This window comes from Amborella trichopoda, chromosome 4 (genome assembly GCF_054954075.1).
Source record: "Amborella trichopoda isolate Santa Cruz 75 chromosome 4, AtrichopodaSantaCruz75HAP2 v2.0, whole genome shotgun sequence".
Lineage (NCBI taxonomy): Eukaryota > Viridiplantae > Streptophyta > Magnoliopsida > Amborellales > Amborellaceae > Amborella > Amborella trichopoda.
Window position 1 is genome coordinate 5,190,565 of NC_142339.1, and position 54,889 is coordinate 5,245,453.

The 54,889-nt window shown below is 35.8% G+C and overlaps 5 protein-coding genes across 5 annotated transcripts; 2 read left to right on the top strand and 3 right to left on the bottom strand.

The window, feature by feature from the left end:
• Window positions 1-8,317: 8,317 nt before the first annotated feature.
• On the bottom strand, window positions 8,318-12,202 carry LOC18439258 (anthocyanidin 3-O-glucosyltransferase 7). The gene is made up of 2 exons (XM_006849427.4): window positions 11,690-12,202; window positions 8,318-9,234 (listed from the first exon to the last, which is right to left on the bottom strand). Exons 1-2 carry the CDS (start codon window positions 12,177-12,179, stop codon window positions 8,369-8,371), a joined length of 1,356 nt encoding a protein of 451 aa, XP_006849490.1. The 5' UTR covers window positions 12,180-12,202; the 3' UTR covers window positions 8,318-8,368.
• A 13,802-nt stretch (window positions 12,203-26,004) lies between these two features.
• LOC18439257 (fasciclin-like arabinogalactan protein 21) lies at window positions 26,005-27,261 on the top strand. Its single transcript, XM_006849426.1, has one exon. The coding sequence runs from the start codon at window positions 26,005-26,007 to the stop codon at window positions 27,259-27,261; it is 1,257 nt and encodes a 418-aa protein (XP_006849489.1).
• An 11,800-nt stretch (window positions 27,262-39,061) lies between these two features.
• LOC18439256 (fasciclin-like arabinogalactan protein 21) lies at window positions 39,062-40,860 on the bottom strand. The gene has a single exon (XM_006849425.3). It carries the CDS (start codon window positions 40,510-40,512, stop codon window positions 39,175-39,177), a length of 1,338 nt encoding a protein of 445 aa, XP_006849488.1. The 5' UTR covers window positions 40,513-40,860; the 3' UTR covers window positions 39,062-39,174.
• Window positions 40,861-43,119: 2,259 nt separating this feature from the next.
• On the bottom strand, window positions 43,120-45,033 carry LOC18439255 (uncharacterized). Its single transcript, XM_006849424.3, has one exon. It carries the CDS (start codon window positions 44,795-44,797, stop codon window positions 43,310-43,312), a length of 1,488 nt encoding a protein of 495 aa, XP_006849487.2. The 5' UTR covers window positions 44,798-45,033; the 3' UTR covers window positions 43,120-43,309.
• A 960-nt stretch (window positions 45,034-45,993) lies between these two features.
• Window positions 45,994-47,857, top strand: LOC18439254 (uncharacterized). Its single transcript, XM_088864513.1, is given in 2 exon segments — window positions 45,994-47,087; window positions 47,090-47,857. Coding segments are annotated over 2 exon segments (1,338 nt in total). The 5' UTR covers window positions 45,994-46,391; the 3' UTR covers window positions 47,732-47,857.
• The last annotated feature ends 7,032 nt before the right edge of the window (window positions 47,858-54,889 follow it).

The window sequence follows — 54,889 nt, forward strand, 5'->3', positions numbered from 1 at the left end:
TTAAATATTACTTTTAAGTGCACCCCATTGAGATGATAGTATCTATCAAATTTCATATTCATATGATTTGTGAAAATAAAAATAAAAAATAATAAGAATACTATGAGACATCATATCTAATCAAATGGTCAATAATTCATAATTCACTTGATTTAAATTGCATTGCTGGATAGAAGAAAAGTATAAAACTTATAGGAAGATGCTAAGGTGAGCCCACTAGCTGATAGAATAGTATAACCCCAATGGTTTAGACTGAATCTAGACCTATCTGACGGTCATGACTGTATATCGATAATATAATTTTAATATTTTTTTTATACATATAAATAGTATGAAATTTGGATCATAAACTCTTTTCATTAAGGTGCATCTAATAAAAATATTAAAAATATAATTCACATAAAATAAATTGATCAAAATACCCCTGAAACCTTATAGAGGTATTTTGGTCAATTTAATTTATGCAAATTAATTTTTTTTATATTTTTATTAGATTCTATTATTCTTAAAAAATAGACGTTCCAAATTTCAACGAATTTGGATTTGTAGAATAAAAATATTAAAATTCAATTACAAAATACAATTGTGATAATTGGATCGATCTAAATTCAATCTGAACCTTTGGGTTTACACTGTTTCATAAGCCCATAGTTGACAGGAGCTTTTTCCAAACTTATATACAGTAGGATAAGTATAAGTAGGATAATTATAGAAAGCTTTCCCGATAGTTTTATGCAACATATCATGTGAGAAACACACTTCCCTTGTATTGAATGGGATGCAGGCCCACAAAATAGGTATAATAAACGGAACCCAGCTGGGAGATGAAGATAGAGAAACAAAAACTCTTCTTCCTTGAGAGAGAAAAGTTTTTCTTTCATTCAATGCACCCTCATCTACACCTTACAAGGATCACATGGCCTCTTTTTTCTTCTCACAATAACACAGCCAAGACAAAAGAAATATTCATTCATTGATTAAGGGGCACATATATATAGAGATGTGAGGTCCAATTTCATTCATTGATTAAAGGGCACATATATATAGAGATGTGAGGTCCAATTTGATAACTTTTACAAAATAGAGATTTTCTATTGGAAAAAGTTTATATAAAGGACGAGGCCTTAAACAATCAAATTAAAGCACATCTTAAAAATTCACGAAAACAAGTTGTTTCGTTGCCCAAAAAAAGCGCACCTTAAAAATCTACAAAAAGAAGTTGTCTTGATACCCAAAAATCCTAAAAATAGTAGAAGGTATTCAAGTTAAGATTGCAAACTTTGAGAACATATTGGTGAAATTAACCAACGCCTACAACAATTAGAAAATATCAACCATTGAGAAGATTCTATTCAATCCTATGGATATAAAGAGTAATGAACAATTTTTTAGGCCAAATTAGGATCTGATGAACTCTACGTGATCTCGTTACAAGGTCAATCTTCCAGAGTTCTACGTGCAGCTAGAAAGAGAAAATGCCTTAAATTTTTACTACAAATTGCACATAAAGTATTTGATTAGTTAATTTTTAATACAAGTTGTACCTTTTAGAGTTCTATGCGGAGTTAGAAAAAAAAAATGCCTCAAACTTTTACTACAAGTTGCACGTAAAGTTTTTAATTAGTTAGTTTTTACTACAAGTTGCACATAAATAGTGGAACTTCATCACCAACTAATAAAATGGTCTTTGAAGCTTATGTTTGGCTCATTTGGGATTTTTTGGACCAACTTTATGAGTTTGAACCCTCGACCTCCCTTAGCCAAACTAATAATTATTTTTAGCATAAAATATACCAAGTAAAAAAAAATTAATTTCCAAACTCCTTTTTTCACGTATTATGAGTACTTAAGAAAGCCTAGAAAGTTAGAAGTTAGAAATATGACGGTAAGGAAAATTCCCATCCTAATCTCATACCAATATCAACTGAAATCCATTACATTTTTGTATAAGGAGCATGTTTACCAAGAGATTCATGTCCTACACTTACACTGTTAACTGAAAGAGCTCATTAGGAGGATTTTTTTAATCTAAAATTACCACTAGATGATTTGAAAAAAATTGGTTTTTTCTTTTGTTTGGGTAAAAAAAAAGAAAAAGAATTTAAGTTCTCAAATACTTGGATCTGACCTCCAAGAGTTGGACAGTCTTTGTTCAATCTTAAAACATCATTTTTTTTAAACCAAATGCAAAATTCCTTTTAGTTTTTTTTTTTTTTTTTTTAAAGTTGTTCAATCTTAAAACACCATTTTTTTTAAGCAAATGCAAAATGCCTTTTCGTTTTTTTTTTTTTTTAAGTTCAGCTTTTACCCAATGAGTGAATGGACCATAGATAACAATAAAAATCCCATAGGATGGCCGTGATATTATTATGGGATTGTATACAAGAAGATCATTTATCTTTGATACAAATAAGTGACAATTATTTACAACCATCCGATGTGAACTCTGATAGATTGGGTGTGTCACAAATTTCGAGAAAGTTTCTTTTGAACTTTGAGCTTAGTTGATAAAATAAATGCAACCACCCAATTTTACATCCAATGGTCAACATTAATTGTGACTATCTTGTACCAAAGGTTAATGGTCTCGTTACATACTTTTTCTATTATTATTAACTACTATTATTTTGATATTAATCGAACCATTTACTTTTTAATATAAGGAAGTTACAGTGACACACTCCAAATCATCCAATTTGACATTTAAGAGACATGAATGATTATGACTTCCTTATAATGGTCTTATAGTATACTGAGCACTAACAACCATCAAGTAAAGGCTCATGAACTTGGGCCAGCCAGTAGTGCATTAGGCTGGTCCCGCAACAACATAGCTCGACCATCATGAGGCATGTCTCTATGTTGAAGCTTGCCGGATGGATATGGAAAATGATGGAGTAATCGGGTTTCACAGTTTTGTGTCTAGGCTTTAATATTAGTGAGAAAGAACTAAAAAAATCAGTTTAGCTATAAAAAAAACAAAAAAAACAGCAGATTTCTTTCGGTATCAAATACTCTAATTATCAGAACTTTTATGATTTATTCTTATAGCCGAAACACACGTGCTCCGCATGCATTTTGTAGAAAAGCATGAGGCATATAAAGTAGTAACCAAAATTTTTTTACAAATATATACGCAATCAAAATTCTATTTTCCAAAAAAATGTTATTAATTTGGAATCACATGCTTTTAAAATGACATGCTTTGGAATAACATACTTTTGTTGTGATAAATTTTTTTTTCTCCATTTTTTTCTATATCTACAGGCCTTTCAAACATTTATCTAGATAATTTCCACTTAATTTATGATGGAAACATTCAAAAACTTGTTTTCCCTTTTCTCTATATACATTAGCCTTTCAAGTATTTTTCTAAATAACTTCCACCTAATTTGTGATGCTAAACTTCAAAAACTAAAAATTGATATATCAGGGTATTGGAAGATACTCTAATTTGTAACGCTAAGATTTTAAAAAACTAAAAGTTGAAGATAAGTTTGTTTACCGCTTCAAGATTATTATGGAAGATAAAATATATTAGAAATTGGAAGAAACTAAAGAGGCATATTAATTTGAAGTATTTTTTTATTTTATACCATATTAGTTATTATTATAATATTTTAAATTTGTGTGATACATTAATACTTAAAATTTCGAAAAACCAAATGTCATATTCTAAATCTATTATCAATTTAAAAGTACCCCATCTAAGCATGTTAATTTAAATAGAAATATGTAATATGTGAAGGTAATTGAAATGATTCGACAATCACAATGTTTAACATTAGTAGATGTAGATATGAAAAAAACAAAAGTGAAGCCCTTAAATTCAAAGAAAAAAAATGAATTATGAGCAAAAAAACATGATTTGTAATTATTTATTTGTGAACATCCTTCTTTTCTTAATGTTAATGCCTTTTAGCGTCCCCTGATTTCAAAATTCTAAAATTTATCTGAAAATTAAATTTCAAGATTTAAAAAACCAAAAAATGAGCGCCCAACCGTTTTATTTACTTAAAAAATGTCTCAACAATTTCAAATTTTGAAAATCCGAAATTTAATTGAAAATTATATTTTTTTGGATTTTAAAAATCCAAAAATGCAAATTCAATAAAGCCCCAACAATTATATTTAACAAAAATGAAGGCGTCCCAACAATTTTCAATTGAAATTTATGATTTAAAAAATAAAAATTCTATTTAGTGTCTCAACAATTTGGAAATAAATTTTGAATTTTCAAAATCCAAAAATTGCATTTTAAGATCCCTGAACATTTTCAGATTTCAAAAAAGTCAATTTGAAGTATTAATTTGTAAACTTAAAATTTTTGAAATTAAAGAGACTTTAATCTAATTTTTAATTATTTTGAAATATGTGTGCTTAATATAATTAACTCCAAATTAAAGCAACTAACACATTTAATTATAATACTCAATTAATTAACTATGTGTTATTGTGTAATATATGTCAATACTATATTACTACTTAATTTCAAATTTTGAATAATGAAATACATCACGATTAATAATTTTTAATTTCTAAATTTCCATATCTAAAAATTAGAAAAAAAAATATTTTTTTGGACATTAAAATTGCAAAATTAATATCCCCATCTACAAAACATTAGAGAGAGGATCTTTGGTCGCAGTTAGAGAGAGAGTATCCTTCCCAACACTTATTCTAAAGTTTACAATACAATCCCAACATTTCCTTTCCAACTTCATTTGCAGCCCATATTTAACAACAAAAGAAAAAACAAAAATCAACAACATGATTTAAGTAATCATATCTCAAAAACTTGCACTTATTATTAGGTGTACATTCAAAACAAACAGAATGCAAGAATAGACTAACCAAAACGAGTTTGGGCTTAAATTTTTTAAACAAAAAACAGACAACATAACCAACGACAAACAGTGAATTGAATTTGGACTTAAATTTTTTAAACAAAAACAGACAACATAATGAATGACAAACAATGAATCGAGGATTCAATAACCCCAAATGCAACACATTTTTCAAAACAAACCATTTGAGGCGTGCATTGTGCAGATTTCACAAAACCGTAATTTATAAATTCGTTGCATTAAAATTCGGCCTGAAATGACGCTTTTTTTTACGCCTCGAATATATGAAAGTGAACCGTTTTGTTTATTTTTTGAATAACATTTGTCACGCTTTTATTTATGTGGACAATGCTATAACATGGAAAAAAAAAAACTCGTGCTTTATGTAGTGAGAGATATGTTAAGAATTCATCAATTTTTTAGAAGAAAAAGTTTATACAAAGGTGTAATCTTATATATAGAAGTAATGTTGTAGCAATCTATACTGTTTATTTTATTTGGATGGTGTAGACTTGATGTTATTTTGAAAAAGGTACCACTTTATGACATTATTTTAAAAAACGTATCAAATCTACAGACGATGTTGAATATAACCTTACTTCTACAAGCAAGATTGCAACATTACACAAACCGCATCCTCTTTTAAAGCATTACACATGTCATGTTTCCAAGTTTTTACACAAAATTGACACCAAAATCTTGTTCCTTCTTTCTTTGACTAAATGATACCCTCCCATCCCTTAATCCCATAATCCTGCGGTGAAAACAAACTGACAATTAATCCCTATTCTATCCAACACGAAATAATGGAACACACAACATGAGGAAATTAAAATAAAAATAAATTAAAGTATGCAATAAACACGAGGAAGATACCGTTGGGTTTATGTGGTCATTAAAGGCCTTACAAGAGCTTGTATAAAACATTTTATATAGTGATACATAAACTCAATGGGATTGTGGTCCTCTTGTGGACCATATTAGGTAAATGTTACTTGCCAATACTCAGACTTGGCTCGACGTGTTAGGCCAGCCGAGTTGGAAAACCTAGGGTACCTGGGCATAAAGTTAAATTGATGAGGGTCCACTGGGTCATCCCTCAATGAGGTTGGAGTTGCCTGGATGGGCGAGCAATGGACTATCTGGCCCTTATGTGTGATCGTTGGCCTTTTGATACCGGGCCAAAGCGTCAGCCATGTACCATCACATGACATGTGTATAGATAGCCGTATCGAGATATCAATCCACTATTGAGGGTGAAGCATGTACATATGGGAGAGAGTACCCCCATGTACCCTGAAGTCGTGGTTGCATCATGGTTCAAGGGACCATGAATTTGTCTCTAGGGGAGAACCTATAATCCATAGACTGTGATTACATCCCTAGCCTATCGACTGACTTTAGTTGCCCAATTATGAACCCTTGTAGTGGATTGTGGTTCATGAAAATTGCTGGGTCAGTTTGAAAAAGCTAGTGTGGATCGTGGTCTACAGTTGTAGGTGGAGTGCTCCAATATATTCATAATCCATAGACCTATTTGGATCCGATTCCCACTAAAATTAATTAATTTAAATTAATTTTATATTATATAATTTTTAGAATGATTATTTAAATTTTTGTGATTCTTTTGATATTTTATTTTTATCATTTGAATTTATAATAAAAGAAAAAATCAATTTCTAATGTTTTAAATAAACTAAGAGAAATTAATTCTATTTTTAAATTCTAAAAATCAAATTAAATATTTACTAAACATATGTGGGACCCCCCCTTCCATGTGGTATGGGGTCCATTTAATCACATGATAGAATTGGGTGGAGCCCATGAGGGGGCCACCTAGGATGTCACGCCCCACCCACAACAGATTGCTTACTAAACTTTGTGAGAAGACTCTATGCTAGATGGCTTTCTAAATTCATACAAATCCTTCATGCATTAAGAATCAATATAATGAATTTAGTATGTCTTGTGAATCAAGATATTTTAATTGATTAAAGATAATGAATAAGGAACGAATATCAATTAAATGAGAAAGGCATGAATATATTTCCTTTATTTGAAGGAAAAAGTTTATATAAGGTTTGAAACCTTAAAATGTAGAAATAAAGATGCAGCTAAAAAATCCATCATAAAAAGTTGTTTGCGTGTTGGAAAACCCTCTAGTTGATCATCTCAGCATCAAAATGTATGAAAATGAAAAGAACAAAGGATTTTGAATAGACGAAATAATCTTAGATTTGATCTCACTAAAGATGACAAACCCTAAAACAAAGAAAATCTTTGAATAGGGTCTCTTTCCCATAATTATCTATATCTCTCCTCTTTTCTCTTCTCTCTCTTTAAGCTCTCTCTAGGGGCAGCGCCCCACCTACACTTCTCTCTCTCTTAGAAGGTTACTAACGGGGCACGTCCCAAGCTAGGAAGTTCTTTCTCTCTCTCTCTCTCATTCTCTCTCATAGAAAAGTAGAAGAAGGGGCATGCCCCACCTAGAGGATTTATATCTCTCTCATCTCTTTAAGATTAAACCAAGGGGGTTTAAAGTAGACCAAGGCATTGATGCCTTATCACTTTGGTTTTAGATAAGATCCGTATGCTATTGAAGGGTTTTGCCATACTTAGGAGAATCAAAATTGATCTTTGATCCAGAGTACTATTGGAAGGAGGAGACTTGGTGTGGGGTGTAATATACCCGATTGAGGTAATCTCTAGCAACTTTACTTGCTTTATTTTATTTCTTATAAAGCGATGCTTCAAGTTTTTTGTTATTGAATAAAGAAGTTGTATTTAATGGTAACAAGTGAAAACTATTCTTTTTTATTTATTTATTTCAAGAATGATTTTATTTGTAATTGGACATTGTAAGTGATCTTATCTGTGAAAGCAAAGAAAAATTTAAATCTATATACATTGTGTTTTATCACATAGTCCACCTTACAAATATCTTCAAACCTACGAGGGAAAGTAACGAACCAGAAATACAACAAAAACAACTCCATTTATGACAAATATACGAAGGAGATCCACAAAAGTAAAAGGTGACAAATTAGTGTTCTAAAACAAAAGAATTGGAATATTCTTTTCGAGTGATGGATTAAAATTCCTAGCATTTAAATCATAAAAGGTAACTATTTCTTCAAACTTGTTTCATGTGCTTCCGCTAAAGAATCAGCCCAGTAATACCCTAAATCAAATACATGTCGATGATTTTCCAAACTCTAATGTCACTAAGAAAAAATGAAACCTAGCACTGATATAATTATGCACTCATAGTACAAAGAAGATTACAACAATCATGTTTAACACTTAGACACTTTTATCTATCCTCTATAGTTGAAATGTCAATGGAAAAGCACATATTTTTTTTCGGTAGTTAATGCAAACGTGTATAGTGTCTTAAAAAATTCCACCACTCCCTTCTTGATATAAGGTGCACATGCATAATTTCTAGAAAGCTAAATTTGAAATTGACATTTCTTAAACAAATATTTATTCAATGTCCATGTCTTAACACAGTCTCACACTTACAGACTAACGACTAACTCTACTAGAGCTTTTAAATTTGCAGTGGAGCTCCCCTCATTGCTCGTAGCTTGAGTTGCAAGGTCCATCAGCGTACGTACATTCCCCCTCAGTACTTGGCCCTCCTCTATGGCCATGAGGCGGTGCACCGCGCCCTCCACTCCTTCACGAGTTAGGACCCCACCCTCTATAGTGACCCCGATCCTCCATAGATCGGTCACTGTCCTGGCATTGATCCTCTGGTCCCCGAAGAATGGATGACATATCATCGGTACTCCTCCGATGATGCTCTCTAGCACAGAGTTCCATCCACAATGCGTAAGGAACGCTCCTACAGCGTCATGCCCTAGCACCTGGGCTTGCGGAGCCCATGCCACCACTCGACCGCGTTGGCCTACACGAGCATCAAACCCATCAGGAAGCAATTCATGTTGCTCTAAGCGCATCGACCACAAAAATGGACGAGCACTATTCTCTAGTCCCTCTGCAAGTGCAACGACCTCAGGCGCCTCTAGAGCCTTCACTGTGCCAAAGCTCACGTACAAAACCGAAGCCTTGGACTGGTCGTCTAGCCATGCGAGGCACTCATCACGAGCACCAGGGTTGGCGTTTGGGCTGGGTATTGGTGGCAATGGTCCAATTGTGAAGCATGGGGCCATGTTTGCTCTAAGGTCAGAGAGGGTGGAGGGGTCGAGGTCTTCGAAGCAGTTGAGGATCACAGCTGTTGCTTGGGGCAATTGCTCCCCCATTTTTAGTAGCATCAATGGGAAAGGGCTCGAAAGGTCGCCTCTAATAACTCCTTCTGGTAACTCTTTGAGCTTGATGAAGGAGAGGGCAGGTATGCCTGCTACATTCTCGTCTTTGATGCCTATACAAAGAGAGAGAGAGAAGAGAGAGAAGGGGGCAATTTTAGCCGAGCATGTCTTTCTCTCTGCTCCGTCACTCAGAAGCATTTGTAGAGACCAAATTAAAACAAAGTAACATATCAAGCCAATGTTGTGTTGGGATCCCACTAATTTATTCGCAAAATTATGCGTACCCTCAAAATTATCCGACACATTTTTGTGCCCGACTGCAAAAAAAATTCGGTCCAATACAGCTTGCGCTAGAGCGGATTATAGGCATGTGAGTGGTAGAAAAAAAAATAATGAGTAAGGTACATAGTGAGAAAGTGAGAGCGAAAAAGTAAGCGACGATAGAGAGAGAAAGTGAGGGAGGGTAGAGAGAAAGATAAAGAGGAATGGTGAGGGAGGGTAAAGATAAAAAGAATGACGGATGCTAGAGAGAAAAAGTAAAGTAGGGTAAAGAGAGATAGAGAGAGAAAGAGAGAGGACGGGTGTGAGTTTTTTTTAGGGTAAATAGAGAGAGTTTGAGAGAAAGAAATATAAAAAAGTAAGTTGAAAAGAGGGATTAAAGTGGGAAAAATAGCATTTTGGTCTCAAAATGTTTTTACTATTTAATTGGAGGTAAATATAAAGAAAAATAGTGTTAGAGTTTAGGGTGTAATATAAAAAATATTGAGATGTAGAATATGTAGAAAGTTGAAATTGAGGGTATCTATAATTTTTTTTAATTTATTTTAAGGAAGTATTATTTAAGAGGTCAAATCCTTTAAAAAATAAAAAACACCAATAGGGTTAAAACAAATTAATTAATATTGGATGGTTTAATTTTCAATTTTCATTCCACTTGGTATGAGTATTCTTGCTTGTTAGGGCGTAGGGTTAAGAATTTACCCGGTTTGGACCCAAAACCCAAATTTTGGACCTCATTTGGATCTATAGGGTTGGACCCGGGTCCCAAATTTGGATCCAAATAGTCTCGGATCGGATTTGGGTGCAAGTGGATCTGATTCATATTAAAATATTATATATATATATATATGTTATATAATATTTTTTGTTATATGATTATTTTATAGCAATAAAATAATTTTTTGGATCCAATCAGGTCCAGATCTGAATATGAATCTCATATATACTTTTCGAATTTGAATCCAGATCCCATATATACTTGTTGGATCCGAATCCAGTTCTTAATGGATTTGGACCCGATCCGACCCATTCTCGGCCTTTTTAAGATGAGTTAAATTATTAAAATACCCATACTTAGTTCATAATTTTTCATCATTGGTCATAAGCAACTTAGATAGTTCATATATATATATATATATTTATTTATTTGTAAGAGCTATCATAATCAAATGATAAATTCACCTAAGAGCCCTTGATGGTTCATTGAGATCTTTTAGTCCACTTAGCAGAGGATGTGACCCCTCAACAATAGTTTCCTATGTATTCAACTTCAACATAAACTGGCCTTCGGTCATTCCCCACAACGGCTGAGGGTGCACCTATTTTTATTGACGCAAAATATAAAAGAAGTGCTGCCTCTATAGGAGAATCAATGAAACAAAGAGAGTATAGTTGGAAAAGTGTTTAGTCAGTTAGGGACCGCATGTGACCTCCTAAGCATCAAAATCTCATCTTTGAGATAGGCCGTAGAAAAGGGGGATCCAACCAAAAAAATTAATGGTGTAAAAAAAAAATAATTTCTACTTTTCTAAAGTTTATTTATTTATATTTTATATCCTATTATCAATATCTAAAAGCTAAGATTGAACGGGAATGGGTCGAGAATGTGGTGGTAGCACCTCCTAAACCTCACCTACCGGATTAAATTTTCATTTCTTTATAACCAATCTTAATTTCCGTTCTCACTTAATATCCATTCGCACTTAATAACGCATTTGAAAATCACTAACTATTTCTAAAGAGTCTCAATTTCCGTTCGCCCCATTTGAAAACCACTAACTATTTCTAGAACAGATAGAGGCATGTAAGCCCCATCGATATGAATTGGGTGTGGGTGTGGGTGTACGTGCCAACAGAATGAAAGATAAAAACATTGTATTCAATACCCACTGATCTGAATTTGGTCTGCCAGCCGTCCCCTTCTCACTCTCACTATACGCTCTCTAGAAAGACCAATTCTCTTGGATGGATTACGAGCCACGTGTGCAACCCAATTAGAGCCGTGTGCAGGCCAGACCAAATTTGGACCGTCAAATTTCGACCAGAATCGTTCCTGTTCCTTCATTAGACCTACCCGTGTGCAGGCCAATTACAGCCCAACCTTTTTTTATTTCTCTTCTTTTTCTTTTTTTTTTTTTAATAAAAAAATTATACCTGGCCCAGCTTCCCGCCAGGCCACGGCTCGGCTCGGCTGGCCCTGCCCTATTATTAACATTTGATAAATATTAGGAAAAAATAGGTTAAAGAAAATCAACGGTTAAAATGACAATCAGAGGCAGGTTTACTGACCATTATCACCAAGCTTAACCTCCTCCCTGATCTTCTTCGTGTAAAAATGAGCCGCCAAGCTACAAGGCCCAGCCGTCCAAAAAGATACCCATTTTGCCCCTATCTCCCTCGCCACCTCTTCCGCAAACACGAGGAACGAATCACCGATAACGCAACTAACCGGCGGCTCAGATTGCCCCAAAGCCTCGCGGACCGCAGATGGTGCCCCCCTGAGAAATGCCTCTATGGCAGCCATGGGGGTGAGGTTTTCCGGCGAGTAGTTTTCGTTTTCCGGCAGGGGGAGGAATCTCAGATTTGTGGCTTTTGAAGAGCAGATGGTAATGGAGGAGGATAGTTTAGAGAGAGACTGTGGGGTGGAGAAGAAGGTGAAGAGAGAGGTTGAAGGCGAGGTGGTGGCGAGGTTGAGGGCGAGGGCGAGCAAGGGTGCGGCGTGCGTTCCAAAGGGGAAGGCCAGGAGGGCGACATGGGCTCGAGTCGCGGCCTCCGCCATGGCTCGGTGCCTGTATCAGTTTCTGGCGGAGTGGAGGAGGTGGGTCGATTTAAAGGCTAGACAAAGTAAAATACTTAAAGTAAGTTGGCACGATTTTGTTGGGATTGATTGCTGAAAACTTTAAAGCAATGGTTTAAAAAACGGATCGGTGACCCCGATCGGGTTTTCAAAAAATCTATCCGGATCTGCGAATCAACGATTCGGATCAGAAATCGGGTGAATCGGTCAGAATAAAACTTAAAAAAAATTCGAAAAAATTATTAAAATTCATTATAAATATTGGTTTTTAGGAATTCAATAAAAAATGAAGGTACTCCATTAAGAATTTTCATGTTTTTGAATGAATATGCGAATATTGATATGTTCTTTCCCTGTATGAACCGTCATTCAGCATTTAATTTACAGTATTTCGTGCTCATCCCTACACTGTTGCTGTTGGGACTCGATATGTGAATAATATGGCTGGGATAGGGTGGCCTCAGAATCATCATCTCTCTCATTTTCTCTTTGAATAATATGGATTAAAAAAAAAAAAAACAAATTTTCAAAAAAATCTATCATGGATTAAAAAAAAAATCACAAATTTTCAAAAAATTCTATCATGGATTACAAAAAAAAATTCGATCATGGATTAAAAAAAAAAAATCACAAATTTTCAAAAAATTCAATCATGTATTACATAAAATTCGATCATGGATTACATAAAATTCGATCATGGATTACAAAAAAAAACAAACAAAAAAAAACAAAAAATTCAATCGTGGATTACAAAAAAAGAAAAAAACAGTTCGATCATGGATTACAAAAAATTCAATCATGGATTACAAAAAACTCTATCATGGGTTACAAAAAAAGCAAAAAACAAAAAATTCAATCATGGATTAAAAAGAAAAAAACAAACATTTCGATCATGGATTACAAAAAAAAAACAAACATTTCGATCATGTATTACAAAACATTCGATCATGGATTACAAAAAATTCTATCATGGGTTACAAAAAAAAAAAAAAAAACAAAAAAATCGATCATGGATTACAAGAAAAGAAAACAAACATTTCGATCATGGATTACAAAAAATTCTATTATGGGTTACAAAAAACCAAAAAATTCGATCATGGATTACAAAAAAATCGATCAAGTATTACAAAAAAATCTATCATGGATTACAAAAAAAAAAAAAAAAAAAAAACCGTACGGACTCCTCGATTCACTGTTCGGACTCGCCGATTCCCTACAACGAATCGGCGATTCACTGTTCGGACTCCCCGATTCCGTACAACGAATCGGCGATTCACTGTACAGAATCGTCCGGTTCTCTCTAGAACCGGACGATTTCCGATTTTTTAGGCGATCCGGTCCCCTTTTCACGATTTCCGAGTCGAACCGGGCGAGTCCGGTTTGACTCGGCGTTTTTTAAAACGCTGGTTTAAAGAATAAAATATAAGGAATTCCTAAATTAAAGTTAACAAAAAAACATTATGATATTTTATTTTAAAATTTATTTATATTATCAATTCATCATGGTGGTCTAAATTGTGGACCTGTTGAATTTCATATCCAAAATTGTTATATGCCATCTCCTATGTAAGCATCTGTACTCCCCAATGTTGTCGATTCTCTTCGGAGTACGTTTTGGAGTTTTTAAAATTTAATATAAATAAATTGTATATTTATATATATAATATATACAAATAATAAAAATAAAAAAATAAAAAATACTTTTTTTATAGCTATTTCTTTGTTGGCTGAAACAAACCCGAAGTAGACCCGAATCTGATCGAAGCAGCCCGAAGCACCTCAAATTTGATCCAAGTGGCAGCACCATCCTTCGATTTGCTTCAGTTTATGTCTAAAATCTGAAGCTTTCGGCCTCTTAGGCCGAAGTGAAGCAAATTTGATAACACTGCTACTACCACCCTAGAAAAAATAACAATAAAATGATGAAAATCATTTTCAAAAAAATGAAAGTTGTTAATAATCTGATTTATCAATAAATGGTTATTTTTAAAATTATTTCACCTTAGTACCTTTCTTAACTATTAACTATTTTGTTAAAAGAATAGTTGTTAATTTAACTGATAGAAAACATGTTTCCAGGTTTCAGAGTCGGAAAAATTGAATAATATGGGTATTTATTTGATTTGGCTCAAGTGACTAATATAGGTTAAATTATCAAAATGCCTATTCCTCTTCAAGGGGTTATAAATCTAAAACAAGGATAATTTGGTTATTTTTAGCAAAAAATTTAATGAGGCAGTTGAATGAAATGACTTTTAAACATAGCCACTTTGTTGTTAAAATTGTTGGTTGTGACCTCAGTAATGTTTTAGGTTGTTTGACAATTTAATTATATTTTCTTTAGATAAATTATTTTTGTGACATATAATAACAAAATTTATAAAAATAAAAAATAACAAGAGAGAAAACTTTGATAGGTGCATAATGATGAGAAGATGGACACACAAAATTTGAGCTCAATCAAATTTATAGAAACATATTAAAAATAGAATAATTATTAGAAATATTCTCTTTATGTAACAAATGTGGGAAATACCTCAATTTTTTAAAGGGTGTGGTTTGTTTAGAGCCTAGGCTCTAAACAATAAAAATAAAGCGCACCTTCAAATAGTCTCGAGAAATGAGGTTTCAATATTGAAAATATTTGTGATAACCTTAAAATACATTTTCATTTCTAACTATAAAATTTCAAGCTTAAAAAATAGTGCAGATCAAGCAGATCTATAGAAACTTGAAAATCCTAAAGTTTGACTGACCAAAAATACATTACAAGATGCACTATATCCAAAAAGTGAAATCTATTTTTTCCTCATGTCCACGTATCTTGATGTCGAGAAGATCAATTTGACAATATTTAAGCATTAAAACAACCTCTTCTAATGAAATTTTTGAAGTGCACCCTAACATGATTGTTTTTGCCTCGAACTTATATAAACCTGTTTTTTTTTATTGAAAAGAATCGTGATGGTCCAGCGCCCACGCCTCGAGTTGTTATACATTCCCATCACGATATTGTTCTGACGGCACCACTTGCACCATAACAATTCAACCTTCTTTTTCTGAACCATCACATACCATCATGGTAGTACTAATACCGTTGAACGCTATAAACAGTTGCAGGGGTATACATCATCTATGATCAAAACCCAAATCCTCAGTGAGGTGAGAGATTCAGTGGCAAGGAGTATTCGAAACCAGTACTCGGGCTGAGTACCGGGCCATGCCCGACCTGAGTACTCGTCCCGAGTAGTATTGAGTATTGTAGCAGCAAAATATGTTTAAATTTTTTAAAAAATCCAAAAAATAAGGAATATATGTTTAAAGTAAGATTAAGCAAAACACATTTAATGATGTTAAAAAAGTAGTAAGAAAATAGATTTTTGAAAAATCCATTCCTGACCGGGTGCCTCTTTGAAATAATCCAAAAAATATGGTAAAAAAGTAAAAATAATTATTCATGACCAAAACACTTTTCCACTCTTTGCAAAAATGATAAAAAACATAAAAAAATGTGAAAAATAATTATTATTTTTTTTATGAATTTTATTTTAAATTTTTTTAATATATATATATATATATATATATATATATATACATATTGACCAAGATCAATAATTTTATTATAATTTACGGAAAAGAGATTACATCATCAGAAATTAAAAGGCTATGAATAGAAATTCCCCCTTTAGCAAATGGTATTGACAATAGCGTTAGCCTCCTAGTAAACATGAGCAAATGACATCATTACATTGTCAACCAAATCCATCACTTCTAGCCACAAGCTCGAAGTTCCCAAGGGACCCTCTACTCTTTCTTGCACCATTTGATTACATTCAAAGAATCACCTTCGATCGTACAACTAATCCCCGTATTCTTACTGCTGAAAATTTTGAGACCACACAACAAGGCACTTAATTTTATAAAATTAGCTGTTGCAGAACCAATTGGGCCGACATATGAGAATATAACATTACCAAAGCAATCTCGCAAAAGACCACCTATTCCTGTTAGCCCCGGATTGCCCAAAGAGCTTCTGTCAAAAATAAGCTTAAGGCTTCCTTGAAATGGAGCAATCCAAATACTCCTACGCCTTGATTTTACAGAGCCGAGGAAAAACAAATTTTGTAAATTAGCCATTACATCCACCTTGGATATTCCCCACCCTTCTCTCTTCACTGACAACCAAGACCAGATGGACCATTTGCAAATGTGAAGAATTCGATCAAAAGAGTAAACCACCCCTTCAAATGTTCTCTTATTCATTTCTTTTCTTATCTCCCAAAGAATTGTCACAACTGTAATCTTCCAGACAACACGACCTATCTTAGGAAGAAAAGGTGCTTTCAAAGAAGTTACCAAATCATCAATCCTCTGAGGGAGTGGCATTTGAACTCCAACCATCTCAAAAAGCCAGTACCATAATCTCGTAGTGAATGAATACTGGATCAGTAAATGTAGTCCAGTCTCTCCATCGTTCTTGCATAGAAGGCACACTTTAAGCAATATCTTCCCCTTTTTAATCAGATTGTCAACAGTTAGGATTTTGTCCTGTGCAGCCAGCCAAATAAAGATTTGTATTTTATGTAGAATCGACAATTTCCAAATTTCCACAATATTTGTACATGACCATCTCCATCTATAATGAAAGAATAAATTGTAACATGATTTCACCGAAAACACTCCATCCTTTTCAATTTCCCAAATGAGTTCATCATCCGCGCTTTGTGAAATATAAACTTTATGCAGTATCTCCATCAACTGACGCCATTGCGCCAAAAGTGAAATATTCAAACGGCTATGGGTTAAATGTATGTCCCAGCAAACATTATTACCCCTTCTCTCTATAGCCTCATTAACAGGCAAATTAGGCCTTGGCACCAGTTTAAATAGAATAAGGAACCTTGCCTTTAGTGTATACTCACCCAACCATTTATGATGTCAATAGGATACCATATTTTCACTACCAACAATCCACCGAAAATACCCTGATATCATCGGTCTACAACTTAACATGTTTTTCCACAAAGGTGAAAGCTTCTTACACCTTCCACCACCAAGCCACAAAAGTGACTTATCTAAGCCATATTTTGCAAGTAAGACCTGATACCACAACTATTCCTTAAGATGTATAATGCGCCACCACTATTTACATAATAATGCTTGATTAAAAGTCCTAATTTTCGTGATCCCTAAGCCCCCTTATTTCTTTGGTGTAAAAATTCTATCTCATCTAACCAAATGATATTTCCTATTCTCTCCATATGAACCCCAAAGAAAATCCCTCATCATTTTTTCAATCTTCTTTGCAACTGAATTTGAGATATGATTTAACGACATTTGGTACACCGGTAAATTTGCCAAGCAAGCACGCAATAGAGTTACCCTTTCCCCTAATGACAAGTATTTAGGTTTCCATGAATCGAGTTTCAATTGTACTTTTTCCAAAATCCTGTCCCAAACTGAAATGGATAGTCGTGAATCTGAGATAAGTATACCAAGATAAGTCGCATGAAAAGAACCCACTTTACATCCCATAGCATTAGCTAGAACTTCCACAAAAGAATGATCACAATTAATACCAATCATAGAAGATTTGTCAAAATTCACTTTAAAGGCCATAGTTACCTCACAACATTCAAGGAATCTTGCAATACATTTAACTTGCGGGATATTTGCATCACAAAAAATTAGGGTGTCGTCTATTGCAAGTGAGAAATAATTATTGAGGAGCTTGCAATCTTAAACCCCGAAAAAAGTCCATCATTTTCCACATTAGTCAGCATCAAACTAAAACACTCAGCATAAATAGCAAATAAAAATGGGGACAATGGATCACATTGGCGTAAACCCCTTGAAGCTTGGAAGAAACCAATGGGGTTACATTTGAAAAGAATCGAGAAGTGAGCAGAAAAAAGACATCCCCAGATCCATCTTAGCCGTCTTATTCCAAAACTCATCATCTTCATAATTTCTAATAGCACCATTCTCATTCCACTTTATCATATGCCTTCTCCATATCTAGTTTTATCAAAACTCCTGTCTTTTCCTCCACTACTCTAGAGTGAATATACTCATGTGCAAGCAACACATTATCTATCATTTGTTAGTTTTTAATAAATGCCAATTGTGAACTAGAAATCAAGAGAGGCAATACTGCCTTCAGCCTTTCAGCTAGCACTTTAGCAATGATTTTATATAGGTTGGTAAGTAAACTGACTGGTCTAACATCTGCAATTTCAGCAATGACTGCTCTTTTCGGGATCAAAGCCAAGAAGGTAGAGTTCACACTACGAAACAAATGCCCCATTACTATAAAGCCTCACAATCCCAAAAATTTCCCCTTTAAGTAACTCCCAAAATTTCTGAAAGAAAGCCAAGGGAAAACCATCCGGCCCTAGCACTTTATTCCCTAGTAACGCAAACATTGCTTTTTTAACTTCTTCCGTAGTGACTTGTTTCTCCACCTGGTTTTGCAAATTTAGGGGTAGCACCTTAAAAGGAATTATGTCAATCTTTGGAGTAAATTTCTCTTCCTTTGTAAACAACTTTTTAAAATAGCCTATCATAACCAGTTTCATAGCCTGATCATTCTCAACATCAATCCCTGGAAAATTCAAGCCGAAAATGTTATTGCTCCTTCTTCTGGCATTAGCAATGGCATGAAAGTATTTGGTGTTGAGATCACCCCCCTTGAGCCATTTAGATCTAGATCGTTGCTTCCAATAAATTTCCTCAGCTCTCCTCATATCATGAAGCTCTTTGAGTTTCACACTTCTTTGCAATAAGAACTCCTATGTAACAGTGCTTTTTTCGTGAATATCCTGATCCAAAACTTCAATATCGTGTAAAATCTCCTCCATTTTCCTTTTAATATCAAAATTGTTTTTTTTCTTCCAATCTATCAGTTTGTGTTTTATGTTAAGTAGTTTCTTATGCATTTGGAAATCGACTATACCTTCAACCACATAGTTGATCCATGCTGTTTTAATGAGGTCAGAAACCCCATCTATTTCCAACCACTCCAAATTCAAGCGAAAAGGTTTTGAGCACCCATGCACAACACTAGTACTTAAAAATATGGGTTGGTGGTCTGAACTAAGTCTTGGCACTGTTTTAACCACTGTTAAAGGAAATTCTTCTAACCACTCCATAGAAACAAGAAAACGATTTAGCTTTGATATCACTGGCCTGATCAAACTATTATTAGACCATGTAACTTTGATCCAATAATTGGAAGATCTATTAGTGAGTTTCTCTCGATGAAAGCATTTAAAAGTTTCATTAAAGAATTAATCGGAGTGGTTGCAAGACATTCATCCGACCATCGTATTAATTTAAAATCACCCCCACTCAACAGAGGAAAATTAAATGAATGAATAATAGATTCTAGTTCATCAATAAAACCTTCTTTCAAAATAGAGTCATTCGGTCCATAAACATTCAAAATCCCCCATGAGAAACTTGGTCTAGGACCATGAAAGCCCAGAAATACACAATTACTTCTAATAATAACTTCAAAATTCTTTAGAACCAAAGAGTCCCACAAAACCCATATACCCCTTGATGCACCCATTGCATCATTCCCACAAAAAGCGACTGCACCTGGACCCCAAATTTCTCTGGCCCCCGACACAGTGGGCCTAGGCAATTTAGTTTCTTGTAAAAGTAAAAGAACATGTATAAACTTAGATACCATAAATAAAACATCTCTTTTCATGCGTAGGTCACCTAGACCCTTAACATTCCAAGATAAACAGTTCATTAATCAAGGGGGTTAGAAGAAGAGGCACCTGGTCCACTATAGCCTACACCAAAAAACTACTCCTCCAACATCAGGGACTCATTCAGCTCATCATCCTCTTTAGTAAAATCGCTCGAAATAGCAGAATCAATCTCCACTAGTTCCGACTCATGAAAAGTGCTACCCGTTACTCCTTTTGCCTCCAATCGAACAAAAGATCTCATTCCCACTTCAACCTTTTTCGTATTCTTATATGCATCAGACTTCCTAGCCGAGGTCTTTACGTTCTGCACTTTCATCTCCATTAATTTGGATTTTCCTTCCATAGCCGCTACCTCACCATTTTCTCTCCTCTTTTTCCTGCTGGCCTTAATCTCCTCAAGCACCACTTGTAACGAAACTTCATTGAGACCCATAACATCCAGTAGTTTTGCGATTACCGAGCCATCCTCCACAATCAAACCATTCTGAAGTACATGCGAAAACCTTGAAACATTTTCTTGCAACAACCTCAACCCATCCGGAGGTCCCTGTGAAGGATGCCCATACTCCTCTTGCGGCACGATTTGCAATGGCGAAGCCTCCATAACCGTCAAGGCCATATCGTTGTTTTGAGGATAAGTCGTATCTTCCAGCACCTCAACCTCTCGTACCTCTTCGTCTTCCACCAGAATAACATCCATGGGTTCAATCAGCAAAGGATCAAATCTCACCCTGGTTTTCTTTGCATTCTTAGTGATGGATGCACGATAGGGTAGGGGATGCATCTTCAGCGAGCAAAGGCTGAATAACACAAGCCACGAATAGTTCCTTCGATGTAACCACTTCACAAACCTTTGAGACGTCAAACAAACCAGGATACCAACACTTCTACAACACTCAAAAACCTTTTTTTATCTTCTATCTCTTTTCATAGACTTGAGATCAACCATCTATCCTTTGCTTCCTTGAAAAGGTAAGATTTATTCGAAAAGCCTGAAAATTCTGTGACAACCCTCCTCCCATCTATATCGATATTTGACTCCACTGACTTCTCATAGAAAAAATGAATGATGCTTGTGTCTTTCGATGGTGGGGCCGCCGTACCATAGAGAGAGTCATAATCCTTCACCGGGGGATTCTTTAAAGATACCAGAAAGCAGTCGTATGTAACCGTCCTATTTTCCATCGAAAAACCTGCCGTGGAATCTGGGAACCTACCAATAGGGATCCACCTTTGAACAATTTTCGGTAACTTCCTCTTATTTGAATTTTGAATTTTGGAACACCCGAAATTCCTCTTGCGTTGACGGATCAGCATTTTTCGATCTCTCTGATCACCGAAATCGGCAACCTTTTCCGCTACTAATTCATTCACAGCAAGGGAAGCTGAATTCTTCATCCCTATGGGCTTACCATCGTCTTGTGAGATCACAATTGAAAAATAATCATCTACTACCTTGAAACAGACTTTCTGAGGAATTTCCACACACAATGTTTCCCAAATTCTCACCCGCACAAAATTGCAAATTGGGCTAAGGAAGGAATCCCAATCCAAGTCATAATAATCTCCAAAACAATTGACCACATGCTTGACAACATTAAGATTCCATACATGAATAGGCAATCCCAAAAGTTTAATCCAGATAGGCTTCTTCTGAACCAACGATGCATGATCTGAGGGTTTTCAAGATTCCAATGCCAGTAGACTCCCACGCACCCTGCAAAATCTATTCGAAAGTGCCTTCCATACATCTTCTGCTAACCTGAGCTTAAAGACTATTTTATTCTCACAAATAATCTTAATGTCAGGGAGATACGACCAATTCCATCCTCTTTGGGCCCACTTCGAAAGACCAAAATAATCTTTGAGAGGAGGGGAAAACGACCCTGTGACAAAGAGTTTCCTATAGGCAAGACTTTTTTCTACCACCTAATAATCAATTGTCACCTTTGTACTCCTAATCCCTGCAATAAAACTACAATCAAACTCACCTAAACCATCATTCTTGAGCTTCACCGCCTTCTGCCAATCCATTTTCCTTTACCAGTGCTGATCCCACCAAACGTTCTCAAGATGATGAATTTGAGAGTTTTTATTTTATTTTAATATTTTTAATATCGCCTAGTGGGACACACAACTCGGGAAACTCAGGTTCACCACCCTGGTGAGCTCGAGTACTTGAACTGGGACCTAGCAATCAAACACTGGTACAGAAAACTAACTCCGCGGAGAAAACTTTGTTAGTGAATGATTAAAGGAAAAAGTTTATATAGAGCCGATGCTCTAAACAATCAAATTAGACCCCACCTCAAAAATTTCATTAGAAGAGGTTGTTTTGATGCTTAAATATCCTGAAATTGATCATCTCAACATCAAGATGTATGGACATAAGAAAAAATGGATTTCAAGCTTTGGAAATAGTGTATTTTGTAACGCAGTTTTGACCGTCAATTTTCAAGAATTTCAAGTTTTCATAGTTCAGTCGATCTACACTATTTTTTAAGCTTTAAATTTTATAAATAAAGATGAAAATATACTTTAAGGCTATCACAAAGGTTTCTAGTATTCAACCACATTTCTCGACACTATTTGAACGTAGGCTCTAATTTGATTATTTAGAGCCTAGGCTCTATACAAACTGCACTTCTAGAAATTTATTGAAATGTCAACACTCAAACATAGGATATATGACAAGTTTGGGTAAAAAGGTGGTCCAGTGGGAAGGAAGAACATGGTCTTAGGTTGTTGTACTTGTAGGACAGTAGAGACAAGAAGGCTTGGACCCAGCTTGATGCATAACTTATTTCTCTCTCGTCATGTGAGGACTATGCTCTCTTATAAACAAAGTAAGACATGAACCCGGTTTCTATGCGGCCAAGCCTGCGTATGTAGAAATGCAGGCCTATTAATAAATCTATTTTGAAATAGATTTTTTTTACTGAATTTTTAAGGACATGTAATCTCTAACATGGAGATCGTGATTATTAAAAAATAAGTAAATTTTAAAAACTATAAATAATAATTTTAGTAAGAAAACATTTGGACAGTTAGTTTCCATTATTTTTAGATGGAACACCTACTTGCATTCATCTTTAAGATGGATGCTTTACATATTTTGGACTGCATATGTAGTAATACGGTCCAGCTGGACTGCATATGTAGTAATACGGTCCAGCCCCGCATGAGACAATTTTCCCTAAGGACATTCATAAAGTCATGAAAATGACCCTTCATTAAGTGCCCTCCGTGTAAAGCATATTTTTGTGGCAGCAAACTGTACAAGAAAAAGAGCAACTAAAGAAGACTATTTGGGCCTAAAATTTTGAAATCCACTTTAGAATTACCAAATTTGAATTTTCAAACCAAATTTGAATTTTTGAATTCTTAAGAACTTAATTACGACGGTTTAAAGAAGGAAAACACTTATATAAGGTTGAGGCCCTAAATAATCAAATTAAGGAGCACCTAAAAAAATTCACTATAAGAAGTTGTTTCGATGCTAAAAAAACCCTTAAATCCGATCATCTCGACGTTGAGATATATGGATGTAATAAAATAAAATAAAAAATTAGACTTCAAGTCTTAAAAATAATGCATCTTGTAATGTATTATCTAGATTGTCAATTTTCAAGATTCTCATGTGTTCATAGATCTGCTCGATCTACACTATTTTTTAAACTTTAAATTTTATACTTAAAAATGAAAATAAATTTTTAATCCATCATAGAGATTTTCGGTACGGAAATGGCATTCTTCGACACTATATAAAGGTGTAATGTACTTAGATCGTTTAGGGCATTATCCTGATACAAACCGCACACTTTAAAGAATTAGACAATCTCCCTTCAATCTTAAGCCATTGTTTGGTTTACACGCATATGGAGTGTGCTCGACTTTTTCAAAATTTTTGTTTCTTTTTTAGGTTAGTTGCTAAGGTGGTTAGGTCCTAAAATTTTAGGGTTCTTAGTCCTACCAGAGTAAGTGAATGGACCATGTGTTCCCTCAAGGAGCATAGTCTTTTGGCCAATATCAAAACAGGCTCGGTCTAATACGCTTTATTTCACGTGCTAAGGAAAAAGTTTATATAGAATCGAGGCTCTAAACAATCAAATTAGAGCCTACCTCAAAAATCTCACTAGAAAGATTGTTTTGATACCCAAATATCTTCAAATCGATCATCTCTATATCAAAATGCATGTACATGAGAAAAAAAATGGGTTTCAAGTTTTGACAATAGTGCATCACATAACGTATTTCTCAACTTCAATTTTCAATATTTTCAAGTTTTCATAAATTTACTGGATCTACACTATTTTTTAAGCTTTAAATTTTATACTTGAACATAAAATTATATTTTAAAGCTATCACAAAAATTTCTAATATTGCAGCCACATTTCTCAACATTATTTGAAGGTGAGCTTTACTTTGATTGTTTAGAGCATTGGCTCTATACAAACGGCACCCTTATACTAACTCTAGCCAGAATAAGGGAATAAACTTTGATCGCCCAGGCCATAATAGAGAATAGACTTTAAGAGAAGGGATTAGAGCGAGTGTATGCAATAACCTTCATTTATCATGACATTCTAATGAGCATCATCGTCATTAACATCGCTAATGAACTGTTGACAAATTTAGTCTAGTCAAAATCGGTCAAATTTGATTAGACGAAGTTTTTAAAACATAAAAAGAAAAAAGTAGAATAAGTAATTTTAAAAATAGAAGACACATTAAAAAGATATTTCCAACTTTCTTTAACCACACTAACATGTCAAAATTAACCAATAAGACTAACAAAAACCACTGAAATATTGATCTTCATAGGTTTTCGATCAAATTCAATTTTTTCTTTTGACCAATCCAGTCTAGGCATAGATCAACAATCAAACTAGTTATCAACGGGCTCATTTCAGTCTGGGAATCCTGGGCACATAGTACCTAATATTGTTAGGGAGCGTATATACATTCCCCCAAGGGTATGGTTTATATTTACTCCCTTAGTCATAATACCTATTTGAGAGGATTTTTTTCGATTTTAAATTTTGGGAACCACAAAAAAATTACTAGATAAATAATCTAAAAAAACAAAAATTGAAATTTGAGTTTTCTAACACCTAGATCTCGCCTTTTAAAAATTGGACGGTCTCTATTCAATCTAGTGCGTAAATTGTGTGATTAGAAATTGGTTATTATTATTTGAGGTTAATCTATAGATTGTGGAGATTATATCCCCAAATTTTAGGGATGTAAAATTAATTCTGATGCCTACCCGAGGGAGTAAATGGACAATATACTCCTTTTGAGGAAGGCTCAAATTTGATGATTTAAAGAGTGGGCTCCATAAAAACTTTTCCTTTTAATAAAAATGAGGAAATATATGTATAGGAGCTTAATCTGATTTATAACCAAAAGAAAAATGAATCAACACACTGTACGAAGCTTAATCTGATTTATAGCAATATATATATATATATATATATATACTTCCAAAAAGTAGGACCTAAAATTCAAAGATATAGAATATATGAAAGTAGTTTTTAATTTTAAAATAAAACTCGACCTTTCTATAAATTTCTTTTCAGAATATTATAATTAATCGAATTCAAGGGTAAAGCATCTCAATTTATGAGAAGCGGGTTGCAGGCATGGGGACTAAAGTGCGATAGTGATTACTTAGGCATGGGTAGTTTTGGCATTTGAGATATAATCTGGACTCTTTCAATAAACGAAGCGGGCGGTTTACGTCACCAAATGCCGAAGTCTTAACAAACCCAAAGAAAGCACGGTCCATACTGTAACAGAATACGTAGGAAACTTTTAAAACCCCTCTCGCCGCCCTTAGCTTCTCATGTCACTTAGCTCCATTCTCTTTCTCTCTCTACTTTCTCTGCAACTCATGTGTTCGTTCCATTTCTTCTCCTTCATTTCTAGTATGCTACCTCTCTGTCTCTTACTTAGTCTTTCTCTTTTTCTGCAAAACATACTGTTCACTCTTATTCACTCTCTCTCTGTATTCCTCCGTCCATTGTTTTCTTGAAGCCCTCAGGAAACCATCTCTCTCTCTCTCTCATCTCATGACAAAAATGGGGAATTGCCTTCAACTCGCTCTCCTCTGCTTCGCCATTTTCCTCCTGTGCAATGCCCAAGAAACCCTCTCCTTCTTTCTCGCCCCCTCACCCACTCAAGAATTCAACCCCACCACCTACCTACCATTGAGCTATTACCCTGAAACCCACACCTCATTGGCCCCAATCCTATCAAATTTTGGGTACGAAGAGCTGGCCATGGCCGTCCCCTTCTTGTACGACCCCTTTTCCTCTTCTTGGGCTGGCCCTGCAACTGTCTTCGCCATTAATGACACGGCCATTCGTTCTTGCTCCCATTGCTCTCGCCTTCAAATCCTCAAAGAACGCATAATCCCTGGTTTTTTCACTTACCACCATCTCTCTAAGCTCGCACATGGCACCAAGATCCAAACCAGGAGCTCCGATCGCTGTATAACTGTAACCTCCACAAACTCGACTCAGAACACGGCCAAGATCTTGATCGATGGCGTCCAAATCACACGTCCTGATCTCTTCAACGACGGTCTCCTGGTGATCCATGGCTTGGATGGCTTCGTTTTCCCTCTCCCTCCTCAGTCCTGTTTCTCGCCGGCAAAAAGCCCCTCATGGACGGAAAACTCCACCTCCACAATGACCCTCACCCCGGAAAACGCCACGGACACCAGATATATGACCCCAGCCAGAGGTCCGAAAACTTTTCCGGCGATATCGATGCGTTTATCTATCAGAGACGCGATGCTCAGGCTTCGAGCCTCGGGCTTCAGCATCGTGGCCTTGGCCCTGAGAGCCAAGTACCCTGAGCTCGTGGGACTTCGAAATATGACCATATTTGCCCTCGACGACGCCTCTATTTTCAGTGGAGGGCACTCCTACGTTAATAACGTGAGGTTCCATATCGTGCCCAACCGTTATTTGAAGGGATCGGACTTAGCCCAGATGAATATGGGCTCTAGCCTACGGACCCTGATTCAAGGCCAAGACCTCGTGGTCACAAACCCTGGCTTAGGTGTGGATTCGCTGAGGATCAACTACGTTCCAGTGAAGGGGCCCGACGCGGTGCTCAATTGGAGGATTGTGGTGCACAGTATCTTTGTGCCATTTCCACGTGTTGGAGTACCGGATTGGGTGGTCTCGAACGCGTTTGACCATGGTTTGTTCCATGAGGTGGGATCGGTCTCGGACGAGGATGTGTTGTTCCCTGAGGTCGAACGGACGGCTCGGATAGCGCCTGAGGGACACGTGGCCGAGAGGGAGATCGTGGATGAAGGGCTCTGATTCTGAGGTCGCACCTCCCCCGCTTTCTCTCTAATCTCTCTCATGGCTGATGGGCTCTAATTCTCAGGCCTCTCTCTTTCTCTCTCTATTCTGAGTTCTTGGTCTCTCGCTCTCTTGAGGGGTGATGGGCTCTGAGTTCTTGGTTCTCTTCCACTTTCTCTCTCTCTCTTGAGGGGTGATGGGCTTTGAGTTCTTGGTCCTCTTCGACTCTCTCTTGAGGGGTGATGGGTTCTGAGTCCACTCTCTGTGTGAGTAATGGGCTCTGAATTCTTGGATCTCTCTCTATGTTTTTTTATTCAATGGGAGCTTGCGGGAATAGTAGGTGAAGATTTTGTTGAGGGATTGGATAGAGCAGAAGAAAAATGTGCATTTGGGGACTTGGATTCTGTCTTTTTCCTCTCCTCTCTCTCTTGTACAATTCATGGTGCTTTTCTTTCTTTCTTTCAGTGGCGTGAGTTGTTTACGTTTCTTTGTATTTTGTTTGGAACAATGAATGCATAGTTATTACCGTACCGAGTCTCTCTCTCACTCATCTCCATTCATGACTGTACCGAGTTACTCCTCTCTCTCTCTCTCTCTCTCGTTGTGGGTTCATGCGTCTTCTTCTTCTTCTTTCTTCTTTTTTCTTTTTTTTTTTTGGAGTGTCGATTTAGGAGTACTTGTAATAAAACATTTTGATATAATAGATCATGAATTTCATGAGAGTGTGGCCTCTTATAAACTATATTAACAAATAACATTTCTAGACACCGAATTTAGCTTTACGAATTAGGCCAGGGAATAAATCTATGTTACGTGGGTATAGAAAAGTATCTGATGAGGGTTCTACTAGGTCATCCCTTGATGAAGTAGGAGTATGCCCGGCTGTGCGTGATGGTGGCCCTCAGATACGGCGGCCAAAGTCTCTCCTAAGTATTATCACAAGACACGCATATATGATAGTTTTTTTGAGAAAGCGAATCACCTTTTAAGGTTCAGCTTATGCATGTACGAGAGATACCTTTATAAGCCATAAGAGTTGTGCTCGCATCAGGTCTAGGTGACCTACTAAGATTACGACTCCTTATCTCATCTCCTTGGCGCATCGGCCAAACTTTGTATTGCCTTTACATATCTAATTTCCTTTACATATCTAATTTAAGCTTACGAAAATCGCAGCTCAAATATGCCCAAGTTCAAACTAGGGACCTTTAGTGTCTAATTTAAGCTTACGATAATCGCAACTCAAATGTGCCCAAGTTCAAACTAGGGACCTTTAGTGTCTAATTTAAGCTTATGATAATCGCAGCTCAAATGTGCCCAAGTTCAAACTAGAGACCTTTAGTGTGTAAGACGAATGTGTTAACCGACTATGCCACAACCCCACTTATTATATTACCTTTTATAATAAAGGGATGTATTGTATTACCCTTTCAAGCCTATACTGTGTTACTTTTTATTCACAATAAGTACCATGCTCAAATCCCACATCGAAAAAATTAGAAGAAGTTTACGTGAATAAAAGGCTCCTTATTACTGTATTTCATCTCGTGATGAAGCATGAGGCAGTGTGCACTGGCCATACTCGTACAATGTCATAATTGCCCAAATTTTTAAAGAAAATTACAAAAATGTCCTCCCAAGTCGTTTGATGATATCATAATACTGATTTCCTGTGCAAATATGGCCGGATCCCATTTTATGGTTGGATCCAGAACGGTCCAGCCGATATCCGGTCCGGATTGCCTAGGTTTGGATCAGATCGACGTTTTTTTTAACACTCGAGTAACTCAGAAAAACCAAGCAAGTCTTAGCCTCGCCAAAAATTACTAAACACTATAAAACAAGTCCATTTAATATAAAAATAGAAGGGTTGTATTGTATTACCTTTTCAAGCCTATACTGTATTGCTTTTTATTCATAATAAGTACCATGCTCAAATTCCACATCAAAAAAATAGAAGAAGTTTAACGTGAATAAAAGGCTCCTCAGTAGTGTATTTCATCTCGTGATGAAGCATGAGGCAGTCTGCATGTGGCCATACTCGTACAATGTCATAATTGCCACAATTTTTAAAGAAAATTATAAAAATACCCTCCAAAGTCGTTTGATGATGCCATAATACCGATTTCATGTGCAGACACAGCTGGATCCCGTTTTATGACTGGATCCAGAGTGGCCCAGCCAATATCTGATCCGGATCGCTTGATTCGGTTCAGGTCGACATTTTTTTTTAACATTGGTTTCAAGTAACTCAAAAACCCAGGCAGGTCTTGGCCTCATCAAAAATTACTAAACAATATAAAACAAATCCATTTAATATAAAAATTATGTGCAGAGTAAACTTAAACAAAACACCGCTAAATAAAGTAAAGGAAAATTGTTTCATGCAGGCTAGATTGCATTTCTACAATATGCAATCCAAAGGTATAAAGCATTCATCTTAAAAATGGATGCAAATTGGTGGTCCATCTAAAAAGAAGTTTAACTAATGGTCCAAATGTTTTTTAATATAATTATCATTTCTAGCTTTCAATTTTTTTTTATCATATTCACGAACTCCATGTTAAAGATTATAATTTTTCTAAAAATTAGGATTAAATTATATTTTAAAAAAATATTTATTACCAAGCTTTCTACAATATGCACGCTGGTTGCATAGAAACCATGTCCTAAAGTAAAAAAAGTAGTGAAAAGTGGATTTTAAAAAAACAATTTGTGAATAAGGATATTTTTAAATAATTTAGGAGCAGTTTAGAAATAATCTGAAAGAAGAGAAAATGTAAAAATAAGTATTCATGCCCCCAAACAGTTTTTTCAATTTTTTTTCAAAATGATGAAAAACATTAGAAAAGCACATTACAAAATAATTTTCTTACTTTTTTGAATTTTTTAATAAGTCTTTTTAAATGTTTTCAACATGTTGGTACTTAACGTTAAAAAAGTGACTAAATCCGGACCGACCAAAGGCCGGTTCCGGGTTACCCAGCCAATTCCGATTCGACCCGGCTTGGGTGTCGAACACTGAATTGCACGCGGAATTTGCAAATAAAAATGCCGATGCAAAAGCACAAATGCTTTTTCGTAGTTAATACAAAATTCTATAGTGTCTCATAAAATTCAACCTATCCTTTCCTTAATACATATTCATTCCTAGAAAGCTAAAATTGAAATTAACATTTATTAAACTCACATCTGTAAGTAAAACGGGAGTTCCACTCAGAATCACACGTTTAAAGTTACACGTCAACAAATATAGTAATCTGACTATTGTATTATATATTGTAACATAATATATAATATTATCATATATATATATATATAAATAAAAGAGCTTTTACAATGTGGCATGTAAAAATTATTAGGACCACAATTTATTAGACAAAGTCCCCAACTTTCAAGCTATCAATTTTCACCTGCTTCTTAGAATTCAGTAAAGTTAGCTGGGAGAATACTAGAGAAACTGCTAAAAAAGTTATTGGACGCACCCTTGATGGACTCACTCGTGTATGTGCTTCAACAAAATTATTATTTCATATTTTTTTGATGGTCTTGTTGGTCCATGTGATTCAAAAAAAGTGCTCTTTATATAATACCACAAGTTTTTGCAATTTTTTAGCTTTTTCAGCATGATTACAACGAAACGACTTTTGCATAGATGCGATCGTAAGTAATATTTTTTAAGGGCATGCTTTTTATGTTTTTTCTACGGCATAGAAGTTCTATCTTTGCTCTTATCCATTTGTCCATTCTGAATGGAGGGTTAAGATTGTTCTCATCAAAATGTCACGTCTCTACATTATTTTATTTTTAATTTTTTTTTTATAAATTATTTGACACCAAACATACATTCCTCTATTAAACTCGCACTATCGAAAAATATAAAAAATATTTTCTATAAAATAAAATGATCAAAATACCCCTGAAAGTTTCAAAGGGTATTTTGGTCATTATATTTTATCACAAATTTATTTTTAATATTTTTTTTTATGGATGCACCCCAATGAAAAGATGACACGTATCAAATTTCATATTCATACAATTTGTATAAAAAAACCTAAAAATACAATACTTTGAGATGTCGGATCTTAGATCAAACGATGAATGACTGGATGATCAAATTTGAACGGCTGGATAATAAAAGGAGGATAGAACTTCTACTACATAGAAGAAGCATAGAAACCTTTCTTTTTTTTAATGCGCCTACAAGTTTGTACTCCTAATAAAGGTGCTCTTGCACATTTTTGTCACATGACAGTCCCATAACTTATATGTGCTTTTCATATAAAAGTGATTCTATCGGATATGATCTCTTCAATGTACCCCTTAACTATGTTATTAGAAAGAAAAAACATTCTAATTTATTTTAAAAAATTCAAATCACGTTTGGAATGCGTGGAATTCGCCAGAGATTAGGAAAATTATAAACTAAGAAGGAATTATATACTAAGAGGAAAAATACCCCTTAAAGTATTATTAAAGGGGTTAAATGATCTCCACTACGATTTGATAGTATATTTTATCTTTATTATTTCATTCATATACCTCTTCAAAAAATTATTTTAAAAATACCCAAATTATGCTTGTTCAGAATTCAGAATAAGGAATAATGAGGGTCATTTCAATAGTTTCACCTTAAAAAAAGGCCTTGTACACGGTTTTTTGTGAGTAGGCCGACTCACCTATCACTATGCAGTCCGTTGTCTCTCAATCATTCATCTCTGAGATGGATGTTAAAAAAAGGTATCCACGAAAAGGTAAAACAGATGGTGGAAAAAGAATCTAGAAAAATAACATTTAAATCTTTTAGAACGGTGGAAAAAGGAACTAAAAAAATAACATTTATACTATTTTAAAAAGTAAATTTAAAATTTAGATCATTGTCATGGTTTTGATTATAAAACCCTAAAATTTTGGATCGATAGATATATCATTGAGATATATTTTGGTTGGAGACTGCATTGAGTCAAACAACTCTTCAAATATGTTTCCATGATAAAACACCCTTAGTTATTCTGCATTACAAATAAAAAAAATTTTGTTTAATATTTGTAATGCAGAACAAGTATTTCATAATTCTACACTTCATTGCTTTGCATCTATAAAACGACAAAAAATAAATTAAAAATGGGTCATATGTTCTCAACATCGGAGTGAGGGGCAAACTAGAAAAAAATAATAAAAAAAAACACTACCAAGGGACTGACCTTCCTTGTAAAATTTTCCAAAAAAATAAGTTTTTTTTTGTAGTTTTCTATTTAGTTTTGTATTCATATGCAATTTTTCTAAATTACTATGTTTCTCTCTTAGGGCACATTGTGTTCGCATGAAAATAATTTCTTAAAAATTATTTTTTTAGAAAATAACTAGTTTCTCACATCTGGTTCTTAACAAGATTCATAAATCTAAAATTAATTTTCATAAAAAAATCCAAGATCTAAGAAATCGGAATCATATCCACATAGGTTGGGGGTGTAAGTAGGGCCGGCCCAAGGCTGAGCACAGTCTGAAAATACTTTGGCCCAACCCGGCAAGCACGACCCAGCCCGAAAACAATCTATTAGGCTAGGGCCCAGCCCAGCCCATCAAGAACCTTTTTTTTTTTTAGGGTTTTTTTTTTTTTCACTCTTCAAACTTGTCTTATTTGTAGTAAGCAAAAAAAAAAAAACGTTAAAATATTTTTTAGAAAATTTAAATAATATTGGGATTTTAGAGACATAAAGAGAGATTGGGTTTTGAGAGAGACAATGAGATATTTGATTTCTGGAGAGAGAATGAATTTTTAGAGAGAGAAAGATAAATTGAGTTTCTAGAGAGAATGGGTTTTTAGAGAGAAAATGTGAGATTAATTTCTAGAGAGAGAAAGAGAGCTTGGGCTTCTAGAGAGAAACAGAGATTGGTTTTCAAATAGAGATTGGGTTTCTAGAGAGAGATTAGGTTTTAGATAGAGAGATTGAGTTTTTAGAGAGAGATTGGGTTTTAGATAGAGAGATTGGGTTTCAAGAGAGAGAATGAGTTTTTAGAGAGAGAATAAGTTTTTAGATAGAGGAAGAGAGATTGGGTTTCGAGAGAGAGAATGGGTTTTTAGCGATATTAGATTTCTAGAGAGAGAATGAGTTTTAAAGAGAGAGATTAATTTTATAGAGAGAATGAGTTTTTAAAGAGGTAGATTAATTTTATAGAGAGAACGAGTTTTTAGAGAGAGAAAGGTTTAACTTTTAAGTGAGAGAGAGAAAATTGGTTTTTAGAGAGAAAAAAATAATGGGTTTTTAGAAAGAGAGATTGGATTTCTAGAGAGAGAATAAGTTTTTAGAGAGAGAAAGAGATATTGGATTTTTAGAGTGAGAAGGGGTTTTTAGAAAGAATGAGTTTTCTGCAAGAAAGTGTGGGTTTTTAGATAGAAAAAGAGAGAATGGGTTTTTAGAAAGAGAAAGAGAGATTGAGTTCTTAGAGAGATGATGGGTTTTAAAGAGAGAAAGAGGAAATGAGTTTTTAGAGAGATAAAGAAAGATTGCGTGTATAGAGAGATTGGGTGTTTAGAAAGAGATTGGGTTTCTACATAGAGTGGGTTTTTAGAAAAAAAAAGAGAGAATAGGTTTTTAGAAAGAAAGATTGTGTTTTTAGAGCGAGAAAAAAAGATTGAATTTTTAGAGAGAATAAGTTTTAGAGAGAGAAAGGGATTGGGTAGTTAAAAGAGAGAAAGAGATATTGGATTTTTAAAGAGATCTTTTATACACCATCTATGAACTCCTAGGGAATTTTGCGGATGTGATTTCAAGAACTCGGCAACCAACCTCAAAGGAAAAAAAGAAAATTAACTTTCACTCTCTATGTGCCTAAAATGAATGCCAACCCAAGATTGCATAGTTACCGTCCAATTTTTGGGGGAATGATTTAGATGTTCAAGAGCTTAAAATCTTAGTTTTTTCATTGATATAATCACTTAGATGACCTTAAAATTTCATAAAAAAAAATCTCGAAGTAATTTGCCCAAAAGAGTAAATGTACGGTATACTCCTTCACAATTATAACACACTCTTCACTTTATGTGTTATCTTATGCTTTCCAACGCAAACTTGGTTTAACATTGTAACAAAATCTAATAGATTTGGTGCTACGTGGAATTCTGATGCAAATTATCTTTGCATCAAATTCATATGAAGCTTATGTGGGAGGGAGAGGGACTATTCTTTTTTATAATTTTTTAAGATTCCGTACTCTATTTCATTAATAAAATCATGTCAAAGAGTACAATAAAAAATATCAGAATACGACTTTCACACCAATGAATCCGATATCACCAGACCCTGCTTGGGAACACCAGGTAGCTAATCCATTAACGATCTCATTGCCCTCCTTATAAATACATGAAAATGGAATAGTTCAACCCAAAAGCCAACTCCATAACCCTTCTCCAAAGAGTTATTGAAGTCCAAAGGGGCTTAGAAATATGATTGCACCAATTGATCACATTTATAGAATTCCTACGCCACAATATCTATCAACCCCTTTGTCTCTAATAATTGTCGAACTTTGTAAAAGAGTCATGATCTAAGCTTCATTTGCAGTTGACAAAAAAGGACCGACCGTTGTGCATCCATCACTATACCATCATAACCGGCTAGTCTAAGATTGTTCAAAGATCTACCGTCAAAATTTAACTTCACACAGCCAACCAAAGGATGAGTCTATACACCTTTTGGTCTCACCTTGACAAAGTGAATTAAATAGAGGTTAGGATTGTTGAAATAAATATCGGGTTTAGAAATACCAACACCCTCTTTTGTAGACGAGAACCAACTCCACACATTGTGTACAATCTTATTTTTGATTCCATATATCCGTAAATGTTTCCCATCAAACGTTCTTCTGTTTCACTCCATCCAAATTTCCCACAGCAGAGCCACACGAAACATCCTTCAAAGCAAACATACAATATTTGGCATGTTTCAATATATCTGTACGTCTCATTAGCAAAGAGAAAACAATCCCAAACTTATTAGCAGCCCACATCCATAAATCGGTGAACAAAAATAAGTGGTTGCCTTTTTCTTCATCTCCCAAACGTAATATGTTAAAATTTTACCTTGAAAAAGGACCCAAAGAAAAATTTTATGCGGTATATGCCACTTTCATACTTTCTGTAAAGCCGATTGTTGTCATCTCATTCTATCGTTGAATAGAAGGATTGTTGTCATCTCATTCTATCGTGGAATAGAAGGCTGTAAGCAAATCTAACAGAAAAACATCCAGCTTCCCACACTGCCACATCTTCAAAATTCAGTGATAAATGAATTGCATCTGATTCCTTTAACAGCACCTCCAACTGCACCATGACTAACTCCGAAACTCTATTATAAACACTCACAATGTCCTACGAGATCATCTATTTATTGAAGCAATACAAGTCACTGTTCTTAGCCATAGGATTAGAAACCCTCTGGAAAACTATACTTCAGCGCCGCGCCCTATCTCCTAGCCACTTTTGCAAAGAGCCTTCTGCATGACAAAATCCCCTTCCAAAGCTTAGACTTCCCCCCTCTATTTTGTTCTCCATCTATCAGCATCAATTTCTCATTGAAACCGTATTTTGTGATAATCACTTCTTTTTACAACATTATATCATCAATAACTGACTTTCACCACCATTTTGAAAGCAATGCTTCATTCATTGTTTTCAATTTCCTAATCCATTTTCATGGATGCGCTTATTCCCGACAATCCAAATAGTAGACAAGCATATCCATGTTTCTTATCAAATGCTTCCAAACAGCAGACAACCATATCTAAAGGACAGACCAATTCCAGTATAAGCCTATCCCTAGGACAGTCTAATCCAAGTACCCAAATGGACCCTCATAGAACTAGTAATAGAGTAGAAGAATTCATTGTTCAAATTCCCTTTAGCCATTTCACTCGTGATCTTTGTTTCTAATAAATTTCTTCTAAACCGCATCAATTCAAGGAGAGATACCAAAACCCGTTCCTTCTGAGAACGTAACCTGCCTGTCAAAAAGCCGATCTTTTGTACCCTCTTCATCTTGCATCTTATTGTTCTGGAGTTCATTAACAATTCTAATCTTCATATTATATTTGGTATTCTTCTTCCACTGGATAAGCTTATGTTTCACATTCACCAGCTTTGTATGCTACCGATAACCACTCCATCCATGGATAATAGTATTGGCCCAACTCTGTTCTATTAAATTTATAACATCTGTCTCCTCAAGCCATACTATGTCCATCCTAAAAAGGCCGATGTCCTTGAACACCTTTATCAGTATTCAAAATAATAGGCCAACGGTCTGACAATAATTTTGGCAAAGCATTCACACAAAGGAAAGGGAATGCATTCTCCCAGTCATTAGAGACCAAAAATTTATCCAACTTACTCATACCAAGTTGGAGATGCTATTATTAGTCCAAGTAAATTGAGCACCATTTACTGAAAGTCTAAGGCAAACAAGAAACGCTGCCTCGGGCCACCGGACAAAATTAAAACCCCCCTCATACACACACAAAAGAAAAAAAAAGAAAAGAAAAGAAAGCACATCATGGCAAATTAAAATGTGATACAAAATGAGAGGTATCATTCAAAAAAGGTCCTTTTGAGGCATAGTCATTTGGTTCATATACATTATTAAGCAACCAATTAAAAGCAGAAAAGGGTCCCTAAAAAATAATCCCCAAAATCAGGTTCCAGGCACCCACCGCTTTCTCTCATTTGGTTTTGATTTTGTATGGTTGCATGCGTTCACTTCCTACATTCACAGCAAAAACAAACAAAAAAAAAAGGTTTTTGGGACGGTGGATAAGAAGGCAAAATGGGCAGTTGCCCAGGGCTCCTCCATGGTCTCCGGCAACCAGAGCCCTCGCAACTTCACCAAGTACACACTGAGCTTGCTAAGCAAGCAGCTGAAATTGCACGGTGATTCTCCCCTCTATATCACTCTCGTTGCACTACTCGAGGATGGGACTCGGCCCCATACCGCCGGTTCCTGGCAAGCCAAAAAGTGTTAAAAAAATATAAGAAATTGCAAAAAATAGGAAAATATGTTTAACATTAACTTAAACAAAACACATATAAATGAGGTTAAATGATTTTGAAATGGGGGTAATTTAGAAATAAAAAGGAATTATAAAAATAAGTATTCGTGACCAAAACATGTCAAAATGAGAGAAAATATACAAAACATATTACAAATAAATTCCTTTTATCTTTGGATTTTTATAAATGTTTTTTAGATCCCCGAGTCGAACGCCACATAGGTCGCTTCCCACGTTTTTAAACACTGGCATCCATGATGAGTAAATTGATTTAAACATTCTAAACTTCAATTCAAGAAAATCTGCTAGCCATGTGGGATAACACAACTATAGTTAGCAAGTCACAATTTTTTTAAAGCAAATCTCTGGTAATAACTCGTGAGTTTTTCAAAAGATCTTCAAAAAATGTGTTTTTTTTTAATGAAACCGATATAAATCCATACTTTTATTTTTTTCAAAAAAGCTTCTTTCCTATCAATTTTATCTTTAATATCTTTGAATTTTGCTTTAAAGATAAGCACATTAAAAGTTGAAGTAAATTGGGAATATTTGATTTGAAAAAAATTTCCATCAAAGATTTTCAACTATATGTTACCTTAAAAAATTGCAATAAATTCTCTAAAAAATAATCCATCAAAACAACCATATATCAAAAAATAATATTTTGAGTTAGAAGAAGAGTAACCCAATAAAAAAATTTCGAACAAAAGAATGTTATAATAAAAAGCAAAAGAGACATTCAATGACAACTAATTGCTTAAGGAGTTAGCATTTTAGGGTGAGTTTCGAATATTTGGATTTTCTTAAGCATTTTGTGGCATACAGAAGTTTGATTAATTTCATTTTTTCAATTTTTTAATTCATTATTATATGCAACATAACAATTTGGATGAACTACTATTTTATATTTTTGGGTTTTTATTTAGTTAATTGCATTCCTATACTAAAGGTCATTTTTTTAAAAAAATGATAATCATATATCTTCTGTTCTCGTTGTTTGCTAGTGAAGTTTTATTGCTTTATATGCTCCCAATAAATCTATCATATGTTTTGTATGATAACAACATAGTAAGCATTTTTGTTATCATGACTAAAACTTAAGACAAAATTGTTTCAAGTATGCCTCCAATGATACTAGGTAAGGATATAAAATTTATAATTCAAAGTTGTACACAAACACTAACTACAACTCACAATCTCGTTCGTGTTATCTTTGCATATCCAATTTTTTATATGTATATAAGGTGAGTAGTAAATTTGTACGATTTAGTATGCTTTTTGGAAAGTCCTTTGGGGAGAAATTCATCCCATGCCCCTTCACCAACGTATTTAATTTCCAGCTCAAAATTAAAGTAAGGTGCATCTTATGGTTATTATAAGATGTAATTTTGGTATAAAATATTCCGATTCATTTCTAACTATAAAATTTTAGACTTCAAAAATGATTCAAATCAAGTACATCTATAAACAAATGAAAATGTTCATCATGAACGATAATCTTGAAAATGGACGCTGATGGCAGGATGACGAGGTCGCTTTTCGCATTCGCGGATAAGGAGGATTTGAAGTTATGGACTGCTTACGATTACTGTTGTGAGGAAACATGCTCAATTGCACTTTGAGGAGGATAATCGGTTTAATTTAAACAGTACTTAATTGCAGATCAATGGACAGTAATCAAACATCCCAACTAAATTAGTAAGAATTTTCAATCCTTAATTGAAAATTGAAAATCTTAATAAATTTCAAGTGCCTAAGGAGGGAAATGAAGATAGAGAATCGGAAAAATTCGTAATCAATCAGTATTCATTGTTCATCAAACAAACAAACAAACTCCAAAGAAATGTAAGCAAAAAGCACCATGAATTTTACAAGAGAGAGAGACATTCAGAGCCCTTCGTCCGTGATCGCTGGCTCTGGCACCTGCCTCTCCGGCGCCATCCAGGCCGTCGATTCCACTTCAGGGAAGAACACATCATCCTCTGATACGGATCGCCTCTCTCTAGGCTCGTTCATGCCACCAAGATCCAAACCATGAGCCTCCGAAACCGAACCCACCTCATGGAACAAACCATCCTCAAAGGCGTTCGAGACCACCCAATCGGGTACTCCAATACGTGGAAATGGCACAAAGATACTGTGCACCACAATCCTCGAATTGTACACCGCATCGGGCCCCTTCAGTGGAACGTAGTTGATCCTCAGCGAACCCACACTCGAGCCAGCGTTCGTGACCACTAGCTCCTGGCCTCGAACCAGGGTCTGCAGGCTAGAGCCCAGGTGCAACTGGGCTAGGTCAGATCCCTTCAAATAACGGTCGGGCACAATATGGAACCTCACGTTATTAACATAGGCGTACCCTCCACTGAAAATAGAGGCATCGTCAGGGGCAAATATGGTCATATTTCCAAGTTCCACGAGCTCAGGGTACTTGGCTCTCAGGACCAAAGCCACGATACCGAAGCCCGAAGCTCGAAGCCTGAGCATCGCGTCTCTGAGAGATAAACGCATCGATATCGCCGGAAAAGTCGCCGGAGCACTGGATGGAGTCATTTTTCCGACGTCCGTGGCGTTATCCGGCGTGGGGCTCATTGTGGACGTGTCGTTTTCCGGCATATCGTTTGCGCTTTCCGTCAATGGGGGTTTTTCCGGCGAGAAACAGGATAGAGGAGAGAGGGGGAAAACGAAGTCATCCAAGCCATGGATCACCAGGAGATCGTCGTTGAAGAGATCAGGACGTGTGATTTGGACGCCATCGATCAAGATCTTGGCGGTGTTCTCAGTTGAATTCATGGTGGTTACAGTGATGCAGCGATCGGACCTCATGGTTTGGATCTTGGTTCCATGAGCGAGCTTAGAGAGATGGTGGTAAGTGAACAAACCAGGGACTATGCGCTCCTTGAGGATTTGAGTCCGAGAGCAATGGGAGCAAGAACGAATGGCCGTGTCATTAGTGCCAAAGACAGTTGCAGGGCCAGTCCAAGAAGAAAGATAGGAGTCGTAAAAGAAGGGTACGGCCATGGCTAGCTCTTTGTACCCAAGATTTGAGAGGATTGGGGCGAGTGAGGTGTGGGTTTCAGGGTAATAGGGAAATGGCGGGTAGGCGGTGGTGGTTTTGAATTCTTGAGCGGCTAGGGGGGAGAGAGAGAAAGAGAGGGTTTCTTGGGCATTGCAGATGAGGAAAATGGAGAAGCAGATGAGAGAGTGTTGAAGGCGATTACCCATTTTCGTGGTGCGATATGAGAGAGAGAGAGGGAGTGATCGTTTCCTGAGACCTTCAAGCAAACAATAAACGGAGGGTTTCACAGAGAGAGTGAAACAGTGTGTTGCAGAGAGAGAGAGAGAAAGATTAAGTAAGAGAGAGAGGTTGCACAGTGCAAATGAAGGAGAAGAAATGGAACACACGAGTTGCAGAGAAAGTGGAGAGAGAAAGCAGAGAGAGAGAGAAAGCAGAGAGAGAGAGAATGGAGCCAAGTGACATGAGAAGCTTAAGGCGGGAGGGGTTTGAAGTTTCGTACGTATTCTGTTACAGTAAGGACTATGGTTCTTGGGGGTCGTTAAGAGTTTGTTTCTTAGTGACGTAAAGTGCCCGGCTCTTTAACAGAAATGGCTCTAAGAGTCCAGAATATCTCTCGAATAGCGAAAATACCCATGTTTAAGTACTGAATATCGCACTTTAGCCCCTCTGCTTGTTGCCCGCTTCTCATAAAATGAGTTAATTTACCCTCGAATTTTATTGAGAATAATTAAATAATCCTAATATTTGAATAGAAAATTTACAGAAAAATCATGTTTTGTTTTTAAAATTAAAAACTACTTTTTTATATTCCATATCTTACACTCATCCTTATACACCTGTAAAACATTTAAAAATAATTCAAACAATAAAATAACAAAAATATTCCTCAACACTGGGACGGTATTTTGGTGATTATAAGTTCAAATTGTTTTCTAATATATATTTTTTGTTTTATGATGATGATATGTATGAGAATATGAAATTAAAATAAAAAGGACCCGGTTTCTATGCCACCAAGCCTGCATATGAATATGAAAATGTATGAATTTTAAATGAATTTTAAGACTTAATTTTTTAGATGAATTTTACGTCTAAATTTTAAAGACATGTAGTGAGTATGAAAAAATATGAAATGAAAAAATAAATAAATTTTAAAAATTAAATAATAATTTTAATAAGAAAACATTTGGATCATTAGTTTCCATTGTTTTTTGATGGAACACCTATTTGCATCCATCTTTCTTTAAGATGGATGCTTTACATTTTCCGGATCAGCACGCATGAAACAATTTTCCAAATAAGAATGCCCTTTATTTCCAAATAAGAATGCCCTTTATACTCTTACAAAGTGGATTTGACTGTAAAATACGAGATGTATGAGACTATTTTCAATTTTCAAAATAAAACACGAATTTTTTTGTAAATTTCCCAATTTAAAACTCATATTCTTTAGTATCGTGTAGATTTCATTGAAATTAACTATCAAAAAACTTTCTCAAAAAATTCTTACATGAGGTTCAGGCGCGTTAACCATTATAGCTATGCAAATACCGATTCCTTCGAACTTCAAAGGCAAAATTACAATGTATGCTTTTTCTATGGAAATTTCTTATTATTAGTCTAGAGGAGATTTTCTCAACCATATGGTATTGGTATCCGATTGTGATTGCGTGGTCATTAAAATCAGTACTTTGGGTAAAGTTAAAAACTGAATATTTGTGAAATATTGTGTACATCGCATTGTATCGGAACCCGGATATAGTGACAAATCAAGGTTTAGTTAGGCTTTCCCCAGACGTGACGTGCCGCAGTACTCCAATTAGTTGGGAAAAGGCTTCGACAATGATGATATATCTGTGGTGCACAAAAATTTTAGGATAGCTTGACCATCAATTTTCATCTATAATTATGAACTTTTGAACTCCAAAAATAGTTCAAATCAAGTAAATATTTAAACTCTTGAAATTCTAAAAAATAGACAATTCAGATATCATATTGCAAAATGCACTATTTTTGGGACTCAAAATCTTTCTTTTTTCACATATTCATACATAGCAATGTTGAAATGATCAAGGATGAGGGTTCTATAAGGCTTAGGCTTCATGAAAACAAAAAAAAAAAACCTCACCTCAAATCCTCTGGAAAGTACTTTCCGCAACAAAAGTCTCCAAGAATCAATTTTTAATACTGACAATGAAATTTGAAACTAAAAAAATGGTACAAATCTATCTATGAACATTTATTCTTTTGGTAAAATGGACGATCTAGATAATTTGTTATAATATACACTATTTTTAGAGCATAAAATCCTATATTTTTATCGCCATAATGTTGAAGCCAAGATGATTAATTTAAAGATTTTTTAAGGTTTGAATTACATGAGTTATGAGGTGAAACTATATTTATTTTGATAAACTATAGCCCTATCAAACCATTTTCCTACCGATCAATTAGAGGGCTTTTCAACATCACAATATTTTTTTTTTTGGATGGATTTTTGAGTTGCACCTTAATTCTACATTTTAATTTTTTGGATGGATTTTTGAGTTGCACCTTAATTCTTCATTTTAAGGTTGCCACCTCATATAACCTATTTCCATTAAAAAATAACATAAGGTGTTAGACCGATTAAACGTGATATGACCAGAGACGTGGTAGCTAACACCCTGACTCCATCACCATCTATACATTGAATTAATGGTGATACAATGAGCATTGTAGATTCTATATGATCGTAAGCTTTTCTCGTGTCGGAAAAGCTTATTAACATTAATGGCATAAGAAGGGAGAAAAAGGGCGAGCAAAAACGCAGAAAACAAGAAAAAAGTCTTCCAATTTGAGTGTGTCAGATTTCGAAGTCCCAAATTCACATCCTCTCCAACCCTTAAATCGTTGAAATTTACCGGCGACTTAACCGCACAAGATTCCGGCGAGCTCCCCTTTCCGAAAGAGAAAAAAAATGGAGAAAAACAAAGAATGAGAGAGAGAGGGGGGCCGAGGAAATCAGCCTCCGATCGCATTATCCACGGCCACCAACGCAGCTACACGTCCAACCGGCGCAATCTCCGCGGTCGATCCCATCTCATGAGGCAACCTTTTCGAGATGATCCAATCCGCTACTCCAATTCGTGGAAATGGCACAGAGATACTGTGCACCACAATCCTCGAATTGTACGCCACATCGAGCCCCTTCAGTGGAGAGAAGTTGATCCTCGGAGAGCTCACAGCCGAGCCAGGGTTCGTGACCACGAGGTTCTGGCCATGAACCAGGGTCCGTAGGCGTGCGCCCACCTGTAACTGGGCTAGGTCTGATCCCTTCAAATAACGGTCGGGCACGATATGGAACCTCACGTTGTTAACGTAGGCGTGCCCTCCATGTAAAATAGAGCGGTCATCGAGGGCAAAGATGGTCATATTTCGCAGGGCCACGAGCTCGCGGTACTTGAGTTTCATGGCCAGGGCCGCGATGCTGAAGCCCGAGGATCGAAGCCTCAGCTTCACGTCTCTGAGAGATGAACGCATCGACATCGTCGGAAAAGTGTTCGGGAAATCAGATGGTGTTGCTTTTCCGGCGCCAGTGGTGTTCTCCGTCGGTTGGGTCAGAGGGAGGGTGTAGTTTGCCGGTGAGTACGTATCGGGGGAGGTGTAGTTTACCGGCGAGTAGGTGAGGGGGGTAGTGTAGTTTACCGTCGAGTAGGTTGGGGGGGAGGTGTAGTTTTCCGGCGAGTAGGTGAGGGGGCTGGTGTAGTTTACTGTGGAGTTGGTATTGGGGGAGGTGTAGTTTTCCGGTGAGTAAGTGAGAGGGCTGGTGTAGTTTATTGTTGAATAGGGATCGGAGGAGGTGTGGTTTTCCGGTGAGTAAGTGAGGGGAGAGGTATAATTTTCCGGCGAGAAACTGGATTGAGGTGAGGGAGGGAAAACGAAGCCATCCAAGCCATGGATCACCAAGAGACCATCGTTGAAGAGATCAGGGCGGGTGATTTGGACGTCATCGATCAAGATCTTGGTGGTATTCTCAGTTGAGTTCATGGAGGTTACAGTGATACAGCGATCGGAGCTCATGGTTTGGATCTTGGTGCCATGAGCGAGCTTAGAGAGATGGTGGTAAGTGAACAGACCAGGGATTATGCGCTCTTTGAGGATTTGAGGACGAGAGCAACTGGAGCAAGAACGAATGGCCTGGTCATTAATGGCAAAGAGAGTTGCAGGACCAGCCCAAGAAGAGAGATAGGAGTCGTATAAAGAGGGAACCGCCATGGCCAGCTCTGTGTAGCCAAGGTTCGTGAGGATCGGCGCGAGCAGGGTGTGGGTTTCAGGGTAATGGGGCAATGGTGGGTGCGCCGTGGTGGTGATGTTGAATCCTTGAGAGGGGATGGGGAAGAGAAATAAAGAGAGGGATTCTTGGGCGTTCCAGAGGAGGAAAATGGCGAAACAGAGGAGAGAGAGTTGAAGGCGAGTACCCATTTTAGTTAAGCGATAAGAGAGAGACATGGTTTCTTGAGTGTTTAAAGAAAATGGGTTTTGCAGAGAAGGTAAAAAAAAATGAACAGAGCGCGTTGCAGAGAGAGAGAGGAAAGAAGAAGAAATCGAACGCAAGAATTGCAGCGGAAAATGGCGAAGTAGAGAGAGAGAGGGTCGTAAAAAGTGTTTTTTTTGTTATTCTCGTACAGTACGGACTATACCTAAAGTACCGCTGCTTTGGGAATCGATACCATAAAATGGGACAACGATATACACTACCGAATACTTACAAAAGTTCATAAATTAAGAAAGTATTCAATCTGGGCTGATATACTATGCACCTGCCGGAGCATATTTTGTACACTTACTCCCTTGGGCAGATGATTTTATGTGAACTACCTAGAAATACATAGAGAAATTTTAAATTTTGAGTTGGACAGTTTTTATTCAATCTTGAGGCAATATTTTTTTCAAACCTACATGGAATGCAGTTTGAAAAATCTTTATATTGTGTATAGCATATGGTTGAAGAGGTTACATTCCAACATTTTGGGATCCTTTAAATAGTCCCATATTAGAGTATATGGACAGTATACTCCCCCATGAGCATTAAATCTTTTAACACTTAGTATTTTGTCTAAGGAAAATTACATATGGATTGTACTTTTTACCTTGGTCCCAAATGTTTGGTTATTTTTTACAGAGTTCCCCTTTGTTTTTTCTTTTTTTTTTTTTTCTTTTTCTAGTTTGTCCTAGGTTAGATGTTGACCATAATTTTTATTATTTATTTGTTTTTTGTGGTTTATGGGGCAATCCTTTCTAAGCATTACTGCCCATCATCAATAAGAATAAAAATAAAAAAAAATGTGGTGGTGGGTAAAACTAAAATTAAAAAACCACCCAAAAAAGAGAGAATTTTTATGTAAATTGACTGAAAATGGGCAAAAATGAGTTTATGGTAAATATAATTAGTCCATACATCATTTTTCTTTTAATTATAAAGAAAAGTAAAGTATCTTATGATACGTGGGATATGTATCATGGCACCATTTACCTTTGGTAAAAAAGATTTGTGATATACGTTCATGTATTAGATTTTACATCCGAAGGCTAAAAGTGAATCGTGGCCGCCTTCTAGGTAAAAATAAAAATTATTATAGTATAAATCCCTTATTCAAAAGTTGGCCCTATATTGCACTCGCCATTTCTCTAAAAGATTTGTGCTCCTCAAGTGCACTAAGAAAAAACACTCAGCAAGCCATCCATAAAGTAGGGTCCGTACTGATGCAGTTCCATGTAAAACTGATTCGCTCTCTCTCCCCCTCTCCTTTTGTCTCTCTAACTCGCCTTCGCTATTTTGCTCTGCAATTCTTGCGTCCAATTTTCGTCTTCTTCTTCCTCCCGGCTCTCTCTATGTCTCCAACACGTTCTGTTCATTATTTTTCACTTTCTCTGCAAAACCCATTATTTTCTTGAAAGTTGAAGAAGTCCTCTCTCTCATATCTAAACAGAAATGGGTACTCGCCTTGAACTCTCTCTCCTCTGCTTCGCCATTTTCATCCTCTGCAACTCCCAAGGATCCCTCTCTATCTCTCTCTACCCTCAAGGTTTTAACATCACCACCATGGCGCGCCCACCATTGCCCCATTACCCTGAAACCCACACCCTGCTCGCCCCGATCCTCACAAACCTTGGTTACACAGAGCTGGCCATGGCAGTTCCGTATTTATACGACTCTTATCTCTCTTCTTGGGCTGGCCCTGCAACTCTTTTCGCTATTGATGACCAGGCCATTCGTTCTTGCTCCCGTTGTTCTCGCCCTCAAATCCTCAAAGAGCACATAATCCCTGGTTTGTTCACTTACCACCATCTCTCTAAGCTCGCTCATGGAACCAAGATCCAAACCATGAGCTCCGATCGTTGCATCACTGTGACGTCCATGAACTCAACTGAGAACACCACCAACGTCTTGATCGATGGCGTCCAAATCACCCACCCTGATCTCTTCAACGACGCTCTCCTTGCGATCCATGGCTTGGATGGCTTCGTTTTCCCTCTTTCCCCTCAATCCTGTTTCTCCCAGGAAAACTCCACCCAATTTCCTGAAAATTATACCTCCCCGTTCACTTACTTGCCGGAAAACTACACCTGCGCCAATACCAACTCAACATTAAACCACACCATCCCTCTCCCTTACTCGCCGGAAAATTACACCTCCCCGGGCCCACACTTGCCAGAAAACCACACCTCCCCCCTCACCTACTCGCCGGGAAACTACACTACTCGGTCACCTGCTCGCCGGAAAACTACACCTTCCCTCTGACCTGTCCGACGGAAAATACCACTGACGCCGGAAAAGAAACCCCATCTCTTTTCCCGAACAATTTTCCGGCGATCACAATGCGTTCATCTCTGGGAGACGCGATGCTGAGGCTTCGATCCTCGGGCTTCAGCATCGTGGGCCTGGCCTTGAGAATCAAGTACGGCGAACTCGTGGGCCTACAAAATATGACCGTCTTTGCCCTCGATGACCGCTCTATTTTAAATGGAGGGTACGCCTACGTTCACAACGTGAGGTTCCATATCGTGCCCGACCGTTATTTGAAGGGATCGGACCTGGCCCAGTTACACATGGGCTCGATCCTACAGACCCTGGTTAGCGGCCAGGACCTCGTGGTCACGAACCCCGGCTCGGTTAGGGGCTCTCTGAGGATTAACTTCGTTCCATTAAAGGGGTGCGATGTGATGTATGATTCGAGGATCTTGGTGCACAGTATCTTTGTGCCATTTCCACGATTTGGAGTATGGGATTGGATGGTCCCAAACGCGTATGAGGATGGTTTGTTCCATGAGACGGGATCGGTTTTGGAGAAGGATGGGTTGCTCCCTGAAGTCCAATCGACGGCTTGGATAGCGCCGGAGGGACACGTGGCAGGGCCGGAGATGGCAGACGAAGGGCTCTGAGATTAAGGTCCCCTATCTCTCTCTTTCTCTCTCATGGGTTCGGTAATGGTCTCTAATTCTCCTTCCTCTCTCTCCCCTCGAGTAATGACTCGTATTGCATTTCTTCGGAATTTTTTTTAACAATGAATGCATATTGATTACCGTACCGAGTTCATCTCTGTCATAACTGTACCGAGTTCCTCTTTCTCTCATAACTGAACCGAGTTTCTCTGTCTGTCTTGCGCAGGTTCATATGTTTCCTCATCTGCTTTTTTCCATGGCAAAGAAACTCATTGTGTTTCCTTGCTTCCTAAAGTACCCATGATAAGAAACCAAAAAGTTTACATATGGTTGCAACCTTAAATGTAGAGTCATAGATGCACCTCAAAAATCGGAAAATATCGATTTAATGTAAAAAAACCTCTAATTGACCATCTCAATATCGAGATGTATAAATATAAAAAAAAAGAAAAAGATTTTGAGTCCCGGGAATAGTGCATCTTGTAACCCCGTATCTAGACCGTCAATTTTTAAGATTTTCATAAATTTATAGATCTGCTTAATTTTAATTATTTTTGGAGTTTAAAATTTTATAATTAAAGATAAAATGGATTTTCAAATATTGCTAATAATTTTTTACACCAAAATTTCATGTTATGATAAAATTTGGAGTTGCACCGTAATTGGATTGTTTAAGGTTCCAACCTTATAGAAATCGTACCCATTATCTTTTATGTCTCAAGGTCACAATCATTTTTATCCCTTAAATTTCAAAAAAGGCAGTTGCAAGTGTGTCGTTGAATAAACACACAAAAAAAAAAAAAAAATAGTTGAGGATTTCATAACTCACTCCCAGCTATCCATTTTGACATCTAATGAGAGAGAGTGATTATGACATCTATATACAAAATAATCTCTTTATACACAATCCCTTTAAAATTTAAACATGAAACCCATCCTTTCTTCTTCTATCCAAATAACTATTTACCTATGGGAGCATCTATTGTACACTTGTTCTCTCGGGCATAAAACTGACTTGAGGAATTTTTGTATGAAATTTTGGGAATTACCTAATAATTACTTGATAATTATATTCAAAATAATTGAATTTTGAGATCTCTAAGACCAATATCTCAATGGTGAAATTTGGATGGTTTCAATTCAATCTGGAGGCATTTTGTTTTCCAAGCCTATATAGAATGAAATTTGAAAAAAAAGTTTATTGAGTATAGCATATTCATTGAAGAGGTTACATCACCAAGTTTTGGTCTTAAAAATACTCCTAGACTAGCTTATTTTCAAGTCTCGAGGGAATAAATAGGCAACATGCTCCCCCAAGGGCATGAAATTTTCAGGCATTTAATATTTATTTATTTAGCGTAGTTTTTATTTCAAGTGAATTTAATCGAATTTAAGCTCAAGTAATTAGTCTAGGAGGTTTTTGAATTTTTTTGTCTAAGGAAAAATTATGTACGGACTAGTTCTATTTTCCAGAAATACGTTTTTGGTCCTAAATTTTGATAAATTATTACACAAGGTCACTAGGCCTGAAAAACAGAAAAATGTGGCCAAGTGTTTAGCAAGTAAAACTGAAAAAAAAAAAGTAGAAAAAAAAACAGAATTTCTATTTAAAACTACTATATTTGGGCCCAAAATCTATTTCTTATAAATATAACCAGCCCATACGCAATTTTTACTTCATTTAAAAGGTAAAGTTAAGCATTATACGTTATACATATGGTCCTATAAATGCTCCGATCCTTAGTGCCTTACCATCTGATTTTTTTTTGGGTAGTGAAAAGTGGTAAGTGGGATTTAGGCCCCAACTTTTTAATAAGAATGGAGTCAGAGACTTCATTTTGGGGCTCGGTAATAATACCGCTAAGGCCCAAGCCATTCTCCCTTACTATCCAATATGTGGATGGACAAGCCCAAACACTGCCAATTAGACGGTCCTAACACCTTTGTGTTCTTTTTTTTTTGAGAGGAGTTCAATACTTGTATTAAAAAGAAGCTAGAATGAGATTACAGTATCCGAAAGTTAAAAAAGAAGATCAGCTAGCACATTAGCATGAAAAACATGCAAAAATGAAATATCAAGAGTCCTAGACAAATCCTAGATCTGCAGCAGGGTGGACCTAAGCTCTCAGGGGGGCCTATGGGTTCCATTACACCAATTAATAATGTTAAGTGAATCCCCCTCCACAATATAGAACCGGCCTAGTTGCATGTCAATGAAGATATTTAAACCATGAAGAAGGCTATGCATCTCCACATGGTTAGTTGTTTTGTCCCCAAGGGGGCCCGCATAAGAGTACACCACCGTACCATTCGAGTCTCTTAGAACCCCTCCAATGTCAGTCGGACCAAGATTTCCAAAAGAGCTTCCATCAAAGTTAAGTTTAAAAGTTCCCTCCAAAGGGAGCACCCATCTACCCTTCGACCTACTTTTGAAGGCATTTAGACGGAAGAGGATTGAAAGGTTCCTCTTGAAATCAACTTCAAACAAATCGGACCAATCCTTTGAAACTGAACAGAAGAGCCACAGGCCACGAAGAATATTGTCTAACACCTTCGCAAAAGGTAGGCTGACATCATCAAAAGTCCTACGGTTCCTTTCCTTCCAGACTTCCTAGAGTATTAGGCCTCTCGCCATCCACCATACGATCGAACCAGCTTTGGGTAGGGGGGCCGACAAGTTTGAGATGATCCCAAGAACATCAACGAGCATCACCAAGGTAAGACCAAGTGCATAAAAAAACCAACACAATATTCTAAAAGTGAAAGGGCAATGAAGAAAGAGGTGCGGTCCTTTTTCAGCATCCAATTTACACAATAGGCACACATTAGGTAACACCTTGTCTCTCTTGATAAGGTTGTCAACAGTGATAACCTTATTTTGTACTACCAGCCAAAGGAAAGCTAGTATCTTTAAAGGTAAAGGCCATTTCTAGATTGGGGCAATCTGAGGCATCGACCAACGCCAACGGTCATGGAACAAGAGATTATACATGGACTTAATAGAGTACAGTCCATCGGACTGAATCTACCAAAAGACTGTGTCGGAGGCATTATGTGGAACATAAATGTAACAATCCTAAACTTTTGAAAAAAAAAAAAAGAAGAAGAAAATAAACTTTTAATACATGATGATTCGTTTGAACATGATGGTCCTTAGGGACCATCTCTACTTTTCAAAGCTTTTCGTTTAAAAGCTTTGTTGCTTCTTTGCGCTTGCCACGTCCACTGAAGGACGTGGGCTTTAGTCGTTTAAAGCGTAACCTAACGCTCACACCTGTAACGTAATAAAAGAATAAAATAATATATTAGTAGAATTTAAATTCAGAGAGATGAGAACTCCTACTTTAGAAAACTTATGAGATTTTTCTCTCTGGTCGAAACACAGTGAACTCCTCTCTCTAGCCGAATTTTTATCGGAAGCTCCTTCTCAAGTATTTGTGGGTAAGTGACATCGTCTTTCTGAAAAATAGTCTATTTTTAATAAACAGTGATATTTCCGTCTAGGATCTTTATTTTATCAGTTTTGTGTGTAAGTGACTTCATTGTCTCGAAAAATAATCCATTCTTTTTAAAAATAAGATGAAATAATTATTTCTGCTTATTATCATGAATTTTAGGCGCGATAAATTTTATGCGCACGTGACCTCATTATCTTGAAAAATAATCTTTTTGATAAAAAATGTGATATTTTATCTATGTTAGAAATTTTGAATGCTATAAATTAGAAAAATAAATTTATTTATTTTTCTTGTCTATTGTTAGAAATAAATGTGATATTTCTGCTTTTAATAAAATTGTGATATTTCTTTCTACTGTTTTGAATATTTAGACATTGTAAAATTCATGTGTAAATGACTGCCTTATTATTTAAAAATTGACATTTTTGCAATTGATTATAGTATTATTGTGAAATGTTTATTTGTGGATTGATATCCCATAAATTGTGATAATTCCGTATTCTTGAATTTCTATAAGAGTTTTTCTATACATATTAAATTGGCAATTATGCTAGAATACCTTTACAAACTGCTACCTTTCTAAATTTGAGCCCAAAATATTTGATTGGTTATTTTTGAAATGTTATAGAAAGTGACTGTTATTAATGGTTTAAGTGAAATTCATATTAATGATTTCAGTGATATGTTGAGTACATGATATTGCTGCTTTCGAATGTTTAAAGAGATTTAGAAATAATTTAAGTATGCAAGTGGACTCATCCGGTTTGCCGGTGAGGTATAAGTGGACCTATCTGGGACGCCAGTAGGGATTAAGTGGACTCATCCGGTACGCCGGTGAGGTATAAGTGGACCTGCAAGGATTAAGTGGACCTATCTGGGACGTCGATAGGGATTAAGTGGACCCATCAGGACGCTGATGGGGTATATATGTGACCTACTTGGGACGCCAGTAGGGTATTTTGTGAAATCCTTTGAATTATGTACTGTCGTTAAAATTGTTATAAGCATTTCAATTACTCGGATTATACTTAATTATGCAATTATTGAAAGTGAAATTGTTGCTGCATTTCTATTAATAGATCTCATTTTGAAAAATATTGATATCTTTCAATCATGATTATTTTTAAGATTATGATGATCACTTACTGAGTAGCCAAACTCATCAAACTATGATAAACATTTTTCAGGATAATTGCGGTTTCATTTTGAGTGCTAGTCAAGATCAACTTTGGAAGATACTGTTGTTGTGCTAGCTTTTTTTATTTACTTTGTAAGACCTCGCCACTGTAAATTTGTCCTATCAATAGATGTATATATGTTGTGTCTGTCACATCTCAGGAATAACAGTACTGTAAATTCTTGGGGTGTGACAATTATGGTATCAGAGCAATAGATTTAAGATTTTTAGGAAATTTAAAAATATTTTTCAATAATCAGGTACACAAATTTAGAGGACTAAATTTCTTTAAGGGGGAAAGAATGTAAAAATCCTAAACTTTTGAAAAAAAAAAAAAGGAGAAGAAAATAATTTTTTAATACATGATGATTCGTTTGAACATGATGGTCCTTAGGGACCATCTCTACTTTTCAAAGCTTTTCGTTTAAAAGCTTTGTTGCTTCTTTGCGCTTGCCACGTCCACTGAAGGACGTGGGCTTTAGTCTTTTAAAGCGTAACCTAACGCTCACACCTGTAACGTAATAAAAGAATAAAATAATATATTAGTAGAATTTAAATTCAGAGAGATGAGAACTCCTACTTTAGAAAACTTATGAGATTTTTCTCTCTGGTCGAAACACAGTGAACTCCTCTCTCTAGCCGAATTTTTATCGGAAGCTCGTTCTCAAGTATTTGTGGGTAAGTGACATCGTCTTTCTGAAAAATAGTCTATTTTTAATAAACAGTGATATTTCCGTCTAGGATCTTTATTTTATCAGTTTTGTGTGTAAGTGACCTCATTGTCTCGAAAAATAATCCATTCTTTTTAAAAATAAGATGAAATAATTATTTCTGCTTATTATCATGAATTTTAGACGCGATAAATTTTATGCGCACGTGACCTCATTATCTTGAAAAATAATCTTTTTGATAAAAAATATGATATTTTATCTATGTTAGAAATTTTGAATGCTATAAATTAGAAAAATAAATTTATATATTTTTCTTGTTTATTGTTAGAAATAAATATGATATTTCTGCTTTTAGTAAAATTGTGATATTTCTTTCTACTGTTTTGAATATTTAGACATTGTAAAATTCATGTGCAAATGACTGCCTTATTATTTAAAAACTGACATTTTTGCAATTGATTATAGTATTATTGTGAAATGTTTATTTGTGGATTGATATCCCATAAATTGTGATAATTCCGTATTCTTGAATTTCTATAAGAGTTTTTCTATACATATTAAATTGGCAATTATGCTAGAATACCTTTACAAACTGCTACCTTTCTAAATTTGAGCCCAAAATATTTGATTGGTTATTTTTGAAATGTTATAGAAAGTGACTATTATTAATGGTTTAAGTGAAATTCTTATTAATGATTTCAGTGATATGTTGAGTACATGATATTGCTGCTTTCGAATGTTTAAAGAGATTTAGAAATAATTTAAGTATGCAAGTGGACTCATCCGGTTCGCCGGTGAGGTATAAGTGGACCTATCTGGGACGCCAGTAGGGATTAAGTGAACTCATCCGGTACGCCGGTGAGGTATAAGTGGACCTGCAGGGATTAAGTGGACCTATCTGGGACGCCGATAGGGATTAAGTGGACCCATCAGGACGCTGATGGGGTATATATGTAACCTACTTGGGACGCCAGTAGGGTATTTTGTGAAATCCTTTGAATTATGTACTGTCGTTAAAAGTGTTATAAGCATTTCAATTACTCGGATTATACTTAATTATGCAATTATTGAAAGTGAAATTGTTGATGCATTTCTATTAATAGATCTCATTTTGAAAAATATTGATATCTTTCAATCATGATTATTTTTAGGATTATGATGATCACTTACTGAGTAGCCAAACTCATCAAACTATGATAAACATTTTTCAGGATAACTGCGGTTTCATTTTGAGTGCTAGTCAAGATCAACTTTGGAAGATACTGTTGTTGTGCTAGCTTTATTTATTTACTTTGTAAGACCTCGCCACTGTAAATTTGTCCTATCAATAGATGTATATATGTTGTGTCTGTCACATCTCAGGAATAACAGTACTGTAAATTCTTGGGATGTGACAATTATGGTATCAGAGCAATAGATTTAAGATTTTTAGGAAATTTAAAAATATTTTTCAATAATCAGGTACACAAATTTAGAGGACTAAATTTCTTTAAGGGGGGAAGAATGTAAAAATCCTAAACTTTTGAAAAAAAAAAGAAGAAGAAGAAAATAAACTTTTAATACATGATGATTCGTTTGAACATGATGGTCCTTAGGGACCATCTCTACTTTTCAAAGCTTTTCGTTTAAAAGCTTTGTTGCTTCTTTGCGCTTGCCACGTCCACTGAAGGACGTGGGCTTTAGTCGTTTAAAGCGTAACCTAACGCTCACACCTGTAACGTAATAAAAGAATAAAATAATATATTAGTAGAATTTAAATTCAGAGAGATGAGAACTCCTACTTTAGAAAACTTATGAGATTTTTCTCTCTGGTCGAAACACAGTGAACTCCTCTCTCTAGCCGAATTTTTAT

Bases quoted from the DNA above. Each gene is read 5' to 3' on its own strand.
- LOC18439258 (XM_006849427.4), bottom strand. From the start codon at position 12,179: ATGGCGGAGGCCGCGACTCGAGCCCATGTCGCCCTCCTGGCCTTCCCC. The intron at 9,235-11,689 runs GTCAGTAAACCT...CTCTTTGTATAG, and splicing joins GGTTAAGCTTGGTGATAATG to GCATCAAAGACGAGAATGTA.
- LOC18439257 (XM_006849426.1), top strand. From the start codon at position 26,005: ATGGGGAATTGCCTTCAACTCGCTCTCCTCTGCTTCGCCATTTTCCTC.
- LOC18439256 (XM_006849425.3), bottom strand. From the start codon at position 40,512: ATGGGTAATCGCCTTCAACACTCTCTCATCTGCTTCTCCATTTTCCTC.
- LOC18439255 (XM_006849424.3), bottom strand. From the start codon at position 44,797: ATGTCTCTCTCTTATCGCTTAACTAAAATGGGTACTCGCCTTCAACTC.